General features: G+C 35.1%; 2 protein-coding genes and 1 long non-coding RNA gene across 4 annotated transcripts; 1 reads left to right on the forward strand and 2 right to left on the reverse strand.

Annotated features, from left to right (window-relative positions):
• Positions 1-29,592: 29,592 nt before the first annotated feature.
• LOC148768469 (uncharacterized) lies at positions 29,593-36,940 on the reverse strand. Its single transcript, XR_016033112.1, has 2 exons — positions 36,747-36,940; positions 29,593-29,670 (listed from the first exon to the last, which is right to left on the reverse strand). It is a non-coding gene; the product is annotated as an uncharacterized LOC148768469 (long non-coding RNA).
• Positions 36,941-37,096: 156 nt separating this feature from the next.
• On the reverse strand, positions 37,097-44,049 carry LOC105951108 (uncharacterized). 2 transcript variants are annotated; one of them, XM_012974499.2, is made up of 17 exons: positions 43,545-44,049; positions 42,753-42,857; positions 42,606-42,672; positions 42,305-42,489; positions 41,886-42,146; positions 41,085-41,168; positions 40,936-40,983; positions 40,784-40,845; positions 39,929-39,986; positions 39,400-39,580; positions 38,636-38,754; positions 38,337-38,417; positions 38,191-38,265; positions 37,964-38,018; positions 37,814-37,865; positions 37,539-37,695; positions 37,097-37,443 (listed from the first exon to the last, which is right to left on the reverse strand). In XM_012974499.2, the coding sequence occupies exons 1-17, from the start codon at positions 43,971-43,973 to the stop codon at positions 37,240-37,242; spliced, it is 2,223 nt and encodes a 740-aa protein (XP_012829953.2). In that variant the 5' UTR covers positions 43,974-44,049; the 3' UTR covers positions 37,097-37,239. The 2 variants fall into 2 exon arrangements, with proteins under 2 accessions (XP_012829953.2, XP_012829954.2); XM_012974500.2 differs by lacking the exon at positions 38,191-38,265 and having other exon boundaries at positions 43,545-44,036.
• Positions 44,050-51,590: 7,541 nt separating this feature from the next.
• On the forward strand, positions 51,591-52,452 carry LOC105951144 (uncharacterized). The gene has a single exon (XM_012974533.2). The coding sequence runs from the start codon at positions 51,694-51,696 to the stop codon at positions 52,279-52,281; it is 588 nt and encodes a 195-aa protein (XP_012829987.2). The 5' UTR covers positions 51,591-51,693; the 3' UTR covers positions 52,282-52,452.
• Positions 52,453-72,089: the final 19,637 nt, after the last annotated feature.

The following is a 72,089-nucleotide window of genomic DNA, read 5'->3' on the forward strand; positions in this document are numbered from 1 at the left end:
CCTAGTTTAAGAGATAAGGTCATTGATCAGTTACAAGATTCTGGTCCCTCACCTAGTAATACTAGCACCAGTCTCTCTAGTAAAATTGATAATAATTATTACAATATGGGAGAATTAGATAACCTTCTTAAGCTTAGGAATATCAAAAATAGTCCTATCACTATCAATGATTTGAGTCAAGAGATTTATAATCTTAAAAATGATATTAAGATTCTTCAAAAGAATAATTCTGAATTTTCGTCGCGTCTTTCTGTTGTTGAGAAAGGCAAAGAGAAGGAAACTTTTACAGCTCAGTCTCAGTTTACTAACCCCGATGAGTTTGTCAATTTAGATAAAAATCATTTATCTACCATTAATATTATTATTTCTCAAAAATGGTATACAAAAATTTCTCTCCTTATTAATAATTCTTACAAGGAAGACTTCATTGCTATGATTGATAGTGGAGCTGACCTAAGTGTTATTCAAATGGGAAAAATTCCCACCAAGTTTTTTGAAAAAACTACACATTCTCTTTCTCACGCAGGAGGCAGATCATTAAAAATTAACTATAAGCTTAAAAATGCTTATGTTTGTATCGAAGGTTGTTGTATTGCTAATGACTTTCTTATTGCTGAAGATATTACTAGTCAAATGATTATTGGCCTTCCATTTCTTTATAAGATTTATCCTCTTACATTTATTGATGAAAGAGGAATTACAGGGACTTATAATGGTAAGCCTATTTCTTTTAAGTTTATCACTAAACATATTCATAAGGTTCTTAACTCTATCCAAGATCAAAATGATTTTAAAAATTGTCAGGTCAATTTTCTCAAAGAAGAATTTAACTCATTAATTATTGAAGATAGATTGAAAAATTCAAATCTTCAAGATAAAATTAAGCTTTTATATAATAAATTCTCTTTTGACATTTGCAATGAATTCCCTAATGCTTTTTGGGATAGAAATAAACATATTGTTTCTCTTCCCTATGAAGAAGGATTTAAAGATAGTCAAATTCCTACTAAGTCTAGGCCTTGCCAGATGAACTCAGAATATTTAGAGTTATGTAAAAAGGTATCGTCCTTATTACAGAAGAAACTTATTTCCCCTTCCAAGTCTCCCTGGTCTTGTACTGGCTTCTATGTTAATAAACATTCGGAGCAAGAACGAGGAGTTCCAAGATTGGTTATTAACTACAAACCTCTTAATAAAATTCTTAAATGGATTAGACACCCTATCCCTAATAAAAAGGATCTTATTGACATACTAGTCAATGCTCTTATATTTTCAAAATTTGATTTAAAATCAGGATTCTGGCAAATACAAATTGATCAGACTGACAGGTATAAAACTGCCTTCAATGTCCCTTTCGGTCATTACGAATGGAATGTCATGCCTTTTGGCCTTAAGAATGATCCTTCTGAGTTTCAACAAATTATGAATGATATCTTATATCGGCATAGCGATTTTATCATTGTTTATATTGATGATATTCTGGTTTTCTCTAAAGACATTGAGATGCATTTTAAACATGTTGATATGTTTAAAAACTTAATCATAAAAAATGGTTTAGTTATTTCAAAACCTAAAATGGTTCTTTTTCAGACAAAGATAAAATTCTTAGGTCATACTATTGAAAAAGGAAACATCATCCCCATTCAAAGAAGTATTGAGTTTGGAAATAAATTTCCTGATATTAATACTGATAAAACTCAATTACAAAGATTTTTAGGAAGTCTTAATTATGTTTCTTCTTATATTAAAAATCTTACTAATGATTCTGCTATTTTATATGATAGGCTTAAGAAGAATCCTTCTCCTTCGAGTGATAATCACACTAAGGCTGTTATTAATATTAAGGAGAAAGTTAAAAACATCCCGTGTCTTATGCTTTCTAACCCTTTGTGGGAAAAATACGTTGAAACTGATGCCTCAGATTTGGGGTATGGGGGTATTTTAAAACAAATCAACCCTGATAATAAGATTGAATACATCATTCGATTTTATTCCGGTAAATGGAATAATGCTCAAAAAAATTATTCTACTACAGCTAAAGAAATTCTTGCTATTGTCAAATGCGTCCTTAAATTTCAGGATGATTTATACAATCAAAAGTTTACCATTAAAATTGATTGTAAAGCAGCAACTTTTATGCTCTTTAAAGATTTTGAACATAATGTCTCTAAACAAATGTTTGCCCGATGGCAATCCCATCTTGCTTACTTTGATTTTAACATTATTTATAAACAAGGGAAAGATAATCAATCATCTTCCAGACTTTTTAACTCGTGAATATATTTCTTCATGACAGAAATGAGCTATTCTGGAAGAAACCCTTTTTCCTCTCAAAGAGGAAGGGGAGGCAGAGGTCTCCCCATTATTCAGCAAGGGAAGAAATCCCTTTACAGCCAGAATATTTCCGGTGTTAGTTCTTCTTCAAAAGGAGACGAGGTCCAAAAGTAGTTCCAGGAATTCCTCAGACAAAGAGGAAAGAATATACCGATGGAGGACAATTCTTCAAAGTCAGAAGAAGAAGAATCATACTCTTCAGTTGCTCAGAAAGAATACAAATTCTTTGACTCCCCTAAGAAAGAGTTAATTTTAGTCATCGAAGATGACGATGAGACGTTCAAAGAGTCCCCATAAGTACATCCCGGCAAATTGTTGGAAGGTCGAGACTTACAAAACGAGAGGATTCTATGAGAATATCCTCACCAGCCTGGGAAGTGTAGATATTCAACACTATCCTCCTAAGTGTAAGGTTATTAACTACTCCAAGTTTATTATCAAGAAGATCATCTCCATCCAAGAATGGGGTACTTCTTCTTTTGCTGAGAAAAACATTACTAATGAGGTTACTAGGTCAGTCTACCAGTACAATTATTGGGATTACCTACATAGTTTTTATAAAACTCTTTTATATCAGAATCCTAAGCATTCTCACACATGGCTTATAAAAATTTGCGATAATATCAGTAGGAATAAAATTCCAAATTGACTTTTCTCTTGGTGGGAAATTTTTGGTGCAATGACATACATTTTGCCAGAAGAGATTAAATCTCTCTTAGAAGAATACTCTATTAGTTTTTCTTCTTTTAAAACTCACAATAAAAGTAGTAAAACTATTTGTATGTCTTTTGTTGATTCTGGAATTCCATGGGTTTGGAAATGGAAACCACAATTGGGGTTCACGACAAATGGTACGCCGTATTTATGGAGAATTCATACTACTAGGTTTTGGAATAATCTAAATGTTATTACTCCTGGCTCCAATGAGTCACTTTTACAGGAAAATATTTGTAGGATTAAATCCACAATGGAAGATCATAAGCAGATCTCTGCTAAGAAGACTTCATATAGTCTTCCTTAGTTCTCTGAGTTCTCCAAGCAGTATTTTGACATTTTCTCTAAAGAAAAAATTATGGATCTTTATATGGACCACATTAAGAAGGACTTGTTCAATGATATTGACTTTTCTGATTCAAAATCAGATGCTTCTATGAGTTATGTTACTGACCTCCAAGATGCTCAGGATCCTAACGAAGATTATCAAGATCTTTCTTTACAAGATTTGATTTGCTCAAATCCTCTCTTAAAGAGAAAGTAAAGGAAGGAGAAGTTTAATGGAAGAGTGGGAGATTTATCTCGTACGCTTCAGTTCATCACCAGATTGGAACATCTGGGAAGTTCCTTTTCATGTTAGGTTCGATGAAAAATCTAACGAGATCACAGGTAAAACTTATCTCAAGATTCTTAGAAAGAAGATTACGGCCCTTGAAATTTTTATTCTAATTGGGGAAGAAATTAGGCAGCGAAACAATCTTGTTGTCCAGTCGTTAAAAGATTTTAAGAAGACTCTAAGACTTCTGAAGAAACAAGCTTCTTTAATGGCGATTTAAGGAAGATTTTATCTTAGAGCATTTCAGCAAGATGCATCTACAATATCCGACAAATTAAATTTCTTCATTGCTTACACCAGCAGACCAAGCACTGTTCATGAATAGTAAAAACACTATTCCCACGTTTTACTATTCACACTTTTTTATCTTTTTGAAATCCGGGGCTGATGTCCGGCTCTTTCTCTTTTCTATTTATAGTTGGAGTTTCCAACTCCTTTAGGGATCACCTTTCTAGACCCTATCTCTCTGTTTTTTTCCTCTCTTGTATAATTATCGTGTGGAATATTAGTTGGTTTGAAGTTCTTGGTGTTATTTAAGGTACTCTTGCTTTCATCTTCAGTCTTTTATTTTTTCAATGATCGCCGCCTCAATGGCCGACTAGGTTTCCTGTATTAGATCATGGCTTGACTCAACGTTACTTTTCAATCATGTGCATTTGTGAAATGTAAGATTCATTTTACTTAAGATATCAAAGGTAGAGTTTGGTTTGACCAGGAGGTATGAGGTTTCCAGTGATATTCGTAAGTTAACCATGTGGGTATGCCTAGTTGCCATTATGCCGATTCCAGGCGCATGCGTTTTTGGGCGTTAAGCTTTTTTCATGTTAACTTATGTACTATGGATGTCCTCAGTAATATCCTATCTGTGTTTCTAAAAGATCCAACATGATACTATTGATATATTAAGTACGATCTTGTTCTTATGCTCTTAGGAAGAAACCCTTTTTTCCTCTCAAAGATGAAGGGGAGGCAGAAGTTTCCCTATTATTCAGCAAGGGAAGAAATCCCTATACAGTCAGAATATTTCTGGTGTTAGTTCTTCTTCAAAAGGAGACGAGGTCGAATAGGAGTTCCAGGAATTCCTCAGACAAAGAGGAAAGAATATACCGATGGAGGACAATTCATCAAAGTCAGAAGAAGAAGAATCATACTCTTTAGTTGCTCAGAAAGAATACAAATTCTTTGACTCCCCTAAGAAAGAGTTAATTTTAGTCATGGAAGATGACGATGAGACGTTCAAAGAGTCCCCATGGATTCTTATGGATAAGTACCTCCCGGCAAATTGTTGGAAGGCCGAGACTTACAAAACGAGAGGATTCTATGAGAATATCCTCACCAGCCTGGGAAGTGTTGATATTCAACAGTATCCTCCTAAGAGTAAGGTTATTAACTACTCCAAGTTTATTATCAAGAAGATCATCTTCATCCAAGAATGCGGTACTTCTCCTTTTGCTGAGAAAAGCATTACTAATGAGGTTACTAGGTCAGTCTACCAGTACAATTATTGGGATTACCTACATAGATTTTATAAAACTCTTTTATATCAGAATCCTAAGCATTCTCACACATGGCTTATAAAAATTTGCGATAACATCAGTAGGAATCAAATTCCAAATTAGCTTTTCTCTTGATGAGAAATTTTTGGTGCAATGGCAGACATTTTGCGAGAAAAGATTAAATCTCTGTTAAAAGAATACTCTATTAGTTTTTCTTCTTTTAAATCTCACAATACAAGTAGTAAAACTATTTGTATGTTTTTTGTTGATTCTGGAATTCCATGGGTTTGGAAATGGAAACCACAATTCGGGTTCACGACAAATGGTACGCCGTGTTTATGGAGAATTCATACTACTAGGTTTTGGAATAATCTAAATTTTATTACTCCTGGCTCCAATGAGTCAACTTTACAGGAAAATATTCGTAGGATTAAATCCAAAATGGAAGATCATAAGAAGATCTCTGCTAAGAAGACTTCATATAGTCTTCCTTCGTTCTCTGAGTTCTCCAAGCAGTATTTTGACATTTTCTCTAAAGAAAAAATTATGGATCTTTATACGGACCACATTAAGAAGGACTTGTTCAATGATATTGACTTTTCTGATTCAAAATCAGATGCTTCTATGAGTTATGTTACTGACCTCCAAGATGCTCAGGATCCTAACGAAGATTATCAAGATCTTTCTTTACAAGAAAGTTTTGATTTGCTCAAATCCTCTCTTAAAGAGAAAGTAAAGGAAGGAAAAGTTTAATGGAAGACTAGGAGATTTATCTCGTACGCTTCAGTTCATCACCAGATTGGAACATCTAGGAAGTTCCTTTTCTTGTTACGTTCGATGAAAAATCTAACGAGATCACAGGTAAAAATTATCTCAAGTTTCTTAGAAAGAAGATTACGGCCCTTGAAAATTTTATTCTAATTGGGGAAGAAATTAGGCATAGAAACAATCTTGTTGTCCAGTCCTTAAAAGATTTTAAGAAGACTCTAAGACTTCTGAAGAAACAAGCTTCTTTAATGGTGATTTAAGGAAGATTTTATCTTAGAGCATTTCAGCAAGATACATCTACAATATCCGACAAATTAAATTTCGTCATTGCTTACACCCGCAGACCAAGCACTGTTCATGAATAGTAAAAACACTATTCACACTTTTTACTATTCACACTTTTTTTATCTTTTTGAAATCCGGGGCTGATGTCCGGCTCTTTCTCTTTTCTATTTATAGTTGGAGTTTCCAACTCCTTTAGGGATCACCTTTCTAGACCCTATATCTCTCTTTTTTTCCTCTCTTGTATAATTATCGTGTGGAATATTAGTTGGTTTGAAGTTCTTGGTGTTCTTTAAGGTACTCTTGCTTTCATCTTCAGTCTTTTATTTTTTCAATGATCGCCGCCTCAATGGCCGGATAGGTTTCCTGTATTAGATCATGGCTTGACTCAACGTTACTTTACTATCATGTGCATTTGTGAAATGTAAGATTTATTTTACTTACGATATCAAAGGTAGAGTTTGGTTTAACCAGAAGGTATGAGGTTTCCAGTGATATTCGTAAGTTAACCATGTGGGCTTGCCTAGTTGCCATTATGCCGATTCCAGGCGCAGGCGTTTTTGGGCGTTAAGCTTTTTTCAGGTTAACTTATGGACTATGGATGTCCTCAGTAATATCCTATCAGTGTTTCTAAAAGATCCAACAGGATACTATTGATATATTAAGTACGATCTTGTTCTTATGCTCTCAAGAAGAAACCCCTTTTCCTCTCAAAGAGGAAGGGGAGGCTGAAGTTTCCCTATTATTCAGCAAGGGAAGAAATCCCTTTACAGCCAGAATATTTCCGGTATTAGTTCTTCTTCAAAAGGAGACGAGGTCCAAAAGGAGTTCCAGGAATTCCTCAGACAAAGAGGAAAGAATATACCGATGGAGGACAATTCCTCAAAGTCAGAAGAGGAAGAATCATACTCTTTAGTTGCTCAGAAAGAATACAAATTCTTTGACTCCCCTAAGAAAGAGTTAATTTTAGTCATCGAAGATGACGATGAGACGTTCAAAGAGTCCCCATGGATTCTTATGGATAAGTATCTCCCGGCAAATTGTTGGAAGGTCGAGACTTAAAAAACGAGAGGATTCTATGAGAATATCCTCACCAGCCTGGGAAGTGTTGATATTCAACACTATCCTCCTAAGAGTAAGGTTATTAACTACTCCAAGTTTATTATCAAGAAGATCATCTCCATCCAAGAACGGGGTGCTTCTCCTTTTTCTGAGAAAAGCATTACTAATGAGGTTACTAGGTCAGTCTACCAGTACAATTATTGGGATTACCTACATAGTTTTTATAAAACTCTTTTATATCAGAATCCTAAGCATTCTCACACATGGCTTATAAAAAATTGCGATAATATCAGTAGGAATCAAATTCCAAATTGGCTTTTCTCTTGGTGGGAAATTTTTGGTGCAATGGCAGACATTTTGCCAGAAGAGATTAAATCTCTATTAGAAGAATACTCTATTAGTTTTTCTTCTTCTAAAACTCACAACACAAGTAGTAAAACTATTTTTATGTTTTTTGTTGATTCTAGAATTCCATGGTTTTGGAAATGGAAACCACAATTCGGGTTCACGACAAATGGTACGCCGTGTTTAGGGAAAATTCATACTACTAGGTTTTGGAATAATCTAAATGTTATTACTCCTGGCTCCAATGAGTCACCTTTACAGGAAAATATTCGTAGGATTAAATCCAAAATGGAAGATCATAAGAAGATCTTTGCTAAGAAGACTTCATTTAGTCTTCATTCATTCTCTGAGTTCTCCAAGAAGTATTTTGACATTTTCTCTAAAGAAAAAATTATGGATCTTTATATAGACCAAATTAAGAAGGACTTGTTCAATGATATTGACTTTTCTGATTCAAAATCAGATGCTTCTATGAGTTATGTTACTGACCTCCAAGATGCTCAGGATCCTAACGAAGATTATCAAGATCTTTCTTTACAAGAAAGTTTTGATTTGCTCAAATCCTCTCTTGAAGAGAAAGTAAAGGAAGGAAAAGTTTAATGGAAGACTGGGAGATTTATCTCGTACGCTTCAGTTCATCACCAGATTGGAACATCTGGGAAGTTCCTTTTCATGTTAGGTTCGATGAAAAATCTAACAAGATCACAGGTAAAAATTATCTCAAGATTCTTAGAAAGAAGATTACGGCCCTTGAAATTTTTATTCTAATTGGGGAAGAAATTAAGCAGCGAAACAATCTTATTGTCCAGTCCTTAAAAGATTTTAAGAAGACTCTAAGACTTCTGAAGAAACAAGCTTCTTTAATGGCGATTTAAGGAAGATTTTATCTTAGAGCATTTCAGCAAGATGCATCTACAGTATCCGACAAATTAAATTTCGTCATTGCTTACACCAGCAGACCAAGCACTGTTCATGAATACTAAAAACACTATTCACACTTTTTACTATTCACACTTTTTTATCTTTTTGAAATCCGGGGCTGATGTCCGGCTCTTTCTCTTTTCTATTTATAGTTGGAGTTTCCAACTTCTTTAGGGATCACCTTTCTAGACCCTATCTCTCTCTTTTTTTCCTCTCTTGTATAATTATCGTGTGGAATATTAGTTGGTTTGAAGTTCTTGGTGTTCTTTAAGGTACTCTTGCTTTCATCTTCAGTCTTTTATTTTTTCAATGATCGCCGCCTCAATGGCCGGCTAGGTTTCCTGTATTAGATCGATCATGGCTTGACTCAACGTTACTTTACTATCATGTGCATTTGTGAAATGTAAGATTTATTTTACTTAAGATATCAAAGGTAGAGTTTGGTTTGACCAGGAGATATGAGGTTTCCAGTGATACTCGTAAGTTAACCACGTGGGCTTGCCTAGTTGCCATTATGCCGATTCCAGGCGCAGGCCTTTTTCAGGTTAACTTATGGACTATGCATGTCCTCAGTAATTTCATATATGTGTTTCTAAAAGATCCAACAGGATACTATTGATATTTATATATATATATATATATATATATATATATATATATATATATATATATATATATATATATATATATATATATATATATATATATATATATATATATATTGTATGACATATTAGACGGAAAATACTACCTTCAAAATATGATCCCATATAGCATATGATGCAGAAATGATGTTCGTAGATGAATTATAAACAAACCTTTCTTGTGCCAGAATCCAATGGAACATCTTAAATCGTTTGCGTAACAAAGTCATCTTCTTGGTGAGATGTTTATATCAAAAGAACGTGGTGAACTTATTCTAGATAGCATCTTGACAACGCAAGAGTGCAAGTGTATTCTTATATTCACGTTCGAAATTGCCAATGCATGATTCCAAACATAATAACTCGAAGAAATAATCATCGATCCTTTTACTCCATTCTAACTCATACAAAAATCTTCTTGTCGAAATATTGTTTTTTTTATAAATTTCTAAATGATTTCTTACAGTTGGCAACTACATATTCGTGATTTATACACCAATGAAACCCTAATAAATTAAGTTAGGTAAGGAGGGTTAAGATATTTACACATTTATGAGCCACAACCATTTGGACAGACCATTGAATTTTGGGATTGACAATACAACCTTTAAATCATGTCACAAAGATATGCCAGAGTATATTAGTGGTAATTAGATTGTGTGGTGTAATTAATATTGATTTTTGATCCATGTCATTCAGTTATGACTAGGATTTCATTTAAATGTTAAAGAATGGAATATGTAATGGTACCATTTGAAATTAAATGCCAATTGAAAATATTAGTAATCAGACAAAAAAATGGAACATACAAGTGGAGGGGTCGATATGTATCTGTGTGTTAAAGACAGTTGGGGTGGGTAAGTTTTCGAAAGTCGGAATCATGGCATGCTACATGAAATGACATAAAAAAAAAGGTGATGAAATTTATTGCATTTAGACATGGATTGGTGGTAAAAGAGGCTATTGGACAGCCTCTATCAAATCAACATTACTCTAATTATAAATGCAGGGTAGTGTGGTAGTTATTACAATTTATTTGTAACCTGCATTTTCATCTTCCTAACCCTAAAAGAAAACTGCCGGCATCACTAAGGTTATGGTGTACCCAACTTTGTAACACCATGTTTATTGTGTAGTTTTAATGTTGGAAAATTTAGTATTCTTTCAATGATGTCATCTTGAATTTTTGTAGGTACCATGTCGACGCCAAGAACCCATAATCAGAGGATGCTGGGAAGGATGAATACTCCCAACTGGCCCGTTCAATACGATCAATGTTTAATGGAATCCGCTGCAATATTTTCCCGATCCGTTCAATCTTTGCGTAACTATGAAGTGTCTGAAGATATCCTCTTTGAAGTTAATATGTTAATAAATTTTCGGTTCTCAAGAAAATCCATTGATGTTGGGATCAAGAGTAGAATGAAATGGTTTCAAAACTGTTTTATGTCGTTTAAGAGTTATATTGTGGGAAATGGTGGGATGTACAACTGGGCTAAGAAAAATATCACATTGGATAAGAGTTTTTGGCCATGGAATCAACTAGTATGTTTTGATAAATGTTGAAACTATTAAGTATTCTACATGTTCAAAAATTTTGGTACAACATAATTTAATTTAACTTGAATCTAATATTAAGAGACAAATGAAGAGATGTCGTTTAAGATCAACGGTTTTCCATTGTTCGATAATTGCAAATGTGTATTTGAAGATAAGCAAGCACATGTAGTCAACTTTCAAGGGCTTAGGGGATTTAGTCCCGACAACCCATTGGTGACTGACGATGAAGATGAATGTGACGGTCCGGAAGATGTCGAACAGGTTCCAGTCCCGAATCCCGAAGTTGCGGGAAAATGGAAACAATGAGAATGGAAGCCATGGAGTCCCTAAGGGAGATGATGAACCAACTCTGAGCTTCAAAGGTCACAGTGATTCAAATGACGATTCCGATGTCAATGGATCGGTAATTGCCGATTAACGCCTTTGTTGTGTAGTCAGTAGTTACACTTGTTTCGTAAATGCATATATGATGTTGTATGCTTAAGTAATGTTAAGTTTGTTTCTTTTGTAAGGGACTACGTTCTCAAATTTTCAAACACCTACGGAGGGTATTTGGTAGGGTAAGTTGTTGTATAGGACTAAGTTCCCGATTGTCAATCAAATATGAATGGTTGCTTATGTATTTCCTGTACCTTCATTCGGATATAGCTAATTGAAAAATATATATTTATTAAAAATGCTTGGCCGTTTCAATGAAACATATATAGCCAAATAATTTGGTAAGTACATGTAATTTATTTCATTCAAAATCGCTATAAGTTCTTATTCGTAGAAAGTAGTAAACATTCAAATCATACAATTGAAACAGTTGTACTACTTAATGACAGTACAAAAGCCAAAGCATTGTTAGGTCAGTTTACAATTTACAACAAGATTAAAAGGGTAACAATTACAATACTTGAGAACAATTACTAAAATAAACCTCGTAGTTGAAGAGGACAGCCAAAAAAACAATCACATGTGACGAACATAAGAAGCATCCGTTCGTCATTTCTTTGCAAAATACAATTAAGTAATACTTACTACGAAAACAAAGTAAAAAATCGACTAACAACTACTGCAACCGCACAAGCTATTAACCAATCGTACGAGTTAGTCACCTCGTTCTCCTCATTCTTTAGCTTTAATTGGGATTCCAAATCTGTTATTTTCTTCAACAAAACTAGAATCTGCAATGGAACTTGTGATTCCAAAGTATTTATTCTCTTCATGAAACCGGGGATTACATGTTTCAATCTTTGACACATTTCAGAATCACACCAGTAAAAAATAGGACAAGCATTAACGTGATAATGATCAATTTGACGCTATAACAAAATGATACGCACGGTAGAGTCATGGTAATATGTTTGAATAGGTTCCATTGAATTTGACGGCTCATATATTTTCCGAAGAAATCGTTGTTGATGTAGAAATAGTCGAGTATATAAAAAATAGCCCCATTCCTTATTTTCAACTAAGTTTCACAATTTCACTTTCCAACCACAGACGATTATTATCATATTCGTTAAAGGAAAAACATATTGATAAAATACATGGCACCATAAAGTAACAACAAACCACTGGAAACTATGGATACATAATTACCCCCATTGTGGACATGATAGAAACTATTGCCCTTGATTCGCCAGCGTCCATGAAGTTTGCAGAACTAGCTTCAGTCTACAGTCACAAAAAAATGGTTGATTGCTATGTATGTCGTTTGAGCCATATCTGTTGTTACTTGTACTCGTTCTTGAGCAACTACTTCCAATACTATTTATTATGCAAAAGAACTTAACACTTCAAATCAACAATCGGTGATTTTGATTTGAAAGAATTCCAAATAAGGGTTACGACGCGATTTGGTTGGGATGGGGGTTTCCATTCTTAATTGTAAAGAATATGAATGGGGTACATTATAATAGTATCACTTAAGGGCACTTACAAAAAATTGTAACAAATCCCAGCTAATAACTTCATATCATGCAAATAAAACGGCACAATATTCGTCAAAAGATTATTAGTGATGAGGTAATACCACAAACCAAATAATATGAATAATATGAGTCATTATGCTTTTAATCAGAATATTATGTATCACATCCCAACTTATCTATCCAGACATTCCAACCAAGGTGGACCTTAAGGTAGTTGATGGTGTAGGATCTACACCTCAAGACCTCATTCCGAGCCCAACTCCCTCGAACACCGGGAAACCCACCTAACACCAGTCTTTCGTCTGAGAAGATGAATTCGACAATCAGAGAGTATAAATTTATAGAGAGAGAGAGTATCAAAATATTACTGATTCTCATTCAAAACGTAACCCTAATAGGGTTTTATTATTTGTCTTATATAAAAAAAAGAGGACCCTCGTTTGGGTATCAATTTAGATCCATCATTATCTCCTAATTGATCTCACGTTACATATTGCATACTATCTATTTTTGCCATTGATACACTGATCACGACTTTCACCACTTACCCCGCTCGTCTCGCATCTCGTGGGTTTTGAACAGGCTACTCCATTGACCCCGACGAGCGGGCCTTGTTGGACTTCTGATTGGGCTTTCTACAATGAGGCCTTATTTGGCTGACTATGGTGAACAGCCTCGTTGGGCCTCTTTCTGGACCGCATACAATCAGGTCTATCTCGCTTACCGCGACCGAGTATGTGGTCGTGGGTTCGGCTAGACTAAATTGGGCCTTTTGTGCGGCTGGCAACCAGTTGGCCAAGACAACCCCCATCGGTAGCCAATCATACTAAATATCCATCGCACCCGTGGTCCCGAATATAATCGAAATTCTGAAACATAAGAAAACTAATGACATAGAAAATATTCGGAATGTAGTCTAATCTTTGTCATTACATCATGGTTCATCTAACATGTACAAAATGTGAAAAGATTACACAAAGATGAGATACAAATGCATTTCGAAAGAAATTAGAATAAATAGTTGAACTTCCTTCTCCACAAAATATGTCATTAATACAAAATGAAGACAATTTAACAACAGTTCATATTGATTCACATTTGTCAAATTCGCACCAGAATTTGGAAAAAAAATAAATAAATAGAAAGAAATAAAAGAAACCAAGAAATTTTATTCATTGCACCAACCTGAACAAAATGAGAAATCCTATGAAGTAGAAACATTACATTTATTACCGTTCTACAACCGAAGAAGAAGAAGACTCCCAAGTTTTCCTAGTAACCTGCAAAAATGTTACAACTTTAGAAAAAGACAAGATTAAAGATATTGACTAAGTTTAAGGTTTTATGGAAAGAAAGTCTTATGCAATATTGATCGCGACATAAAACTAGTCACATCTACTGCTCTAAAATCTACATCAGTCAAAGAGGAGGCGAGTCTTGATAATGTCATCGTCCCATACACCACATCTGCAAACACCATTTTGGAAAGTATACATGCCGTAGCCTTGTTTACGGCTGTTGTGCCAACATCCTTCGTGATAATGATCATTGGCGAAGCGGTAAACGCCAAAACTGTGTATTCTATCACCAAAGTACTCCACAACATATGTACACCCATTCGTATAATACAATGAAATTAGATCTGTATTTAGATAGAAGATCAAAGATTAGGAGACATAATTATCTGTATGTAGGTTAGTATTTCGTGGAAGTACTAATTAAGGTGAAATTTACCATTTCGACAAGACAGTTAAATCCTCATTTAACATCATTAATTTGAAGCTAGATACCAGAAATGAGGGACTTGTTGTAGACCTGCTGATATGTCTCCTTAATATTGTGTCGCTGCATTGAATTTATGCGTCCCATAATTCGAATTACTGCCTTGCCTTCTGTACTAACGGATTCGGGTCCATAACCATGGGTTCCAATGCAAGAGATCTTGTAGCACTTACCAATGAGGCCCTATCGATTAGTATTACACAGAAGAAATCAATTATAGACACTAATACAATTAGATCCGCTCTTCATAGACAAACTTGGGATTTGCGATCTCAGGTAAGATCGGTTCAGGATCATGGGATCCTTTTCTATCATATAGGAAGGGCCGTAGCACAAAACAATCCTATAAACAACAAAATACATAAAAAAAAAACAATAGTTAGATGATACGAGATGTTTTGATGTTTTTTAATGAACAAATACTATGTAATGCTTAAATTGTAGTTTTATAGAAATACTATTTGAATTTTGTTAATAGAAATTTATGTCTCTATTGTAATTTTTTTTATTTAATTTAAATTTGAGATTTTTGTCGTTGTTTAATTTTATTTCAAAAGAATGTCAAAATATTTCTAATATAAAATATAAGATGAGTTTTGATCTTGAAAAGCCGATAAAATCGTAAATACCATATAAAATGTAATAAATTGTAGAAAAACGACATTTGAATCAATATATTTAGAACTCAAAATAGTAAATTGAATTGTCAATGATAAGAGTTTATCACACTTAGAAATGATGGACAATTAGTTAGAGCAATAGGTACATTTACAGTTTAAACACCTAAAACAACGATGCTTTTGTGTTTCGATCTCGTATTCTTGAAAACTCTTATATATCGCATCGTGTTTTTTCAATTTTATATGCAAATCAATCCATTTTCTCATGCAAGTGAAGTGCGCCCTGTTGGTTTCATGATTTTTAAGTCTCCGCCAATGTTGCTCCAACTTTTATATCCTTTGTTAGTTACATAAGATGATAAGAGTTGGCTTTATCTTGTTTGAACAATTTACAACAAAATTAAAATATTATGTCCTATACATTTACAATTCTCTTTCTCACAGTTTAATAGGTCCAGGACATAAAATGTTGGAACTTTCATGATTTTCGATAATTAATATTGAGTAATATTATTTCAATTATGTGGAAATTAATTTAATTATTTGCTAACTCAAAATTATAAAGTAAGTTGAATAAAAATTGTCTCTAAATTTGGAGGAAGGGAGATGACCTAGATGGTCAAGGTCGAAAATAAATGCTCGCGTGGAGACGTTCATCGATCGGTAATTCGGTCGAGCTTGAGCTTGGGTATAAGTTTCAATTATTTGATTTGGGATTTAGATATTTTATTAATGTGACACCCCTCTCACGATTACTCTTATTATATGTAATCTCAGCAAAAGACTTTTAGAAAAAATGATTATTGTGCATATAAATTTACGTCAAAATTTTTATTTCAAATAAGAGGGAGAGAGATCACACTATATAAACCATAATCAATCAATTAACACAAATACATACTACATGCAAGACTAGAAAATAACTTGGTATGATGAACCTAATAAAATTTCGGACAGATTCAGTGGAGCAACTTCAAAAATTATTTCGTCTTAAAATAATCATCACAATGACTCCAATAATACCATACCTTCTACCATGAGCCTAAATCACTCAGCTAAAACAGTTTTGAAAGATACTTAACCATTTGGGAGAAATAAATGAAATGGCACGGACACTCAATTTAAAATCGGAACAGGGGAGGGAGTTTTGAAATTTCCTAATAAACTACCAATTTTCCCAAAAACTACCATATTTTATCCCAAGACAGAAAAATAAGTATATAACATTTTCCAAGTAGAAGCAAGACATTTGAGTGAGTAAAACATCAGTTATATAACATAAAACACTAGACTGACCCTATTTTAGTGCAGTAGTGAGAAATAATTTACAACTAATTAAATACTTATCGAATTTATGCATAAGACCTATCAAAGTGATGAGAACAGATGCAGAGAATCACAAAGTTTCATGATTTTCTAAGCAGAGCACATATATAAAAATAATTTACAAATATCGAGATACGGAGAAATTACTAGCCGAAAAGCGTATGTTCATATAGTTGGTAAAATTCGCTTTCGTTTACAAAATATTACGGACTACCGATTAAATATTCAAAAAGAGGGTAATCCAAATTACTATTACACATATTGTCTTTTAATAATTTCCACCGATCGGAGGAAGCGATCGGTAGTAAATACCTAAAACCGTATCAAATGTTTTTACAAGCATATTATACAAATAAAACCACATAGCTAGGTTGAGAGCCAACACAATCCACATCCCCTCCATATGATCTCTTCCCGATTCTCAAGTTCGATTCCCAACTTCACTCCTCGGGCTCTAAATCGAGTATACCTACAAACATACAACACCTACATGAGCTTTTGAGAACTCAATGAGAAACTTGAAGTATTATCGAATACATATAACACATAGAGCATACATATACATATATTTTTATTATACATATACATACAACATAAATTAAAGCAATCATATACTTCCCTTTTCGTCGGAGTTCTTCGTCGATGTTCATTTTTCAAGCGCATAGAGTGAGATAAATTTCCACTTTTATAACCCTATGATCGGAGACCATGGAGTGAGAATATCCCACCTTTATAACCCTATGCCTTGACACGTATTGAAGATTATAGAGTGAGAATATCCCACATTTATAACCCTACGATCCCAAGACCATAGAGTGAGATTTTCTCACTTTTATGACCCTATATCTTCAGTACCATAATGAGACATGCATGACATGAAAAATCATCGGGAATATCTTTGGAAGAATCAATCTAAGTTCCCGATAAATAACCTCATATTTTACGAATCCGTCTATCTACGTGGAATCAAACCACCCCTAAGCCTTACGGTACCAACTCGTCGTACCCCGGTTATTTACCGTAACCTCGAAAGAGTTTCCAACATATTTTTACCTTTTAAAAATCATGACACTTATGCACCCACACATGCATATCCATCTACTTACCCTTTTCTCATTCCCACACCCAATGATCAATACATAAACAAGCCAAAGGAAGATCACATAGCAAAACACAAAGAAAGTTCCATACAGTCATTTATTCACATAGTCATTAGGCATAAAAATATGAACCATAACCAAATACAAGCAATAACCAAAATCTTAATATGCAAAGACAATCCATAATCAAAAGTTCATTAATTCTAACATTTTGAAAGAAGAAAGTTCAAGACTTTCATCTTTACATTTTATTCAAGTCTTTCCACTAGATCTTCACATGCAAGAGTCTTTTAATCAAGTTTACTACAACTTCTTAATTCTTTTATCAGTCTTCATAGAAAACACTAAATCAACACATGCAAGACACTAATTAAGCCAAATAAGCAACTTATGCATTTTTATCCCAAATTTGAAACATCACACACAAATAATAATTTCTTCTCTGCACAAATCCCACATGCATCAACATACATCCATACGTACTACTCTTCTCCTATTTCATTAATTTTCCATTTCCTTAGCCAAAGAAGAATTTTTTTGAAAGTTTCATAGTTAATCCAAAAATTCAATTTCTTTTCACAAATCAACAATCAATCACTAGATAACACATGCACGCTACTAACTAAACCAAATAAGCAACTTAAGTAATTTTCCCAAAATTTTCGAAAAACATAGAACTTCAAGAAAAAACTTATCTTTTTAAAACACTAACATACAATCATCATCTAAGAAATATAACCACATAATATGCAAGAATCAACCAAGAAATTAAATAAAAACCGAAAATATAGTGGTGTTGCATGTTTGAGCAAGAATTCAAGAATTTTCACCTCTACTCATTAAGGGAAGGATTTGTTAGCTCTTTACTCTCTAATACCATAAGAGATAAAGGGTTGGATTAAAATTTTCAGAAGAAAAAGAACTTGAAAGAGGAAGAGCTTAGCTCTTTCGAAAAGAAATGAAGAAAAGAAGAGGAAGAAGGAGCTTACTTAGCCTGGACGAAAATTCTCCTCTTGTTGAAATAGGAGACTTTGAACTTCTAGATGGTGAGAGTGGAGTTTGAGAGTGTATTTTGATCTTGGACATTGTGTTAGAGTAGGTGACCAACAAGCCAACTTGTGGTTGTGGTCTTTCACATTTATTATGGTAATAAACGAACCTTTTTCGTATTAATAATAAAACACCTTGGCATTCTATATCTTTGTCCCTTTGTCACAAGCATAGATATAGTCCTTATAGTTATTACAAGTACTAGTAATTGATCGTTAGGATCATGAGATATTTACTTAAGTATTATAACTGTTAAACGTGTTCCTAGTCGAAGGGTTACGCCACCAATGAGGATATCGGCCTTTCCCATTAAGAGACTAGCATGCATAAGTGGGTGCTCGTACGTTGACGAGTTCACGTAACTCCCTCACCCTAGAAATCTCTAAGTGGTTCCTAATAATCGAGTAGAGATATATGTGGTATAGTTGTACACCATTAGTCCTTATGACCTAGACATCACCGTGACTTCACTAGAGGACCAGCTGTATTGTGACATGTCCCTGACTTCCACCGAGGACCGCCCCAAGGGCCAGTGTTCGTGGAGTCCGAAATCTAGTGGGAGGTATGTGCATTGTACTCGGGGATTCGATCGCTAGAATAGTCTTGGATGTACTGTGTGTTCTTATAGTTCGTAATCTCTCTAAGTCTCTGGCCAGAGCTGACTAAGTGATGATTAGAGAATTCGATTCTCTAAGTCATGCATGTAACGATTACAATACTTAGAACGATCGCACAGTCATTGAACTACTAAGGAGGTCTCGATGAACCAATTCCTCTAGTTCAATCAGGACATATGAATCGAAGGGATCGTACTGTACGCTAACTATATCAAAAGGTTCTTGCAGACACTTCATTTGTATCTAGGGAATCATGACGCGTAGTTGCTAGACGGCAATCTTGATTCGTTGGGTGATTAAGGTGAAACGAGCTTCATCTTAATCGTAACTCTAAGGGACGAATTTTGACCACAAAGGGTTGTGGGCCCATGGCTAGCTTACACCTGAACCATCGAGGGTCACACTGCTCGTGCACATGAGATCTTTGAATAAACGGTCAAAGGTAAAAATGGTTTATCTTTGCATGATTGGAAGTCAATATGATTGGGGCCAACATTCGTAATTTGTAATTATGAATGAGAATAAGAAAAGGAAAAGAATAGGCGAACATCTTAGTGGACTTTCTAAATCGGGAAGTTTCCAAATTTAGAAAGTGCACTGAATTAGGGTTTCCACTTTTAGAAAGTTGGAAATTGAGAATTGGCACTCCTAATGACGAGGACATTATAATGATTCCGAAAATGTAATTGTTACAATTTTCCGATCATCGAATTGAGAGAGACGAGCAAATAAAAGAACTAACGAACTTAAGTTGTTGGGCCCGGTCCAACTTAAGCCCGTTAGAGTTTTATGCAAGACACTATAAATACTTGATTTATAGGTCTTGCACAAAAGATAACAGACGAACTAAACCCTAGCCGCTCTCACCTCTCTCCGCCGATCTCAACCCGCGGCCACCACCGCCGCCGTCGCCACCATCTTGCTGGAATCGGCCATCCGTTGGCCGATCCTTTTGGTAGCTCTTTTCTCTTTTCGTTTGTTTCCGGTTTATTCTAACTACTTTGTGTCTAGTGCCACGTTCTAGTAGATCGAAGTATACGAGGTGAAATCCGAGAGGAGGAAGATCGAAGATCGAAGATCGAAGAATCGAGGAGCAGCACACGAGCCGACGTCGCACGCAATCCCACGCGCCGCTCGAAGACAGCGCGTGAGCCACACGCGCCGTCGTAGCTCGCCTAGCCGCTGCTGCCCCGGGTTGCACGGATTGGTGTTCGTAGCAATCTAGTTTTGCTTAGTGCGCCTACCTCACGCTTCAAGAGATAAAGTTTTGAATCCATTGTCGTTAGATTCGGTTACGTTTAAATTATAATCTGCATGTTCGTTTAAGTAAGATAATTGTATGATTTTATGTGACTACATGAAATTGTTTATTTACTGCGAGCATGATTATTTGATTTAAATGCGAGCATGCTAGTTGGTTTAATTTCGATGAAGTAATTAAGCATGTATGTTGTTTTTAATTTCGCTGGAAGCGCAAAGGTACGCAATTAATTGTTTTCAATTATCGGGCATGTGTTTATGTGTTTTAAATTCGTTTAATTCGCATAAAATTTTTATTTTCCGCTGCGTACACGTGTCCGATTCCCAACACATTGGATGTATTTATAGAGTTTTTGGAGACATCAAAGCCTATGGAGAAGAAAGGGAAATACATGTTTTTGTGGGGGTGATTTTGCAATATTTTGAAAGAGGTGTGGTGGTGGTTCTTGGGTGGCTTAAGCTTGAGAAAATGGTGGCCACGGTGATGGTTTGGGGCTGACAAAATGAGGGGGAGAGAGGAAAAAGAAGAGTGACTCTTGCATTGCTCAAGATGGAGTGTGGGAGTAGTTAAGTGTCCCTAACTAATGATTAGAAAAAGCTAAACTTATGTATTTATTTTAATGCTCAAAGTACAAGCCTTATAATGCTAGTATTCTCCTAATTAACATGCAGTTTTTAAATCATTGTATGTGTGTGTATTAGTGGCCTAAACTTTCAAGAAAATAAGTGAAGGATTTTCTAATTTTTTCCACTAATTATTAATCATAAAATGCACGGGTTCATTTTATTTTCTAAAATTTAGTGCATGCATAAATATGATAAAATGCTCATTTAAATTCATCATGCAAGAAAAAAAAAACATTGGTCCATGAAAGTAATTTATTTTACAAATTCGATAAATATTTATTTCGACATAATATCTCTAAAAATTTGCTAAGCACATAATTCACGTAATCTTATAATTCACATAATCACATATTTCACATAATTATATAATTCACGTAATTATTAATCATGCAAGAATTATTCTAAATTTTAATTTAATAAAATTACACATATAGGTGGTAAAATAAAATACTAATATTCTACAGAAAATGTGGGGTGTTACAATTAATTAATAAAAAAAATTAGGCCCAACCAAATTAATTGAAACTATTAAATCTAATTTAATCAAAATAACTAATTATCCTAATTCCTAGCCATTCTTTTGAACCAAAGAAACGCGTATGAGAGACGTTGTTCCAAACATATATACTTGTGTCTTTTCCTTCGACAATCGTTGCCTCAAACTCAACCGCTTATAAACAAAGTAAGAATCTGGCCAAATATTCACTGAATTTTCAATCGATAGTTGAGTTTATAGTTCTTTATGTTATTCTCTTTTGTTGAAATTCCTTTATGTTGTTCAAGTTCGCCGTGGGTTTGATTCTCGTGCAAGATTCAGACATCCGATCGTTGTACCTTGGGAGACTACCGGGAAGTGATTGTGCACCATCGACAACCATGGAATATTGTCTGAATGGAATTGCTTTGGCAAGCCTCGATCGTTCTTTGTATTTTTCACAATTCCTTTTTTCGACAAACATGTAAGTATTTTCGTTCTTTTACGCAAATTGTTACAACAACATAAAATAAATGAGAAACCGATGTCATCTTTTGGAAAAAAACGACATCATTATCAATTATTCTTATTGGTCCTCTTTCGACCAATTTTTTTTTCTCAAGTTGTGATCATTGGTATCCCAATATTTGGGATCATAAATGTTTTAGGCCCGTTTCACAATTTTCACGAAAATCGTTATCTTGATCATCGGCATTCAAATTTTTATCAATATGTTGATTATATTATTTGTTACCCAAGACCTCATCTTCTTATATATGTGATCTTCATGTTCTTCGGTCATAATTAAATCAAATTCATTCTCGACTGCTAGAGATCTTCATGACCTTCAACCTGAACCCATTGTACTCCACACCCTCCACCGGTAATAACTTATCAAGTGTACCTGCTAGCGATCGATTAAATTCTTCAATTATTTGTTTCTTTGTTTCTTTTTAATTTTCCAATATATTTTTTCTAGTCACATGAAAAGTCTTATAAAACGGGCATACCATATGTAAACTATATCAACATGGGGATGGAGATTGCTAAAGGAATCTGACTCCCTTTGGATTCATTCATTACAAATAAATATTTCCCTCATAATATTCTTTTGGAAATTGATAAGGCTAAATCCTATAATAGTTATTATATGGAAAAACATTTGTAAAACCATTCCCCTTATCATAATTAGTAGGGGATATGTGTAACCTAGAGAATATATAAGGTTGTTGTCAAGTCGGATAGATCGGACCGGAAATAGTTTTTTTGAAAAAAATTTAACAATTTCGAGAATATAAAATTAATTACAATTCCAATCCCAAAATTTGCGAAATCTAAAAACTCATTCCAATTTTAAAAGGCCCGGAAATTTCGGGATTTCGGAACACATAGCGGATGTTTAGTTATGTTTCTAATGTGATTTTCTAGTTTTCAAAATTTATGATGGAAAAAGTAGATGTATTGGTTTTTGTGTAGAAAATGAGAATATGTTTGGATGAAGTGATATTTTTAGTTTTATATAGGTGTAGAAAAGAGAATATTTTTGGTTGTGGTGAGTTTTCTCTACGAAAGTACGTGCAAAAGTTGAATATAATGGTTGATGATGGTTGTGGATATTATCGTTATGTAACCTATGGTGGATGTCTACAGGGGTTACAAAATCATTAGTGTGTGTAATTAGAGGTGATAATGGTGGATGTTAAGGCTTTTCATTCCCTTGTAACTCATGACTTTTTGAATGGTCTTCTTGTACTATAAAAGGAACATCATTGTATGGAGTTGAGATACACTTGAATAAGAATACAATATATACACACAATTGCTCTCTTCTTGTCTTTTCCTTGTTTTATAATACGTTATCAGAACGAATTTGCTCTACTTTCTATTCTAATTAATAGAAAGAAAGTTAGATTATAGAAAGGTAAAATATTATTTCTATCAAACATATCAGTTGATTAGTTTCGAGAATACATCTAGATGGTATAGTCATTATGCACTATTTATTTCATTTTCATTACCTGTCGTTCTCAGTGACTTGTTTGATAATTTTACTCATTGGTGATTATTTTGCTCTATCACATTTCTTTTTCCCACAGAATTTGCATTTAGTTTTGATTTCTTGAAAAAATGAAAAATTTAGATCATTTTGAGTATTGTGATCTTTAGATCTTGTTTATTTTTAAATATTTATTTGTCACCAAATTTTTCATTTTGTCCAATGATATCTGGCTATGCACATAATTATATTATCTCAAATATATAATTGAACATGTCCCTACAGATTTGTGATTCGGCAAAGGTGTTATCTTGTATTTATATGCATATTTCCATCCATATACGAGGGCATGTTTGAACATATATATGTTACCATTAACCTATTTTAAGTGTTAAATGAAATTGTTCCTTTATGTTTGTGTGATCATATCTTCTCTCATGCTGAGTTGATAATGTACGTATTTGATAATTGGTGAAGTCCTTCTGCTGCTTCTATATATATACTGATTGGTTGCATAATATTGATCGATAAATTCGACTATGCCGACTTTTTGCATTTATATGCGATGGACATAATTCGCAAGGTATAAGATTACATTCCCATCATATTACATATAATTAAGTATATATTTCGGAATTGAAGTAATAGAATCTCAGATTGTACATATTTTGAACATTATTATTACAGTTCAATATTATGCGATTCTGACTGTATTTCTTTACTACAAGAACCTATAAAGTCCTCGAATAAGGCTTGGTTGCAGCCTAGATGAGGAGATCAACAGTTTCGATTGAATATGTTAGACTCCAGGTCTACGTGATAATACCCAAATTTGAAATTTTGAGTTAGTGGGTATTTCCCATTTACAGTACTATTATTTCACGAGTAAGTACTATAACATTTTTTATGGAGGCTTGAGGCTCAAATCGAGCACGTGCAATGAACTGACTCGAAGATTTGCGTAGTATATTAAACAACTATTCCGATTTATATGTGGTACTATTTGTTTCATGATTAAGTTCCAATTATAAAGGCTTGAGGCCTAAATCGAGTACATAAATTCAAGGTATAAAACTCAAACCTTGATATTCGAGTAATACATTGTACTCGAAAAGACTATTCCTTTGTGATTCAATGATAAGAGACATATCACACAATTTGAAATTATTTTGATAGCTCAAGAACAAACGTAACTACGAGCTTGGATTATTGAAGTTGAAGATCCATTAATGTATCACGTAGACATAGACAAATATTTCATATGAGAACATCGTCTTAATGACACAACAAAGTAATGGAAATTTATTATTATTATTATTATTATTATTATTATTATTATTATTATTATTATTATTATTATTATTATTATTATTATTATTATTATTATTATTATTATTATTATTATTATTATTATTATTATTATTATTATTATTATTATTATTATTATTATTTACGAATAACTTACCATGCAATCCACGGGGATTACTTAAAAAATGAAAATGAGTTAATGTAGAAAACCAACGAAGGAATATATGTCGAGAATGTAAACCGAATACGATCGAACAAAAAATAATAAATTTGTATTTTAATTTATCAATAAAAAGTTTACATAAAAATAAACTGAGAGTGTTCTAAACATCATCCACGTTGAAATATAGCAAATAACTCCAAGATTGCAATCAAAGCAATGCACCAGTTTTGTATATTAATCTGGATGTTGTTGTAGAAGACCACGAAACTACGGACATAACCACAAAACTACGGAAATTTCTACGACCAGAGGATAAATAACTTGTTATTTTTCATCATTTCCTATACGTAGATAAAAACAAATATATATAAACAACAAATGAAGAATGTGAGCACATGGAAAAAGAAAGAATAATTGACTCTCCATTTGGAAATATATTACTCGCTGGAAATAAAACTGAACTATGTCTATGTACACGTTGAAATAACAAAGAAATATCAACATGTTATCGATAAATGATGTTTGTTAATGTGTACCTTCGTATTCTTTGGAATACTACTTTGTACATGACGTTGCTAGTTGGACAACTCACCGGATTCTCCCTTGATGAAAATCATTATTCCGGATCTACTCTTCCCTCGAGATAACGCTACATACAATTAAATGTAGGAACGTGTGAGAGAGTTTGGCCTTAACTTTTGTTGATTGTAAATTGACCGAAAACGGGGCTTTGGAAGGTATAGTCCAACGTGTGAGAGAGTTTGACGTTAACTTTTTGATTGTCATGGAAAAAATAGAACTAATAAATAAATAAATAAACTACATCATAATATCCAGTAAAACTTCTAACAACAATTCAATATGTCAAAATCTTAAAACAAAACTTAAATCAAATTACTATTTCAGAAAACAAAAAAAATATCTTAAAATAAGTATTAAAAATATATATTATTTATAGGTGTATTTTTCAGAAAACAATCTGAATTTTTCGGAATTAATTTCGGAAATTAAATCAGATCCGATATCGAAAATTGGAAATTCCAATTTTTTTTATATATAATTTCAATTCCAATCCAAAAAATCGAAAAAATCGGAAATTAGAATTTTGAAAGTCATGAATGAAAAAAGTTGTTAAAAATTGGAAGTTTTCGAATGAAAACCGGTATAAATTGGAATTTCCGTTCCAACTTGCACCCCTAGTTGTTGCTAATAAATATATGCTTGTTTAATAAAATAATATGGCTAACACCTCATGTTAACTCGTTCAAGCACAATATAGATGGAGCAGCCAAAAAACAAATAAACTCGAGTGCACAATTTATGATGGACTTAGCTGAAAAAACGAAGTCACTACTAATAATAAAGCTTAATTATAGGCTTTCAATGAAGGAATTTTACAGGCTAAACAAATGATGATCAAGCATTTAATTAGTGAGACTGACTCAATAATATCATGTAACCTTACGTAAACCACCCCTAGTCATGTTTTACGGGTTATTTACAATACTGGTGCAACAGTGAAAATCAGTTACAAGAATGGTGTAGTTTTATTTGGATTTGCAGAAGTGGTGCAAATCATTACTCCTACATGCGATTTCTGAGTCACAGTTGACACGTCGAGAATTGGGCGAAATAAAGCAGTTAATTTACGTTTGTATTTTATAGTGATGAACGACTCCGAAAATGGAAAATATTTAGTGGATCTCAAGCTTATGTAGTGGACTTGGAGCATCATACATGCACCTGCAGAGTTTGGGACTTAACAGAAATACCACGTGAACATTCTACATGGGCTATTCTGCAAGAGCATCGACATCTCGAAGACTTTGTGAGTCATTACTTCTTGGTGTCAAAGTACAAACAAGCATATAACTTGGCTATACACACTTTACCAGACAAAAGTCAATGGCCACCTGCCGATAATGATCCCATAATTCCCCCAAATGTGAGAAGACAGCCTCGCAGACCCAAAAAAGCAAGAAATAAAAGTGCTGATGAAATATCAGATGGAAAGAGAGTTACTAGAAAAGGTGGCAACATTTCTTGCTCAAACTGTGCAGCAACCACACATAATAAGAGAAAATGCAATTATCCTCCAGGATTTAATCAAGTGAATCAAAATAGTGCAAGTAACTTACTGACTTAAATATGCTTATATACTTAGTTATTATTATACAATTCAATCAAAAAATACAATGATTTACACAGGTTACAACACAGACATTAACCAGAATATCTCGAGTGAGTGCACAAAGTAACACCACGGGAAATAGAGATATGGAAGGAGAAGATAATTCTCAAACTGGTAGGGGACGAGGGGGAAGGAGTATGGAATGAGGCAGTGTTAGGGGAATGTCTAGTGGTTCAAGTGCTCCAAGAGGAAGAGGAAGACCTAGAGGAACTCAAGCAAGAACTGAAAGAGGAAGAGGGAGGTGGAACAATGGGCCTTTATGTGGTATTGGGAATTGGAATGGCATTGACATGTCAAACATGCACCAGTTCATCCCTTCTGCCGAGGTAAAACTATTTTTTACATTTTTGTATTAATAGTTTACAAATATAAATACCTTAACGACGGTCTATATAATTTACAGGTCACAAATACAAAAGTTGTTGATGCTAATGCAATACGTGCTACTAAAATTCTCTAGGATTCATCATTGATTTATTATGTTTGATTAATTTTATTTTACATCACGTGCTAGTGACTTTATTTTCTTGCAACAACCATCGTATGACAAATCGTCACAAGTTTCACAATCTTTTACGGCATCCCAAAGTAAAAAAAATCAATCTGCTGCAGGTGTTAGAGGTGAGATCTTCAATTCTATAAATTAGAAAAATAGTTTTTGATAGTATATTTATATACAACTATGCTTTTGTAGATACAAAAGGAAGAAAACGAGATTTGGTGATGCCGTGTTTTTCTACCACCCAAGCACCCTCACATAACTACTTAGTGATTCCTGATTATGGAGACTCTGGAGATGTGTAGAACGTTGAAGCAAGATCTTTTAATTTTGCATATCTTATTAGGAGTTAAATATTGATGCTTGATTTTTTGGATTATATCTTAATGAATACGCAAGTGATTTCATTTTGATGGTACTGGTTCTGTTTTTTGGGTAATTTTGTAAACCTGATTGTATTTATGCAAGTTACTTTATTTTATTTTTTTCATGTGCTATTTAGAAGTTGTTCGAAGTTTACTTTTTTCTATCTTTGATTACATGTTAATCTTATGAACTCTTTTATTTCTTAGCTATTATATACTGTATTTTCATTTTTCATAATTAAATGAAATGAGAAATTAAAATATTAGGTTAAAATATCTCGGAACATATTCAGGTTTTCAATTGTATAATTATTTTGACATTCTAGACAGATAAATTACAAATGAATGACTTTTTTTTTTTTTTTTTTAATTTAGAAGTGTAGTTTTTGTTTTTTGAGGGAATTTAGGAAAATAGTTATTTTGTTATCAATGTGCTTTTCTTTTTCTTGAGATTGTTACGAACGTGATTAAAGGCATTAATGGAAAATCATATTAACTTACTAACACCGTTAACAATTTAATGGATTGACCTTTTACTTTTGCATTTTAAATCTGCAAAAAAAAAAAAAAACAATTTAAAATAATGCATACTAAAATTAGTAAAATATTTCAAAAAAAAAAATTAAAAAAAACGAAAATGAAAAAACTAATTAAAAATACCTGTAATTTATGATTTTGTTATTCTAAATATATAACTAAATAGATTAATTTAATATAACAACAACCACAATGTTTAAAAAATTAAACATAGTTATTAAAAAAAAAAAGAGTAAATTCCACTTTCTCCCTTTGTACTTTGGTTCGATATCACTTTACTCCCTTCTACTCTCAATTGCATTGATTTGCCCCCTGTACTTGAAAATTTTCTCAATGTGGCCATCGCCGTTAATTATTAGACATAACCTTAACACCATTTGATCTAAGTCCGGAAATTACAAAAAAGAAAATCAGCCCTCCCACTTTAAATAATTATTAAAAAAAATATATATATATATAAAATAAATTGTGGCTGCCGTGGTGGACTATGTTTTCTCGTTGTCTTGAATTGTTTTTTAATTTTTTTTTTTTGGTTTTTTTATTTCGTTTTTTTTAATTAGTATTTAAACTGGGAGAGGTAGTGTTTTTGTAATTTCCGAGCTTAGACCAAACGATGTTAAGGTCAAATATCTGACAACTAACAACGAGGGCCGCATTGAGAATTTTTCAAGTATAGGAGGGCAAATCAATGCAATCGAGAGTAGAATGGTGTAAAGTGATATCGAGCCAAAGTATAAGGGGAGAATGTGGAATTTACCCAAAAAAAATTATGCTAAGAACATAAAAAAAATGGAGAGAAACCTATTAATTTTGGAAGGAGTGTGAAAAAATGGGAGAAGAAGTTGGAAGTATTTTATTTACATCAACCCCAACCTCCCCACATGCCCAAATAAAGTCGCCCAGCTGGCCCCCACCAATGCTCAGAAATCATCTCTGACAGAGGTGATTTCTAAAGCAGAAATCGCCTCTCCAAGGAGTGCTGATACTCGTGACTTTTCTGCCTCCATCTCGACTGTTCTTCTTTGTTTCTGATAATTTCCAAATGTTTGATTTTTGTTGAGGGAAGCTGAATGATCCACACCCAAATTGAGCACTGTTGATGTAAACAATGATTTAGTTTAAGGGGGAACGAATGTAACGATATCAATCCAAGAAGAACAGTGCCGTTTTGGGGAGAGAAGAAACGATGGCGTTTTAAGAAAAGCGCCCTTCTACTTAAAGAGTTGTTTCACGCTTTTATCTATTTTTCGTATTCGGGTGAACGACACCGTTTTACTGGGTCCTTGCAAGTAATGGGCTATAAAGGGCAAGGTGGGTGGACGGGGCAGAAGAAGGAATTTCAGAATCTAGTTTGTAGTTAGGTTAGTGTAGCTCGTCTTTTAGCCTAATTTTCTCATTTTTTCTATCTTTTAATCTTGTAATCGAACACAATTTCTGAGCAATGGATTACTGTTATTATGAATCTAATTGGATTCATAACAAATGGTATCAGAGCAGTTCGATTCTCGGGCGGTTTCCCCGGTTCTTGGAAAAACAGTCGGATTTTAATGAGAAGGTGCGTGCTGATATTTCACAAATTCGATTGGAGACTTCGGAGCAAAACCACATCACTGCACGGATCCAAAGTATGGGAGGGTTAGTAGAGGCAGTAAGGGGAGACAAGGAAAAAGGTAATGGGGAAGATTCAGTCACAACTGAGCACAAGGTGTTCGATGAAATGACTGAACCAAAATCTGAGGCTATGAAGAGTGGTAGCTCATCAACCAATCCACTGATGATTCCAGAGCCTATCAAACCACCTAGTGAAACAGGAATTCCACCAAGCCCCTCAAGAAATATTGATCATATAAATGTGAAACTGGAATTTCCTAAATTTTATAGCCAATTTCCTAGAACTTAGTTAAGAAGGTGTAATAAGTATTTTGCAATGAATCCCATGGCCATGTGCGATCAAGTGAAGATGTTGGTTGCTTCTATGGAGTTGGAGGGAAGGGTGGATGACTCGTACATTAATTATATCCAAAGACTGCATTATGTGGAGTGGGAGGCCTTCTCTAATACATTTTTAGAAAGGCATTTAAAACAGGAGGAAATCAACTTAGTGGATGAATTTAGCAATCTCAATCCACATAATTCTAGGGAAGAAGTTCTGGTCAAAGAAGCCATGGAGATCGAAGATGCTAATATGTTGGATGAAATGACGAAGTTAAATTCCAAGGTCTTCACTAATGGAGAAGAGGGATACTTGGTTGCGGATATTGTTGGTTATAGTGAAGAAAACATTGTTGTTGATGAAGGATGGCTCAGTAAGGACGCTACTAATGACGAGTTAGTCAATAAGGAAACTCATGCTAGAGAGGATGCTGTTGCCGTTGAGAGATGGGAGTTGAGCGAAACTATTATTAAAGATGAGTTGCTGATGGAGGCTATTTTGATTGAGGGATGCCATATGTTCGAAGAAATGACCAAACCAAAAGTGGAACGCAATATGTTTGACGAAACTACAAAATCAAAATTGGAACCATCTGTCGGAGAAGAAATCAAAGGTTGTGCGGATGATAAATTTCAAGTGATTTGTTTGGAAATGGGTGAACTTGGCGGCAAGGTTTGGAATGTGTCGCTAACTAATTTTGAGTCTCATGAAGTTATATATTTGAAGAATCTTTTTCAAGCAAATATATTGAAGTGTGGGAAGCCATGGCGAATGCCACCGGAACCTCCACCGCTGCATTATCAAGAGAAATTCCATTACATATCTACATTCCTAGAGATAGGCTCTCTCTTTGCGGCACTTCTGTCCCGTCTCCAAATTCAACATCCGACAACAAATAATAAAAAAGACTACTTTATCTCTTTTCTGAACCGTTCACTGAACCTGAGGGAAGCCCCAAGGGTTCGCGTTTTGGAGACCGCTCTGTCACTCACGTACTTCATTGCTCCACAGGTTTTGAGAGTGGGCGGCCATATTTTGGGAAGAGATTGTGGCAGGGTTCTGGAGATGTGTGCAGATATTTTGATGAAATGTGATTGGCATAAACGTAACCTTCCTGCTTTACTTTTGCAAAACGCCATCAGAATGGCAATTCTTGCCCCCTGTTTTCAACATACATTGCCATCAATGTATGATCTCGATGTGAAGTTCAATGATTCTAGCTCTTCTACTCTAGCGAACTTAGTTGGCCAGTCGACCGATGAATTCACAGTTAAGAATGGCGAAATACCTTTATGGTTGTTGTTATGGCATTTAAATCCGATGAAGTTGAAGCAAGATTTATCAGAAATTTTGCAAGAAATCATCAAAAGTTCATTCCTTTGTTTAAGCGTGGAAATAATGTACAATATGATAGAGCGGAGGTTTGGTACTTCACTCTTTTATAAAGTAGTACCCAACTCGTTTGTGGTTGTAGAAAATATCGATGACCAATCGTTGGAGAACAGCAAACAAGCATATTGGGTACCTGACTTAGTGAAGGAAAAACGCTTTTACGATGCACTTGAGAATGCCAAAAACTGGACTATCATTCGAATAAGGTTTTGGGATACCCCACTTGTATCGTGGATTAGTAAGAGTGGAAAGGAGATTGTGGTCATGGATTCTACTGGAAAACTCGAGACACTTCCTCCTGCCAAAGTTACTAACTTAAAAATTAACGCAGTTAATAATATTACTATTGGTTTTCTGGAAACTGGTGTATCTTTACAGATAGAAGATGAGCTGTATTCCTGGTTTGGAGACCAAATTTATGGATGGCCGTACACTTTCATTTCAGTCCCTAGGCCGTCTCCTAAACTTGATAGGCTCCCTCTTAGTGTTGTGTCTAATTCTCAGACGTACCTTTTTCAAAAGGTCAAGCAAGTTGACATAAGCATGAGGATGGAGAAAGTATGTGTTCAAGAAGGTGTTGACTTTGACCTGGATGCTCTAAATGTTGTGGTGGCCCAGTCGGATGGTCCACTTCGCGATGTAGAAATGATGATTGGTCGACTATGTTTGCTTGGGAAAAATAACGGAGTTGTTTTTGACGATGAACTGCTTGATTTATTGCATCTAGCGTTGTCATTTGATGTTTTGAATACAATTAAACAGGTGAGAGAGCTATTGAGATCAATGATATATCCTATGCAACTTAAAGCACAATTGGCAAGTCTCGTTGTTAATTTTGATTTTAATGGTGATCTATTACTGGGATGTGTAGGTGAAGCTCAAAATTTAAATGGAGGTGAGTGGGTTTCTGCAAAGAAAGATTGTCATCATTATTCTTCTTCAGATAGCAATAAGAGGATTCCTATTGTGTTTTTCAATGAGGAAGAATGTCAATTATGGAATAGATTGGTTATTGATTTCAACACTCATGGCATCTATTTATCAAAGTTACCACGTCCTCCACCAGAACCACCACCTGAGGCATGTAGATAAAAGAAGCCTTGAGGACAAGGCTCTCATAAGGGGGAACGAATGTAACGATATCAATCCAAGAAGAACAGTGCCGTTTTGGGGAGAGAAGAAACGATGGCGTTTTAAGAAAAGCGCCCTTCTACTTAAAGAGTTGTTTCACGCTTTTATCTATTTTTCGTATTCGGGTGAACGACACCGTTTTACTGGGTCCTTGCAAGTAATGGGCTATAAAGGGCAAGGTGGGTGGACGGGGCAGAAGAAGGAATTTCAGAATCTAGTTTGTAGTTAGGTTAGTGTAGCTCGTCTTTTAGCCTAATTTTCTCATTTTTCCTATCTTTTAATCTTGTAATCGAACACAATTTCTGAGCAATGGATTACTGTTATTATGAATCTAATTGGATTCATAACAAATGGTATCAGAGCAGTTCGATTCTCGGGCGGTTTCCCCGGTTCTTGGAAAAACAGTCGGATTTTAATGAGAAGGTGCGTGCTGATATTTCACAAATTCGATTGGAGACTTCGGAGCAAAACCACATCACTGCACGGATCCAAAGTATGGGAGGGTTAGTAGAGGCAGTAAGGGGAGACAAGGAAAAAGGTAATGGGGAAGATTCAGTCACAACTGAGCACAAGGTGTTCGATGAAATGACTGAACCAAAATCTGAGGCTATGAAGAGTGGTAGCTCATCAACCAATCCACTGATGATTCCAGAGCCTATCAAACCACCTAGTGAAACAGGAATTCCACCAAGCCCCTCAAGAAATATTGATCATATAAATGTGAAACTGGAATTTCCTAAATTTTATAGCCAATTTCCTAGAACTTAGTTAAGAAGGTGTAATAAGTATTTTGCAATGAATCCCATGGCCATGTGCGATCAAGTGAAGATGTTGGTTGCTTCTATGGAGTTGGAGGGAAGGGTGGATGACTCGTACATTAATTATATCCAAAGACTGCATTATGTGGAGTGGGAGGCCTTCTCTAATACATTTTTAGAAAGGCATTTAAAACAGGAGGAAATCAACTTAGTGGATGAATTTAGCAATCTCAATCCACATAATTCTAGGGAAGAAGTTCTGGTCAAAGAAGCCATGGAGATCGAAGATGCTAATATGTTGGATGAAATGACGAAGTTAAATTCCAAGGTCTTCACTAATGGAGAAGAGGGATACTTGGTTGCGGATATTGTTGGTTATAGTGAAGAAAACATTGTTGTTGATGAAGGATGGCTCAGTAAGGACGCTACTAATGACGAGTTAGTCAATAAGGAAACTCATGCTAGAGAGGATGCTGTTGCCGTTGAGAGATGGGAGTTGAGCGAAACTATTATTAAAGATGAGTTGCTGATGGAGGCTATTTTGATTGAGGGATGCCATATGTTCGAAGAAATGACCAAACCAAAAGTGGAACGCAATATGTTTGACGAAACTACAAAATCAAAATTGGAACCCTCTGTCGGAGAAGAAATCAAAGGTTGTGCGGATGATAAATTTCAAGTGATTTGTTTGGAAATGGGTGAACTTGGCGGCAAGGTTTGGAATGTGTCGCTAACTAATTTTGAGTCTCATGAAGTTATATATTTGAAGAATCTTTTTCAAGCAAATATATTGAAGTGTGGGAAGCCATGGCGAATGCCACCGGAACCTCCACCGCTGCATTATCAAGAGAAATTCCATTACATATCTACATTCCTAGAGATAGGCTCTCTCTTTGCGGCACTTCTGTCCCGTCTCCAAATTCAACATCCGACAACAAATAATAAAAAAGACTACTTTATCTCTTTTCTGAACCGTTCACTGAACCTGAGGGAAGCCCCAAGGGTTCGCGTTTTGGAGACCGCTCTGTCACTCACGTACTTCATTGCTCCACAGGTTTTGAGAGTGGGCGGCCATATTTTGGGAAGAGATTGTGGCAGGGTTCTGGAGATGTGTGCAGATATTTTGATGAAATGTGATTGGCATAAACGTAACCTTCCTGCTTTACTTTTGCAAAACGCCATCAGAATGGCAATTCTTGCCCCCTGTTTTCAACATACATTGCCATCAATGTATGATCTCGATGTGAAGTTCAATGATTCTAGCTCTTCTACTCTAGCGAACTTAGTTGGCCAGTCGACCGATGAATTCACAGTTAAGAATGGCGAAATACCTTTATGGTTGTTGTTATGGCATTTAAATCCGATGAAGTTGAAGCAAGATTTATCAGAAATTTTGCAAGAAATCATCAAAAGTTCATTCCTTTGTTTAAGCGTGGAAATAATGTACAATATGATAGAGCGGAGGTTTGGTACTTCACTCTTTTATAAAGTAGTACCCAACTCGTTTGTGGTTGTAGAAAATATCGATGACCAATCGTTGGAGAACAGCAAACAAGCATATTGGGTACCTGACTTAGTGAAGGAAAAACGCTTTTACGATGCACTTGAGAATGCCAAAAACTGGACTATCATTCGAATAAGGTTTTGGGATACCCCACTTGTATCGTGGATTAGTAAGAGTGGAAAGGAGATTGTGGTCATGGATTCTACTGGAAAACTCGAGACACTTCCTCCTGCCAAAGTTACTAACTTAAAAATTAACGCAGTTAATAATATTACTATTGGTTTTCTGGAAACTGGTGTATCTTTACAGATAGAAGATGAGCTGTATTCCTGGTTTGGAGACCAAATTTATGGATGGCCGTACACTTTCATTTCAGTCCCTAGGCCGTCTCCTAAACTTGATAGGCTCCCTCTTAGTGTTGTGTCTAATTCTCAGACGTACCTTTTTCAAAAGGTCAAGCAAGTTGACATAAGCATGAGGATGGAGAAAGTATGTGTTCAAGAAGGTGTTGACTTTGACCTGGATGCTCTAAATGTTGTGGTGGCCCAGTCGGATGGTCCACTTCGCGATGTAGAAATGATGATTGGTCGACTATGTTTGCTTGGGAAAAATAACGGAGTTGTTTTTGACGATGAACTGCTTGATTTATTGCATCTAGCGTTGTCATTTGATGTTTTGAATACAATTAAACAGGTGAGAGAGCTATTGAGATCAATGATATATCCTATGCAACTTAAAGCACAATTGGCAAGTCTCGTTGTTAATTTTGATTTTAATGGTGATCTATTACTGGGATGTGTAGGTGAAGCTCAAAATTTAAATGGAGGTGAGTGGGTTTCTGCAAAGAAAGATTGTCATCATTATTCTTCTTCAGATAGCAATAAGAGGATTCCTATTGTGTTTTTCAATGAGGAAGAATGTCAATTATGGAATAGATTGGTTATTGATTTCAACACTCATGGCATCTATTTATCAAAGTTACCACGTCCTCCACCAGAATCACCACCTGAGGCATGTAGATAAAAGAAGCCTTGAGGACAAGGCTCTCATAAGGGGGAACGAATGTAACGATATCAATCCAAGAAGAACAGTGCCGTTTTGGGGAGAGAAGAAACGATGGCGTTTTAAGAAAAGCGCCCTTCTACTTAAAGAGTTGTTTCACGCTTTTATCTATTTTTCGTATTCGGGTGAACGACACCGTTTTACTGGGTCCTTGCAAGTAATGGGCTATAAAGGGCAAGGTGGGTGGACGGGGCAGAAGAAGGAATTTCAGAATCTAGTTTGTAGTTAGGTTAGTGTAGCTCGTCTTTTAGCCTAATTTTCTCATTTTTCCTATCTTTTAATCTTGTAATCGAACACAATTTCTGAGCAATGGATTACTGTTATTATGAATCTAATTGGATTCATAACAGAAAAACAAGAAATTAAATTAATAGGTAATAAAATCTCACATCCTGGATTTCAGACAATTTTGGTGGTGCTGATGAAATCTTTGCCATGGTTGTTTTAGTGGGCTGTAAGTGTTTGAGTGATGGGCAGAAGAAGAAATAGTGTGATGGATGTTCATCACACACACACACACACTCACAAAGAGGAGAGAGAGAGAGAGAGAGAGAGAGAGAGAGAGAGAGAGAGAGAGAGAGAGAGAGAGAGGGGATTTCTCTCCAAATATCTGGGAAGAGGAGTGGTAGCAATTGATTGAAGTAGAATCATGATTATTTTTTTTCTTTTTCAATTTAATTTTTTTAAATGAAAAAAGTATAGTGTCAAAATTCAAGAAACTATAGTGTCAAAATTCAAATTTATTATATCAACAGTAATGCCTCTCATCAGATCACCAGATATTTACAATATCTGCTTACATTCGTAGTATAGTAACACTATTTAATAGCTATACAAAAAGAAGCACAAACCAGTCAGTCACTAATTACAATAAAACCATTATCAGGAGGGTAGTAGTAATGGTTTGATCAATTTTGAGTCATGTAACACATTATTGATCAAAGGACGCATGTTGTAATTATCCCGTAACGATCTTTCAAGTGCTTCACAAGCTTCTTCAAGTTCAACCGGAGCTTCCTTCTTCACTGCAAATATTATTTCGACGAAGCCATCATCCACGTACATGTGATACAAGTTGCTAAATACCTGTCAAATATCCACCAACTATCATCAAAACATAATGCAAAGAGAAGGAAAAAAAATAACCCGAAACAAAATGTTACTTCACGAGTTTTTCTCACCCTTTTCAATTTTGAATACACCGGTGCCCTCATACTAGTAAAGTAGTGCTTCGGGATCAACTTAAAGATGAATAAACCTTTGTCGGAAAGTGAGTCTTTTACGGTCAATAGAAAAGATTCCTCAACAAAGTCTGCCTCTGGACTGATTAAACCCGAACTGCACAATTTAAAAAAAAAACAAAAAAAAAATAGTACCTAGCAGGTGAAAAAAAAATGATACCAAAATAAATAAATAAAAATGATTTTTTTTTTTTTTTTATTAAAAGCTACGTTACCTCGAGTCTGATGAATCCACATCGATTATGAGTAAATCAACTTTGCTTCCATCTGCATGAACTACGGTTAAGTACTTGCTGCTAAGCATGCTGTTTTAACCTTTTTATATTACTACAATACACAACTAGTTGTTGCTACTTTATACCTACCTGCCTCAGAATTTGCTCTCTCTCTGACAAACTTAATTGCATCAGTAATATGTACCTGAACATGAGAAGGAGAGTAGCAAAAGTATGAGCAATTTTTGGCAGTTTAAGTCAGAATTAATGTAAGCATCTTCGAACATTTGTATGTTACAGCTAAATGAAATGTGGATGCTAGAACCAACAGCCTTTCACAACCTTAAACAAGAAAACGTTAGAAAATAGAATACCACCTTCAACCTTTCATCTTCTGTAAAACCAAAATAATTTCTAGCAACATTCAGAACCGCAGGATCTAACTCGACGACCTTGCAAATTAAGAAGAATATACATAAGGATTGAAAAAATGGTAAATTAGCAGCCAGAATTTTCGTTATACCTCAATCTTTAGAGAAGGTAGGCGATTTCTCATAAACATAGGAAGTATTCCTGGTCCAAGACCAATGATCACTGTTTTGACCTGAAAAAAGTGGGAATATTTTAGTTCATTTCCATTACACGACCAGCTGTATGAACAGTGAATAATAATATAGTAATATGTAGATACTATATTAATTAGTAAATAAATTAGTCATCAATGTTAATAGCAACTTAAGTCACTTATGCAGGTTTTTTGCCTCTATTTGGAGAATCATTTAAGCAAAAAAGAGATGAGGAAGTAATTCGTAGATGGCTCACCAAACCACCAGCTTTGGTAGTTCTTTTTGAATGTGTAGAAAACAACAGTAGTCCAGCAATAACCCCCTTGTGGAATCCAGTTGTCAAAATTTTGTGTTCAACTTTAACACCACTTGATGCTGCCCCGGATTAAAAAGACGATTAACGAAGGTGAATAAATATTGCTACTTGTATTCCTCAGCGGTAGATAACAGTAAGTTTAAAAGGCTTTTAAGGTAGCTTGGGAAAAAAAGAGATTGACTTAGAGGTGGCTAGTAAAAGCTGCTTGCGTGTCAATTTTCGCAATGAAGATAGTTTCACTGAGCCTTAGGTACATGTCCTACAATTATTGCCACTGGAACCTAAATATAAATTGACAGACCACGTTCTAGCAAAAGAACCTGAAGTCTACCAATCCTAGAAAGTATTATAACTGTGTGTGCGCAAATAAAGAATCGGAGGACAAAATTTGAATTTTCTTTCATCTTAGTATAATATGCAGATGAGAACATGACACACTGTGGTGAACAGAGTTTGAATTTTCTCAATGAAGATAGTCTCCTGCGGTTATTTTATTTCCCAATTCTATTAGCTCTGGATGAATTCTTAGAATTGGAACATGGCTAATATCTTGTACATGTATATCAGCTACATTAAGGAAAAAATTATTGAATGTATGCAGCAAAAAGTCATAATTTAAAATGTCTACAAAACCCAAATGTGGTAACTAAAGTGCATAAGAAAAAAAGAAAAAAAAAAAAAGCTGATAGATATCAGAAATTCACCGTGAGAATCAATCTTTTTTGGTTTTCCTTTCTTCTGTCTGAAAGCTTCTGTGGATAATGGAGCTTCAGAATGCATCAAACTCTCAGCTCTTTCAAAATAAAGGCGGCGGAATGTGATATCCTGAGATTGGTTATATCTCACGTCTTCGACAGAGATTTGACCAGTCGAGACAGATGAAACCTGGATGAACCAAAGTAGAGAGAGGAAAATGAGAGACGGAAATACATAAAGAGCAGTAGGTATGAAATATCTATTCCTAGAAACTTGCATTAGAAACATGCCACTGAATATAGAACCATGAAAGTGTGCTAAGAGAGCAAATAATCAATGTTGAGAATTGAAAAAAAATAGTATGTCAAAATATCCTTTAGAGGTAGTAATAATTATCAGTGAACACCAAAGTATTAGCACATCAATTTAAAAGCTGTATCCATATTCTGGAACAAACTTACTCTACACATGAAAAAGACAATTAATACAACTCCTATAGATCTCATAAGATGAGGCAAGAAATAGTAGTTCTTCAACCTGATGCACAATTGTATTCTGCTTAATCCCCTCAATCCTACCATCATCAGCCGTAAATCTGCAAGAGCTCCATTTGATAAACTCTATTAAGCCTTATAGGAGAACTTTGTAATGAAGATGCGAATACGTGTAAAATCATTCTGGCAATACCAATTATATAGCAAGGAAAAGCTACAATGCACTGAAACCATTGCAACAACTTTAATGCTCTCTCATTCCATCAATTTCTTGGTGCACCATAGGGTAAGTTCTATTTCAATGAAAATGAATATGACTTCTCTCACTATCCAAAGCATGAAGTATCAGTATGAAGGAACACCTACTCTTAGAAGTACTGCATATTTCTCTTGTAACTAGCAGAATATCACTCAATCTAAACAAAAATGCCATTAGTACGTGAACCATCAATTGTTTTCCCTCCCAGTCCTAGGTTTTAAACGATTCCTCGTCTGTTCTCACACAAGACTGGGAAAAATGGCATTTCTCATGCAATTCTTAGAAAGAATATAGTAACATAATTTTCTCGAAGAGGCCATCTTACTTGCAATCTCAAAACCCATTTATCCAAAACGTTTCACAAGTGTTCCCAAAACAGGGTGCATACCTTGGTATACTGAACAACCCATAAACATGTTATACCATTGAAGAAACAAAACCTTGTGCATAAAACACTTAAACTAAGACCACGAAAGATTTAAACTTTGCAAATAAGGAAGGGGGCAATTGGCGAGCTGATGAAATATAGTATCTAAACAAAATATACTACAAAAGTAGCATGGCTAATATGAAATCAAGAGCTAAAATCATTATCAAATGAGTTCTGTATTGGACAAGCGATGCTGATGGGATACTTACTCAGCATCAGTGTCATCATCTCCCACTTGGCGCAGTTCAGCGACAAAATAGCCGGTATCCTCCTGAAAAAGGAAAAAATAAAAAATTTAAGTATACATCAAGTATACAGCTCACAATTTGGATTACATATTGAAAATAAATTTCAATGTTACCCTTATATCGTCAGAGGAAATACCATAAAAACTGGAATCCAGTACAATCTAAAACCAATCAATAAAATGATGTGAGTGAAAAATGAAATATGAAGAGGCAGGTACAGGAAGAAAGTACACCAAATTTATAAATGACTGGAAATATTTACAATCAACAGTCGAGCAGCTTTGAAGCTTTGAAGAACGAGCCGTTGTTGGAATTCTGATGCGAGGATCTTCTGGGAAGCTTGAGACTGAATTGAAAACCTCAGTCACATAACAGTTGGACTGGAAACAAAATAAGTAGTGAAGTATGCCAATAGCAAGTGCACCACATGGTGAATGATTATCTCATATTTAATTTTAATCTCTAACAGATGTAATAATTTAAGAAGCAGTAACTCTAACACACTTCATCTGGTATAGACTACTTCTTAGTAAAGTTTTGTCTGTGGACTTTCTCATAAATGGACGATGGTGAGATTCAAATGAACATCTCATGCAAAATCTTAAACTTTAGAGACATGAGTTATTTAATGTTCAGTAACTCGAACATATATAGCACACATGCCTGACCCTATATTGAAAACTAAATGTAAAAACTAATAAATAGAAAGGCAACAGATTATTAAAAAGTCATGGAAGTTGAAGCTGGTTAATTTTGAAAATAAGGTATAAAGAGACAGACTCAATGCTGTCCAGGTTGGCAAAAGTTTAAACAGAAAAGTAACTGACAGGAAGAACACGATCTACGATAGACTAACTTAGCAATAAATAAGAAGGAGATAGAGCTTGGTTATGTAGCAAATAAACACCATAATCTCATATTAGATTAATATACTCGTTATGCACAACTTTTTAAGCAATTAAAGTATATCTATTTTCAGATTTTCCTGAACGGAAGAGCAATAGAATCTTAAACTGTAACTAAAACGACAAGTGAAGGGCTAAGGGGAGAAAAAAGAACTAACTTTCTGCAAGTATAATACGAGAAATTGTTTTGAGAAAGGTCCAGTCTCTGGAGGAGCATCAAGAAGGACACAAGTATAGAAGAAACGCGATGTTCCAGTTTCACCTAAAAAAAGCTTTATAACACGACCAGATTCAATCACTCCAATGTTTCCATTGACCCCTTGCTTCAGCTCTTCAAGTGAGTACCATTTATCTGTGCTCTTGGAGTACTCTTCGCGGATGGTATTTTCTCTGTTAAGTGCTTCAAGTAGCTCATCAACCTATAACGTCTCAAAAAGTAAATGTATTTCTCAAGATCCGTAGTAATCCAAATAAATGTTCAAATGAGCTAGGAAACAGTACTGGTATCAGATTGTTCGGAATCTTGACCAAAGTGCATGGTCTTAAAGGTCAAAAGAAAACGGTCGACTGCTCTCACCTGAATACCCTGAGTTTCTACAAAAGATACATCCATGAATGGTACTATCCTAGACACAACAGTTAAATAAGATTTCTCTGCGACCAACATAAAAGTCTGTTGTGTGGTGGTTCCAGGAGATGCTTCGTCAGAAATGGTATAAAGATTGATCTTCCACCCAAATCGGAACTTTGAAAAAAGTAGATCTGAGAGAGTCATATGATTGAAATAATTTAGTGCAGAGAGAAACGATATACTGAATAAAAATCCAACTACTCCTATCTTCACGTTCACCATAATAATTAATAACGTGAAACAGTACCTAGCACAAGAGGTTCTGCCAAGGTGAGACAAATATATCGGCCTCCAGCTTTTAACAGTCTTTTAACCTGTTGACAAGTCAAACTTTTGGACCATAACAAGTAACGATATCGAAATTGTGTCATTATCAAACAAGACTATCATAAACCTCCGATATATAAGATAATGGTCCTGATCTGGAGCCATGCTCGGAATCCATCAGAATATCCAATCCTCCCTTATCGACGATGGCATCAAAGATCCCACTTGGAAACTGAATCAATTACAAATCATTAGAAAAAGGAAATAGATAGAGAAAAGAGTTCCAAAAAATAGGATAAGAAATGAGTTCATGATGCTAAGAGTAATTGTTAACGACTAGCAAATAATTCATGAAATTAATAAAACAAGTGATAGCAGAACTAATTTAGTGGTTGATGAACAAGGTGGCAATTTCTTCAGAATCTATTCTTTAGTGGTTGATGAACAAGGTGGCAATTTCTTCATAATGTATTCCCGTTCTTGATTTTAGTAATTGACATAACCATGCCAAAAGAGTAGAGTGCGGGAAATTACAGGCTAATTGACTAAAAATGATTTGATTAATCATTTGAAACAGGCACTTTGGAGATGAACTAAATCCAAAAAACGGCACTGATATCCTAATAACCATATTTTCTTGCTCCTTCAAACCTGTCATTCTCTGACCCAAAATTGAATTCCCACATCATAAAACCATAATCTCAGTTTCCATAATTGAACAAATACACCAGCCCACTTTTTATTATACATATCGGCGATTTCCTAATTACAATCAACTGACAATTTTTACAATTAATTTGATTATTATGAAGTAAATCATTCGGTGCAATTGCAAGGGTTAGAAACTAGTGAATTTGTGTATAAGCCTTAAAAACCACATGGCCTAGGGTACTGAATATGAAGAAAAGGGAAAAATTACCGGAATATTAGTAATATCCATCACGCGCCACTTCATCTCCGGCCGTACTCTGATATTCCTCTTCATCATGGCCTCAATCACCACCTTCGAGAAATCCACATTCGTTATATCCGTAAACCCTTCATCGTAGAGATGCTCCGACAGCCTCGAGGCCCCGCACGCCGGCACCAAAATACTCACCTCCTCCGGCGGCGGCTGCAACAGCGGAAATGAGAAATGGTTTAGCTCCTCCGCCAGCTGAAACGAGAGAAGGTTTTTGAGTGAGGTCCGGAATTGGGGCCAGTCGGCGTACCACTCGCAGAAATCGTCGGTGCCTTTTGAGGTGAAGAAACTGTCCCAACTCTCCTGGTTGATGTAGTCTACGGCGGTCACCGGCAGCTCTTCTGCAATTCGGATGCAGCTCTCTTTCGCGGGGTTTTCCTCCGCCATTTTCACGCGTTCTAGGTGTTTCTGTGTGAAATGACGTTTTGTGAACAGTTGAATATAGAAATTGAATATATAATATATATATATATATATATATATATATATATATATATATATATATATATATATATATATATATATATATATATATATATATATATATATATATATATATATATAATATTTGAAGTTTAATATCCCGCCCAAACAAATCTAACAAACTACGGTTATAATCCAACTCCAGCGTAATGTTTTCCAATTACCCCTAGGTGTAAAGACTGTTATACCCTTCAATTATAAATTAAATTTGATAATAGCATTGATAGAGACAATATACAAACATTCTAATTGCAAGACCACAAACACACACACACACTCGTCACATTCTTAGGGCTCGTTTGCTTAATGCTATTGAACTCTGTTAGTTAAATATTAGTGGCCGGTAAGATGATTGACTGATAATATTCGTTTTTAGTCAAACACGTTATTACACTTAAAACCCGCAATAAATATTATTATTTGGTCAAATTAATTGCACCATTCCACTTAGGGGTGTAAATGAGTCGAATCGACTCGCGAGCTTTCGGAACTTGCTCAAAAAAAGCTTGTAGAGCTCGAAAAATCGATTGTGGAAGATCGATTGATAAGTCAGGTGAACATACGGAATCCTCCGATATTCTCTCTAGTTCTTTGAAAGTAAACCAATGTATTGGAAGGTGAAATGCAAACATAACAGTGAAAGAACACCTTGCGGTTGGTGGTTGCGAGGGTCGGAGATCACGAAGTATGGTGGAGAGATCACACTTGTGTTATGGGCAGAATGTTTACTAACCATCGTAATTTGGACATGAATTATATTTCTGCGACATTGGTTAAAACAGTTCGTGAAAAACCATATTGTCAAGTTTCGAGCCAAACAACTTATGTATACTGAATTAGGATTTGATATCTCATACCAGAAGGCGTGGTACAGTTTAACACGTTGCAGAGATAACATATATGGTACTTGGAAGAACTTAGTCGCGAAGTTGCCCAAGTATATGAAAGTATTGCAAATGATCGATCTCGGAACGATTGTGGAGTGGCAGAGTAAGACGATGAATTATCCAAGCCAGAAAGTGATCAAGTATGTCTTTTGGGCTTTCAAGCCATGTCTAGATGGATTCAACTTCTGTTGCAGAGTAATTAGTATGGATGGAACTCATCTGTACACAAAGTACAAACACAAGTTGTTGATTGCTACGTATTTGGATGCAAATCAACAAGTGTTGTCACTTGGATTTGCTATAGTGGATGAAGAAAATACGAGTGCATGGAGCAGGTTTTTCGCGATGCTAAACCAACATCTATTTTCGATTATCGCGGAGACTACTACGATATGTTTAATCTCTCATCGTGCACCTGAAAATTCTTGCTGTTGTTGAGACATTGCCTACCCGGTTTGTCCATCGTTTTTGTCTCCGATTTATTTGTTCAAATTTGAACTCCCATTTCAGAAGTGTCAGGTTGAAAGTATGTTGAAAGGCCGGATCAGTACATGTAACCACTAAATTTGATCGAGTCATGGATGTGATCATATCTGAAAATATTGAAGCATACAACTACTTGATTGGTATTGACACAGAGAAATGGAATTTAGTTCACGACGGATGCGGTCAGAATAAAACAAATATCTCAAAAGTAATTAACGGAGTTTTGAAAGGTGCTCGCAAGATGCCCCCAACAGTTATAGCTAATTATTGTTTTCACCATACCGTTGAGATGTTTCATATACATGTTGCGAAACATCTACTTATGCGAAGTAAAGGACAACGATGATCAAATTGTACTCATAATAAGTTCACAAAGTGAAAAAGGGAATCAGTGAAGCATATTACCTGGATGTTTAATCAACAACTCCAATCGGCTAAGGTAATACTAAGGGCTTGTATGATAGGAAGTGGAAACAACACACATTCAGTAAGCATAAGAAGGGAATGCACGTGTGGAAAGTGGCGTGATTTGGGATCCCGTGCTCTCATGTCCAACACGTGTGTCGTGATTATCATTTGGATGCTTCGGCTTTTGTGGAGAAGTATTATAGTGTTTCTCACTATTCATCTACATACAATGGAGTGTTTCGGCCTTTTGTAAGTGAAGCTTATTGGGAGGATGCATATTGTCAACTATTCCACGATACGACATTGCGTCACGCGACACGAGCTGGCAGAAGACGTTCTACTCGTTATACAAATGAAATGGATATACCGCAAACACATGCTAGACAACAAGCAAGTCGAAACGAAAATGTTTAGGCATTTCTTTGAGTTGGTCGTAATCGTATGTTTAATTATTGTAATAGATTGTGTAGTGATTGTGCCTATGTTTAATTATTTGGTAAACTTTGTGAGTTCATTAAGGTTATGTTTAACTATTTGTGAAACTTTGTGCGCGCATTTAGCGTATGTTTGATTACTGTAATAGATTGTGTGTCTATTAAGCCTAATATACTTATGACTAATATGTTTTTATAATATATGTTTATTGTATGTCTAATATATTTTTATAATTATTTTGTTAGATGGATGCACTGGTGAAGGAGGCATATGGCCCTCGCAATCATTGTTACGTCTACAAGGCCGGCATAAATCAAGTGATCTTGACGAGAAAAATATCGACGATGTTGTGCGTGTTAGACGTGCCGATAACGGCCTTTGGACCTTATTCCCGACGGGTGTGCATCCTCATCCATGAGTAATGAAATTGATATATACAATGGAATTTTATGGCGTATATCGGTGTAGACGCATGAATGTTGATTTTCACCTTATAACTCATTTGATCGAGAGATGGCGAGAAGAGACGCACACCTTTCATTTTCGTGTCGGTACAAATTATATATATTCTACAAATTATATATATTCTACAACTGCTTGGATCGACTATTGTGGGGCCTTATTAGGTTTTCGTCCTTAACCTAATGATCTTAGGGGAGAGAAGTTAAAGGTTTTGGCCCTTAGAGACTATTTGCTTGACAATTTTGTCAGTGATCATAGTTCAAATGTACATGTTGCTCAGTTTACTCGAGCATTGGCATTTATGCTACTTGGTGGGATTATGATTCCTGTTAGTACTGACAATGCTATACCTTTGATGTATCTGAAGCATTTTGAGGACCTCAATGCAACATTTTGAGGACCTCGATGCAGTTCGTTCTTATAGTTGGGGTAGTGCCACATTGACGGTACTGTATCATGAGCTATGCAAGCCGACAGTATGAAGAGACCGTAGGGATGTCGTTGGAGGTCAGATGAAGCTACTACAGTTGTGGGCATGGACGAGAATTCGCCATATAGCACCTATACCACAACCACTTAAAAGATTACGATCCAATTACGGTGCTTCAACTAAACGCGGGTGATGTATTTCTAGTGCCTCCATATGGTGCACAATATGACGATAATACTCTAACCATAACCAATTCAATATAATTTCAAATCTTGCAATTAAATCTCCACTTAATATATGCATTGTTTAAATACACGTACTTTTCGTAACACATTGCAGTTGGTTGCATCATTTGAGTTATGTTCACACTGCTAGTCATTCAGTTCGCATATATAGGACAACGCTTGACCAAATATTGCCAAACCAGGTTCGTAAATTTGCTAATATTGTTGATAATATTTTTGTACCATATTGTTGATAATATTGTTGATAATGTTGTTGATAATGTTGTTGATAATATTCGTAAATTTCATAATATTTTTTTACAGTTCATTTGGATTCCATGTAACACCAATGATATTGAGTACCAATAATTGGCTTCGGATTCAACGATTGTTTCACCATTACTTTGGTGTCCAGTTGTCCACTTATTTTTTATTCATGAGTGGAGATGCATCGTCCGGAAAGAGAATTACGACAGTTCGGAATGGTCCAACCAATTCCATCACTTCCTATAGATGTTTCTATTTCCAACCAATTACATGATTTGACTCGTCAAGGCCAATCGGGTCTGGACTAGAGCGAGTATTTGAGTACATATGTTGGTAAATGGCAAAAGATTTCAGACTGTCGGACCATTTCAACCGATCAATGGACCAGATAATAGGATGGTCATGAAGCATCGTATAGCACACTCATCCTTTTATATCACCGATTGACAATTTGACGAGCACTGATTTTCAGACTGGAGATCGGACGATTATGAATTTGGTGGTACGTAATCTTTTATTTCATTCATGCAATTACATACAATTACTCGATTTCTATAACTTATTTTATAATTTATTTCAAGCTATTTGACTAGCCTCCATGAGCACCAATGTACCAGAAATGCAGCCTATGATTAATATGCTCAACATGATCGAGATGCATTTTTACGAATGTCCATGATGGAGGAAGAAGGAGGGCTGACAACTGACTCAAAGGTCTACAAGAGAAAGGACCGATTTCCCTTACCGAGATTAAGATGTGGCACATCCTTCCACGTACCGAGATTATGCCGGTCCTTCCACATATCGAAATGAGGCCGGCCCTTCCACACTTCGAAATGAGCCTGGTACTTATCCCAATTCTACTGATGATGTTTATACTCCAACCACATTTTAAATGGATACACCAGCAACTCCATACCAGTCCGATATGAACATGTATTCAGGGACTGAATTCTTGGATCTCAATTTAGGATATTTACAAGGTGACGAGTCTACGCATGCATTTTAATGTTTCTCCCGTTCCCTATCACATCCCATCGCCTCAAAGTCATTCTAGCGAGAACTATGTTGCCAATGGTATTGAAGAGGATATTCCGCAAGAACCAGTGGGTAGAGTGCGTAGAAACAGGCGTCCGCCTAGATGTGGGACCAGTGGACATCTTGGACGTCATTGATGCATTTATTTTTAAGTATTTTGCATTTATGTGTTTTACATGGTTTGTAGTATTTGACATTTGTGTATTTGACATTTATGTATTTGATATATATGTATTCTTACATTTATGTGATATTTATTTAATTACAACTTTAAATGTTAAATAATCTTCATTTAGAAAAAAAGAAAAATAAATAAATATATATATATATATATATATATATATATATATATATATATATATATATATATATATATATATATATATAATTAACTCATTTAGAAAAAAAGAAAACAAAAAGAAAATAAAAATCACATGTCGCAGAGGCGATTTCTTCACTGTATGAGTGGTGATTTACACTACTTCTGTAAATCAAAATAAAACCACACAATTCTTGTAAGGCTGCGCCTATATGCAATACTCATTCCACTTGTGCAAGACCAAATTAAAGAAATATTCTAAAAGATTCTATTTTATTAAGATGGAATAACAAGTATGTCCATAAATTAAATTGGCTTTTTTTTCTTCTCATGTAAGACCAAATACAAATAATGAGAAAAAAAATAAAAATCGACACCAAGATGTCGAAAAACTATGCTACAAATCGACACTTAAGCGTCGAATTTCATAGGTAAAAATCGACATTGACATGTCGAATTTATAGCACAAATTCAAATGTCGAATTTTATACCTCAAAATCGACATCTAAATGTCGATTTTTACCTGTAAAATTCGACCTGTACATGTCGAATTCGTTTGCGCGGGATTTTTTTTGGAAAATCGATATTCTAGCTAAAAACCCATAAATGCATACATTCTTGGGTTCTTCCATCATAGAATCTTCTATTTTGATGTCTTCTGACTCCATACTTGCCATCTTTGTAAGATTTGTTGAGTTTTGATGATTTTGAATTTCTAGGTTTTGTGGGTTAATGGAGGAGGAAGGAGAAAGGTCTTGTGGGTTTTGGAAGATGGAGAAGATGAGAGTTGGTCTTGTGATAGTGTTTTTTGTGTTTTTGTGTTTTTGAATTTTTGGTCTTGCATATTTGGAATTTTTTTTTTTAATAAACAAGGGTATTATAGTATTTATACATTGAAAATTTTAATTTGGTCTTGCACAAGTGGAATTAGTCTTGCATATAGCCGCAGCCTTCTTGTAATTGATTTTCAGTGTTGCGCCATTGTTGTAAATAACCCCATGTATTACGATAAGGCCTCTCTTGGTTTGATAGATGGGATAGATAATTTTGTTATGATTATATGATATAGCACTGTTCATGATTATATAGTAAAAAAAAAATTGGGTTTGGTTTGTAGGATTTACCTAATAAGGATAACTATAATATGATGTTTGGTTGGCATGATTTGGACTGATAAGGTGTGAAATAACAGATTTGCCCTTAACAATAATTTATATATATATGACATTCTAATCGGTTTTCCTTTTCACAAACACTGATGTCAAGTTCCAAGGAGGGGAAACCATGTGTTCTTTAAAATTATTGAGAAATCAGCCGTTTGCAAATAATTTCGTTGTTTTGTAACTATTTGTAAAAAATATTTTAATTTAAAGGTAGAGGAGGAATGAAACCTTTAATTTATGAGCATTCTTCCAAATAATTGAGAACATATATTTATGCCAAAAAATGGACAAATTGCTTGTTTTAATTCTAAAAAATAAATAAATTTGACCACAAATTGAAAGAAAAATACAATTCAGACCACTAAAATACACAACACAAATCACACTCAAGAAATAAGACAATTCACCGACTTTTTTTGTTCTTGTACTTGGGCATATTCTCTACAGATTTTTTAAGAGTTGAATAAATTATGAGGAAAAAAATAGCCCTCAACAACACAATTGGCTAGTGTTTTCTCTCTCATCAATTGAAATGTTAGCATTTTTTCTTCTTCCTCAACATTCTGATCATCACCAGATCTACTCTTTTACCCATAGCCACTATGCAATGGTACTTACTTAAACACACACACACACACATAAACACTTTATATTTGGCCCTCTCCTCAATACGATTTGTCAAATTCGCTCATAACTTACCCGGGAAAATCTTTTTTTTTCATTATTTCTTAATTCAACAACAATGGCGGCGAAACCCCTATCAATTGCAATAACAAACCAACAACAACGGAAACAATTCTCCAGAAGCTACAACCCAAGAAGCAAATAAGAACAATGAATTGAAGATGTTTTTATGTTTTCCAATCGATGCGTTAAAGGAAGCAAAAATATTCTAACTCGAGTGTTTTCTGGTTAGCAAGGAAGTCGAGCATCTCCGCCAAATGTTTCGCCCCGTCGCTGGTCTCTCCACATCTGCTGCAGAACTAGGGCTAGCAATTTTTTTTAATAAGGAATTCTTCGTATTTATAATTATTATTGTTGTGAATAATTGCATACCTTAGGCTCTTTTGGTAATTTCGCACATCAATATTTTGGCTGATTACACAATCTCACCTCACGAGGTGGGATAATTTATCATTCATTTTCGTGATTTGATACTGGCCCATAATTTGTAACGGGCTTGTATCCTATATACCAAACGCCGGATTCGGGGTGATTATATTGTCTATCACCCCTTATCAAGCGAACCAAAAGAGGCCTAAGTATTTAAAGGGGCAATTGTTGCATGATCTATTCAGTATAGGGTGCAATCTGTAATTAACCCAAATATATGGGGTTTGGAATTAAATACATTTGTATTGTACTCGGTATCCAAGAAAAAAACGTTAAAAATCGATATTTAATTCGAAAAAAGTACCACCCCATTTAAAACCCCCTCATCAGTCTCTCTCTCTCTCTCTCTAGAATAGTAGCACTATCACCATCTCCACAGTTCGCATCCTCCAATGGCGGAGTACGACCGCCCCGCCACCAACAGCAGCCACCACCACCACCAACACCACCACAACATGATCCCAAAAGATGCAGCACTACAAGCACTGAACACAATAATCCAGCTCCACTTCGAGAAAACCCTGGAGAAAAAACGAGCTGTTGACCTCCAGAAAAAGGAGCTATGGAAGCTCTTCCATCTCTTCTTCCTGTTCTTGGCGTTGGTGTTTCTGGGTCAGGCCCAGTCAACTCGGCTGCAGTGCCGCCATTGCTGGATGCCCATTGGGCTTCTGTCCATGGCCCACCTCATCTTCTACGTTTCTGTGGCCCAGACCCTCCGCTGCATCAACGGCTTCAAGTATCAGCGCCGGTGCCACAAGTTGACCCTAGGGATGGCGACGGAGCGGCTGAGGCATCTCAAGATGCGGCTGAGCAGCGGCGGCGTTGTGGATGAGATGGGTGATGAGTTGGAGATACATTATCAGGAGCCACCTGAGAACTATTTCGGTAAGTTCAAGAGGAATTGGGCTCTGCATTTTGGTTTCTTGATCTTCATTTATGGCTTCATGGTTTCTTCCTCTGTTGTTCTTCTTTGTTTCTAGTTTCTAGCATCTAGTCTTTAGATTTACATCTGTTTAATTTCTTTTTTTATTTTTATTTTATTGTTTTCAATTTTTTGGTGGGCCTGTAATGGATCTTTTCTATTATGTGGTTGATTTTTTTAGTAGTGAGGGGCAAATTGATTCGGAAGAAAATTGAAATTCAATGGAAAATTTGAGTTGTTCCTTTGACCTTGTCGAATTCGAAACAACGAGGATTTTTTCTTTTTTTCCCGGAAAAAAAAAAAAAAAGAAACAAGCTACAATGTAGTAATTTAAACTTGGATATTTGGATTTTTGTAATTTGATGAAAGTCATTTGCGACATTTTTGCCCTCATTTGGCTTGAACCTACCTTCTTCTCGATCGAGGGATGACGAGAGTGTGTTGTTTCCACAATTTTGTTTTAGTTGGTAATATCCGGCCTGAAATATGTCCTGGTGGGGGTTTACTCAAATTAATCATCTTTTCGAACAATTTCACCCGTGGGCTTTCTCCTTCCCTCTCCAATTATTCATCCCTAATTCCCCTTCAAATCGAAGATAATTCGTTTTCCGGGGAAATATTTGAATTTCCCATTTATTTCGTATTTGGATCTTTCTAGGAACAGGTTCACCGGAGGAATCCCCTCTGATATTGCTTAAGCCTCATTTCTTGTGTACTTCAATTTGTTCAATAATCAAGAACTCCAATGGAAAATAACGACGAAAACATAGTGTCTGCCTAATCTTCGGAACTTGAATTTTCAAAGGAATCTTGCGGCATCTGGGGGAATATTCCTCTGTTCGAGCCCTGCAAATTGTGAGAAATTCCGACAAGCGTGTCTAATTATAAGCAATAACTTGACTGGCTCGATAACGGCAGAACGAGCGAACAATTTATATTTCTGTTAGTGTAGATTGATTACATTTCCTTGTCAAGAAAAAAGTGATGCCTTTTAGTTGGTCTAATTGCTGCTGGCTTTGTTGCTTTTTCACGATCACCGTTCATGGTACAACATGGAAATTGCTGCCCCGTTTACAGCAACAAGGGCAGTATAATATATGATGCTCAAAACATTGTTTGAAGAGCAAATACTGGTTTTGTTGTGGTTTTTCGTTGTGTTGCTGAAAAGATTTTCTAGCTGGGATTGGAATGGAGTTTTCACTCTAAATGAATCAACATATAAATCTTCAATTGACAGCGACCAGCCCACTACAACAGTATCACAGATTGATTCCAAACTAAAGATTGATGAATTTTTTATAAGGGAATTTTTTACAAGGGAATAAATTTGGGGAGACCCCCAAATTTGCTATTTGTCTTTGTATAGACTATAGATCAAACTTTATTTTTCCTATTTGATATAGCGCCTACTTTAATATCAAATAATAATCAATTATACCCTCAATCCAAACTGTCAAACCGTATATCCACGATCTAATCGCCGCCGCCGTTGCCCCTTTCTTTTCTCTCCACCACCGTCGTGCAACTTTAGTTTTCTCTCCACCACCGTCGTGCAACTTTTTTTTTTCAAGCGATTTCTTCCCAAGCAATGAAAATTAATTTTTATTGAAGTTATTTTTGCTATTTCTGTAGTTGTTTATTTTTTCTTTTTTAATTTTTTTTTATAATGCATTAGGTTAATTTCGTAGTGGGATTTCATTAATTTCCTAGAGGATTTCATTAATTTTGTAGTGGATTTTGATGAGATTGTAGTGGATTTCAAATTCTTGCTTTTGGGTGATGCTCGGGTAACTCTACTACTGTCAGCGGCTGCGTTTGTTGATGCTCTTTTTCATTCCATTTTTTGAAAATAAACAGAAAAATAGTTTTAGTTTTGTTAGAATTGTTAAGGGTAATAATATACGCAGGCCAAATTAAACATTCAGGCACTTTTTTACCATGATTTTTTACCTTTTTACCATAACTATTTACCTTTTGTACTATTCATGTGCACAAAATCGGATTTTTTTTTTTATTCATGTGGTCGTGTGAATTTACGCGAGCACTTGGCAAGTGCTCGTGTGAATTTACGCGAGCACTTGGCAAGAGCTCGCGTAAATTCACACGAGCACATTAACAATTTTTTTTTTTTTTTTTTTTTTTAATTCTAATTTTTTTTTTTAACCCACTCGTGTGATTTCACACGAACAGAGAAGGTATGCTCGTGTGAAATCACACGAGCAGAACGTCTCTGTTCGTGTGAAATCACACGAGCAATTAAAAAAAAAAAAATTAACTAGGCATGCTCGTGTGGATTTACACGAGCGCAGTGGATTCGCTCGTGTAAATTCACACGAGCAGGCCAAAATCCGATTTTTTTCGTTTTTTTTTTCGGATTCGTAATCTACATAACAAGAGGATCGTAAAAACGTAAAAATTACCTTCGATCTGTTGACGATTTGTACGGGCTTTGCGAAAGAAAATCGAAAGGTTGAGAGAGTTTTTGAGTTTTTTCACTTTTTGTTTTTTGAAAAATGGTAAAAAATGTGCCTGACTGTTTAATATGTGCCTGCACAAATCATTTCAGAATTGTTAAACCTGTTTTTGTTTCTCCTCGCAAATCACATTGAATTCTTTTTAGCATTGATGATTTGCTTATCTACACTTGTTAAAATTGACTACAAAAGTTTCATAGTGGATGACATTAATTTTGTAGTGGATTACGTTAATTTCATAGTGAATTTCCATAAGTTTATAGTGGACTTCGATGACTGTTTAGTCAGTTTTGATAAAATCATATTTATATGTAAATTGAAAAAATAAAATTTAAAAGGAAAACAAAAAAACAATTGAAATGGTTTGAGATTTTGAGAGATTTTTTGGAGAGTAGGCATGGAATTTAGGGGAGTTATATTTGGGGATATTAGGAGTGAAATTCTGATTTAGTTGTATCAAATTCTTTTTTCTTTTTTCGAATGAATAATCTGGGGATATTTGTTGAGGTATGCAAGTGAAGGGGGTCTCACTTGAGAATTTAAAATTGATCTTATCCCTATTAGCTGGGATATAACAAAGAGTCCTATTGTTAAAAAAATGGAGTTTATATATAAAAAAATGGATGAAGAGCATATCAAAATACACATAAATTTAAATGAGAGCTTAGATAGAGAAACATGCAATTTAAAAGAAATTTTAGAAAGAGAACCTAACAAGAAATATATGCATTCAAGCAAAGAGCTTAGATACAACAAACACGCATGTTTTAAGAGGTCTTCAATGAAAGCTTATATAGGGAGCTTACTTATAAAGCTTAGAAAATAAACATGCATTTTAAAATAATTAAAGGAGAACTTTAATAGAAAACTTAGTTGGAGAGATTAGTTATAAAGTTTACCAAACAACAATGCATTTTAAAAGGTTTTATATGGGTTTAAACAAATAGCTCAACGGAATTTAGATAGAGAGCTTAGAGCATGTACAATGGACTAGCTAAAAATCCATCTCCAAATAGTGGGGTCCACATGCTACATATTCATTTTTATTCAATTTATCACCTCTCTAAAAATGGGTCCCATTTATCACTCTCAAAATTAAAATTGCTCCAATGGGTATATTTTGTTGCTCTCCAAAATACTTCCAAATATTAAACTATAATAAAATATTCACTACTAATATAAAAATATACATATTAAATTTTCAAGATTTTATATTTAATTAATAAAATTGATATAACTAACTTGACTTTAAAATTAGGCTAATTTACGTAAAAAAAACAATTACCATTTAATCATGTTGTGATTATGTTAGTTTATTTTTTTTATTTTTTATTTTCTATAATATATAAAAACTAATTAATAATATTAAAAGTTAACAACTAACATAAAATTGACATAAATATTAACACAAAGGATTACAGAAGAGTTGAATAACAGTGTTGAAACATCTCTCCAACTACTAGATGACATGAATAAAAATTACGAGAAAAGCTAGTAAACTAATTATTAGGTCCCGTAAACGCTGACTTATTTTTCCGTGCAGGACTTATGATTCCGCTTAGTTGTTCCATGATCCAAGCTTGTTGTTCAAGAATCCAAATTTTACCTTCATCTGTAGGAGCTGAATTGGGATCCATCATCATTAGTTCTTTCTCAAACCGTTTTTGTTCTTATTCATTCATTGCTGCAATTCTCATTTGCTCGGTTTCCTTTTGAGCCTGTAGCTGTAAATTTCTTGCTTCCATTTTCACTTGTAACTTTTGTTTTTCTACTGCATGTTTTCTATTCCCTTCTTGAAACTGACTTGATGCTTCTTTTCTCATATTAGAAAACTCTTCTGCAAATAAGTCTATGGAATTAATTTTTTTTCTTTTTTTAGCACTTTTCGCACATTTATTAACAGGTCGACGTGGTAGACCAGTTGAAGTATTATTAGATACTCCATCTTCATCGTCATGACTAATTGAGGTTGGAGTCCCGCTAGGTGTGGATTGCTCACTTGACGGGGTCTCGGCATTGGAGGAATCTCCAATATCATCTTCATCCAAATTAATTTCTGCCCTCATTTTTTGAGACATCATTTTCTTCTTCTCTTGTACATCATTGATATGATTGTACCATTTCGGTGTGTCTTTTTTGAATAAGCCAACAAGTCTCCCACTTAAAAACATGGTTCTCTTTCTCTTTCTTGTAATATAATTGTTTTGGTGTTAACATCTGTAAATAAAGATTTAAATACTTTATTTAAATAATATATATATATATATATATATATATATATATATATATATATATATATATATATATATATATATATATATATATATATATATATATATATATACATATATAATTAATTAATGGTTGACCACCGATTCATTAGCCCACCTGAGGGTCTACCAGAATCATGGTTTAGAATTTTTACAAATTCCGTGTCAATTCGGTCCCACAACTTGCCTCTTCGTTGGTTCGTACCAATAGTTGGATTTTCTGAAATATGTAACCAGACACTGCATAAAGCTTCATCTTCTTTCACACTCCAGTTCGGTTGTTTATCTCTTCGCGTGCGTCCTCCGGAACTCTTCTTACCTGATGTATTTGGAGTATGCATTTGCTGTTGCGTAGGAATCTGAGATGAACCCGCAAAAACGGAAGGATTGTATGCAAAGTGAGAAAAAGGTTGAAATTGCGAATTCATGGACTGATGAGTATATGTTTGAGAATCATTTTGTAGTGGTGGCTGAGAACTATATTGTGGATTAATATTATGATTGAAATTATTGTACGGAGCCATAATATCACTGTAAAATAAAGGTGAATTAGTGAGTTATAACATCAATATATGACTATTATTTATAGTGGAGCAAAACAATACTTGCACTTCCCCAAACAATATCATAATATATTTAATTGCTTCTTGGCATGCCTTTTCCTCCGATAGATTTTTCATGGCACGCTTCCCGAAATAAAGTATTATAATAGCTTCTTAACATTATGCTAAAACAAAATTAATTGTTTGATGACACATCTTGTCATCTGAAGATATTAGTCTTGCACTTTTCTCAAAAAATAATATCATAACATTTTTTTTTCAAATCTTGTCATTCGGTTATATTATCCATAGCACGTTTCACAAAAACAATATGATAACATTTTTATAAGAGAAAAAAAAATTAATTGTTTGACGACATATCTTGTCATCTGAAGAGACTATTCATGGCCCTTATCTCAAAAAATCAATATCATAATTATTTAGCTAAAAGAAAAATAAAATATACGAATATATTATTCATGGCACTCTTTCCTAAAATACAACAGCTTAACATTTTGCTAAAAGAAAAAGAAATGATTGATTGATGGTATATCTTATCTTCTGAAAAACTATGAAAAACTATTTATAACACTTTCTTATCCTATGTAACAATATACAATTACCCCTAACCTACACTTTTTCCAAGAAATAATTCACCCGTGATCTTATCACCCCACAAATATTTTGAATGACATATTTGTGTATAAATAGTTTCGTCCTTTGACACAAATATACCAACTCACAAAATATACAAATAACATTTTTCATACCACAAATTATGGGTTCATCATCTGGATGGTTTCCACAAGATGAGCTAACATATTTTCAATCATCAAGTTCTTCATCCACATCTTAAGAGAATTAAGAGATTGTTTCCATTTGTATCGAGAAAGAGACTCAAGAGATGCTTAATTTTATTCCTCGAATATATCAAGCACACACAGAACAATCATCGCAACGACGATATATTAATCGTGATGTGAAAGAAGTCACCAAGAATTGTCGGATGATTATTTTTCTGGTAATTGTACCTATCCTGGTGATTATTTTTATGAATGATTACTTTGCAGATCGTCCTTTATATCCTCCTGAAGATTTTCGAACGAGAAATCGTATGAGGCGTGAATTATTTTAACGAATTATGAATGATATTGTGCATTTTGACGATTACTTTAGGAAAAAGCCGGATGCCTCCGGAAAGCAAGGTTTCCCACCCCATGTGAAGATGACAGTTGCACTTCGTATACTCGCTTACAGACATCCTGCAGATGCAACTGACGAGTATCTAAAAGTAGCAGCGACCACATCTTCAGATGCTTTGAATAATTTTTGTCGTGCTGTCAATGCAGTGTATGGAGAGGAGTATCTTTGACGACCTAACAATGCAGACATGGTTAGACTACTTAGAAAAGCAGAGTAATGGGGATTTCCTGGAATGCTAGGAAGTGTGGACTGTATGCATTGGAAATGGAAAAAAATTCCAACCGCTGGGGCTGATACATATTCTGGGCGCCATGACAAACCTACAATAATACTTGAAGCCGTAACATCATATGAAACTTGGATTTGGCATTCATACTTTGGTCCACCAGGTGCGTGTAATGATCTTAATGTATTATATAGCTCAGCTATTTTCAATGATGTTGTCGAGGTCTAGCCCCACATATTCGATTTACTATAAATGGTAGAGTATACAAGCAAGGATATTATCTAGCGGATGGTATATATCCACGTTGGACTACTATTGGTCAAGCAATTCCCAATCCGCAAGGACGGGATAAACAATTATTTACGTGGTTGTAAGAGGCATATCAAAAAGATGTTGAAAGAAATTTTGGCATTCTCCAATTTCGATTTGAGTTTATTACAGGACTTTGTCGATTATGGCACAATGAACAAATTAGCGAAGTTATGAAATTTTGTATAATTCTTCATAATATGATCGTGGAAGACAACCGCATCAAGAAGGTGACAATTTTGTCCAGCAAGTGGAGCACCAACCTGTTGATCGAGACCCGATAACGATTGCAAAATATTTAAGCAACCGTGCCGGACTTACAGATACAACTCGCTTTTTTATGCTCCGAAATGATCTCGTCGAGCATGTTTGGAAAGAGTATCGAGATGGAAATTTGAATGTTTAATTTTTATCGTTGTAATCATGTTGTAAGATGGTTATTCATTGTCTTTGTTTTGTTTTGTTCCTTGTATTTTAAGGGATATTTGGGTCAACCATATTAACCCTTGTTTTAATTGATTGTCTATAAACTCAATAATTGAAATAATATATAAAAAAATTAACATTAATATTAACAACTTATTAGACATTACTAGAAATTCAAATTAACAATTAAAATAACGACATTTAAGATAATCAACGATAATCCGAAAAATAAAATATTAAAATAACATCAAGATACTTAATGAGATGGACGCATTTCGGGGGATAGACATCATCATCAAAATTCAGTTAACGAGATGACCTTTTTGCAATACTGACATTTTGTTGTTCAATCAACCATGCTTTCCTCTCCATCAGGAACCAACTCGTGAAATTTTTCTTGTATTCACTTCCACATTGTAGTCATTGATTGGTTTTTTTCAGTAAGTGGGTCTTCACTAATCGCTATATAAGCTCGGTACAAAGATGTATCCTCTTCGGAAGAAAAATTACGGCCCCTTGAACTTCCTTCAAGATCTTCCATTACTGTTACAAAACAATTAAATAGTAAGTCATTAAACTAAATAAAAAGAATGAAATTTATTATACTTAAAATCATAATAAACTAATTACTCAAAAAAAAAAACTAATTAAATACTTAATAATTAAAAGATTTGTAAAACTCCATTAATTGTGCACCGCACTTTCACATTCACACGTTTATTTCCTCTCTTTTTTTTCTCCCTTTTATCTATTCTAAACCTAACGCCTCTCCTCCGCCAATTTTATTTACTCTATGTTCTTACAACGCTAGTAACACAAAGAGAAAAAAATGTGCTACTAATTTCTTCAAGAATTGAAGTCAAACCCAACTTCTAATTTCTTCATTCGCTGAGCCATAAACCCAACCAAATTCCCAATCTCTACAAGCATTGAATAGAAAAAAGAAAGAAGAAAAAAAACACACACAATCTGAAGATTTAAAAGTGATGAAGAAGATGAAGAACAATTAGAGGTATTTATGCTTTTTTCATGTTTGTTTTCTTACCGTTGAAAACCAACGGTCATATTTTCAAATCATTCAAATTTTAATTTTTATTTAAAAAAATTAAATTCGAAATTTAAATTCAAGAAATTTAGTTTTGTTTGAAGTTGGGTCCCATTAAATCAGAGTCTCCAAACCAATACTTATATTTAGGAACCAGTTTGGATAATTTGCAAAAATATGAAAATTTAGAGCCCTTCTAAATTTTTTGTTGGTGTTGGATTTTGTTGCATAATTTATATATTATGCAGCCCGATGGAGTTTAGAGACTCCATTGGAGATGCCCTCAAAAAATAAAATTTCGCAGTGGAGGGCTCCATAATTTTGAATCACTAAATCATGTTCGGATTATTTTATATAGTAATTTGATTAGGGTTTAAATTTATTCATATACGAGGTTTTAGACAATTAAATTTTATTTGAACAATCTTAACTATTTTCAATATACCCTTCGATCCAAAAATTGATTTTTTTTAAAAGATATGAAATGTCGAACACCAACCGTCGGATACATTTCAATTGATCTCATCCTCTAATTTTTTATCAAATCCACTTATCCACATTGTAATTACCTTATCCAGATCTTCATCATGTTATCCAACTATAATCCATTGGATTGGATTTTCATGTTTAATCCCGGCCATCCAATTCTTATTTATTATCTAATCATTTTCTTATATAATGCTACTCCCAACCCTTACACAATCACCATACATTCTATATACAATCTAGTTACATATTTATCAAAAACAAAAAAAAATTGGCACAACAAGGAAGCGATAACTCCTCTCCCCACGATGACAGCCAAGGCCACACAATGATGACGACGATGTACGTGGAATACCAATCAATCATTTTGAGTTCACATGGAAGTGAAAAAACATAACATGGATGCACATTATCATGCTAGTATTCCATAAGAAGAAACCGAATAGGTGCGCATGACAGACTTATGAATGATTACTTCGTTGATCGTCCTTGAGATCCTTTATATCCTCCTGATGATTTTCGAAATAGAAATCGTATGAGGCATGAAACATTTTTACGAATTATGGATGATAACATGCATTTCGACTATTACTTTAAGGAAAAGTCGGATGCCTCGGAAAAGCAAGGTTTCTCACCCCATATCAAGATGACAACTGCACTTCGTATACACTTACAGATATCCTGCATATACAAATGACAAGTATCTACGTATAGCAGCGACCATATCTTCAGATGCTTTGAAGCATTTTTGTCGTGTTGTCAATTCAGTGTATGGAGAGGAGTATCTTTAACGACCTAACAATCCAGACATGGTTAGACTACTTAGAAAAACAGAGTAACATGGAGGAAGTGTGAATTGTGGGCATTGGGAATGGAAAAATTATCAAACCGCGTGGGATGGTACATATTTTGGGCGCCATGGCAAACCTACAACAATACTAGAAGCCGTAGCATCATATAATACATGGATTTGGCATTCATAATTTGGACCACCAGGTGCGTGTAGTGATCTTAATGTATTTTATAGCTCACTTATTTTCAAAGATGTTGTCAAAGGTCTAGCCACAAATATTCGGTTTACTATAAATGGTAGAGTATACAAGCAAAGGTATTATCTAGAAAAATGGTATATATCAACGTTGGTCCACTATTGTTCAAGCAATTCTCGATCTGCAAGGGCATACGTGATAAACAATTCTTTATGAGGTTGCAAGAGGCATATAGAAAGGATGTTGAAAGAACTTTTGGAATTCTTCAATCTCGATTTGAGTTCATTATAGGACCTTGTTGATTAAGTCACAATGCACAAATTGGTGATGTTATGAAATCTCGTATAATTCTTCATAATATGGTCGTCGAAGACAACCACAATCAAAAAATTGACGATTTTGTCGAGCATGTGGAGCAGCAACTTGTTGTGTTTAGTCGAGACCCGATAACCATTGCAGAATATTTAAGCAGTCGTGCCGGACTTAAAGATACAACTCGCTATCTTATGCTCTGAAATGACCGTGTTGAGCATGCCTGGAAGAGATGGAAACTTGAGTGTTTAAATTTTATCGTTGTCATCATATTGTAAGATGGTTATTCGTTGTTTTATTTTTTGTTTTGTTCCTTGAATTCTAAGTGATATTTGGGTTACCCATATTAATTCTCGTTTCAATTGATTGTCTATAAACTCAATATTTGAAATTATATAAAAAATAACATTAATATCAATAACTTGTTAAACATTACTACAAATTCAAATTAATAATTACAATAACGACATTTAAGATAATTAACAATCATCAGAAAAATAAACTATTAAAATAGCATCACGATACTTAATGTGATGGAGGCATTTCAGGGTGACAGACATCATCGTCAAAATTCAATGAACGAGATTACCTTTTTGCAATAATGGTATTTTGTGTTCAATCAACCATGCTTTCCTACCTGGAGTTTCAACTGAGGGTTTTCTCGTTATCATAATTTTGAAATATGTATTAATCTTAAATTTTTCTTGGTAATCCCTCATTACTTTTGCCATTTAATCATCTTGTCTCGTGGTATCATTTATAGTGCCCTAATGTTTTTGCTTTTTAGCTTTTTTGTGCCCTATCGACCTTATGTTGGTGTTTGATAACTCTTGTGAATTTTGGATTTTCGGCACCGAATCCCTTCCATATTCAATCGAACTAGAAAGAATTTCGAACTTGAAGTAATATTTTCACTCTGGGAAAATTGAACTCCGATGATACCCTCCATTTTTTGCCATCTTGTAAAATTGTCCAGAAATGATCCAAGTTATTTTTTTGCATTGTGGTCATCGATTGATTGATTTTAACGGAACAATGCATTGTCGCGGACACTGCCGTTCCAGTTTCGTTGCAACGTCGCGGTTGGAACGGACACATTTTAATTAAATTGATAAAACAATACAATATATTTCAAATATGTTTTTAATAACAACATTACAATTCAATAATATGCAAAATATTATTACAGTTTAAAAAATAAATATTACAAAGAACATTATGAAAATACAAACAATATTAATACCATGTAGAATATCGAGCTGGAATTGTGTAAGCTATAATTGAAGAGTGTGAGGCCAAACATCCGTAATTTAGGGGAATCTCCATTCTCTAATGTGGCCACCACCATCTTATTATTTCCTTTTTTTCTAATATTTTTTTTCCTTATCTTTTTTAGTTAAATTTGTTTTTTTTTTCAAATTCTTTTTCCTGTTCTTGTGCCGTTCCGACCGCGTCACACCTGTTCCGTGGCTCCGTCTCGCCCATCCTACCATTTTCTCGGCGTTCCGGTGAGTTACGGTGAAAAGCCGTTCTGTTTACAGATTCCAGAACGGAGGGCACCGTTCCTGTTCCGGCCATTCCAACACCGTTAAAAAACCTTTGAATTGGAAGATGCAAATCAAAAGGGACAAAACTGAAGCAAACAAATTAAGAAAGATTTGGAAATGCAATAACAAACTGAAAACGGCGAATGATAAAAACAGAAGCCACGAAAAATGTGTTCTGTTTTTAGAAAATTTGTAAACATCTAAATGAATTGAAAACACGATTGATGTAGTGCATATGCCGATTGTTATCCGCATTCACCAGCTGCCGATGTGCCAGAGATCTGTCAAAGTGGCACAGAAGATTGGAAATAAATTGAGCATTGTGTGGAGGTCCTAAACCAATACCAAATTGGATTTGTGTTGTTTATTCGAGTTAAAGTCATTATTAATGTGTCTCAACATATCCGACGGGGAACTTATATCCATAATCATGACGGTACGAAGAATTGGATAAACTTTACATACGAATGCCTCCCAAACTTCTGCTTCATATGCGGTGTAATCGGCCATGGTGAAATTAAGAGCCCGGAGAGGTATGAGGAAGGGTTCGTGGATCCGGGCGATGAATTACCATATGGGGTTTGGCTGCGAGTGCCGCACTCCAACGATGATGACGAGCCAAGATTACCACTGCAACCCGCCCATTCTAGCTCCTGCACTGCCTACCGGGCTCCGAATCACGCTACTAGTCGAGGGGCGAACATGTTCAACTGCACCAGCCTAGCGGAAAATAATGGAGCCCATTCTACTACTAATAGGAACAAGGAGAACAACTCACGTTTGATTGTGGAGGAAATGAACCTGTTTAACAACGTTGTACAACTCTACACTCAAGGCAACATATAATCTTCTGCTCGGAAATATATAACCATTCCTGAGAAAAATCGCAAGAAGAGGAAGGTGGGAACCAATGCAGACAAGGTGATCATAGGCAACAAAAAGACACAGCTACAATTGAGGGACGAAGACTCTAGCTCAACGGCGGAGACTGCAGAGCAGTCCCGCCGAGATCAATGAGTTGCCTATTTTGGAACTGTCAAGGGCTCGGGGTGCCTTTGACAATTCATGTACTCGGGGAAATTCTCCGAAAATATAACCCCGACTTGGTGTTCCTCTCGGAGACGAGATCTTCACCAACAAGAATTGAGAATTTGAAAAGAAAATGGAATATGTTTGGGATAGCAGTAGACAAGCTCGGTAAATCAGATGGACTTGCCTTACTTTGGCAGAAGGATGTAAAAGTCACTCTCCTTAGTTTTACTGACAATCACATCGATGTGGAGGTTCGGCAGAAGAATGGCTCTAACCCGTGGCGGTTGACAGGTTTCTACGATTTTCCAGAATTGAGTCAGTGATACAAGTCGTGGGAGCTTATCCGCCATCTTCGGTCACAAAGTGTTCTACCTTGGCTCATCGGCGGTGATTTTAACGAAATTCTCGACAACTCGAAAAAAATAGAAGGCAATCCACGACTGCGAGGCTATATCAATGCTTTCAGAGAGGCTTTGGAAATGTGCAACTTGTCGGATTTAGGATTTGGTGGTTCCCATTTACATGGTCTAACAACAGAGAAGATCGGTCCGTAGACATCTAGATAGAGCATGCGGGACTCCTGACTGGATTAATCAGTTCCCACGAGCACAGGTGCAGCACATGGGCTCTCCGAGATCAGATCACACGCCCATCTTACTTGCTCTTGCGCCGACACAAACAACAAACTTCTCGATGAGCCGACGCCCCTTCCGTTTCGAAGCTATTTGGTGTAAAAGAGAGGACTGTGAGGAGCTCATCAAAAAACACTGGACTGCCCATGCTGACCCAAATCCCGTAGAAATGGTGATATGAAATACCGAATGCAATAGAATGGCATTGATGAGCTGGAGCAAAAATGTTGTGGGCCAACCTCAACGCAGAATTGAAGCAATCCACAAGCGACTCCATGCAATCCAATTCGGTACTCAAACTGAAATGCATGAGTTGTGGCTTCTTCACTACGAGCTGAACTTGAAAAACTCTACATGGATACAGAGATGTATTGGAAGTAGCGGAGTAGGGTACAATGGCTACGGGAGGGTGATAGAAATACCAAATTCTTTCATGCAAAGGCAACTACTCGGCATCGTGCTAATATGGTGAACAAAATCAGAGATAAAGGGGGATAATAGAGAGATAAAATTGAGGATGTTGAACAGGTGATCTCGGAGTATTTCAATGGCCTTTTTCAGACGACTAATCCACAAAGGGAGATATAGACGAGGTGATGGAGTGCATTGAGCCCCGGATTTCTGGCACCGCAAGTTAGATGCTTTCAAGAGCCTTTACGGCAGTCGAGGTAACCCAGGTTATTTCACAAATGGCCCCTCTCAAATCCCCTGGCCCAGATGGGTTACCCGTTTTATTCTATACTAAGTATTGGCATATATTGGGATCCGATGTTGTCTCTTGTGTCCTCGACTTTCTGAACAAAAAAATTCTCCCGCCCCTTATGAACTTTACTTATATTGTCTTAATTCCTAAAGTTAAAATCCCAGAGAAAATAACGGAGTATAGGCCTCTCTGCTTATGCAATGTTATTTACAAATTTGGGTATAAAGTTATAGCTAATAGGTTGAAACTGGTACTTAATGATCTTATCTACCCTACCCAATCTGCATTCGTCCCTAACCGTCTTATCACAGACAATGTTTTGGTAGCCTTTGAGATGAACCATTTTATTGAAGTGAACTCGAATACTCCTAAGAATTATATGGCCATTAAACTTGATATCAGTAAAGCCTACGATCGGGTGGAATGGGTATTCTTGAATCGTATTTTGACTCGTTTTGGCATCCCGCCCTCGTTTGTTGATCTCATTATGTTGTGTGTTTCTTCGGTTTCTTATGCGTTTCTTTTTAATGGCAAACAGTTTGGATCAGTTCGGCCAACTAGAGAACTTCGCCAAGGAGACCCCCTCTCCCCTACCTCTTTATCTGTTGTGCAGAGGCGCTTATTGCCATGATTCAGAAAGCTGTTGACGATGGGAATCTCCATGGAGTTCGTGTGGCCCCCACTACACCCATCATCTCGAACCTTTGTTTCGCAGATGATACATTAATCTTCTGTGAAGCCAGCGACGAAGAAGCCCATTTTCTACGATCAGTGCAGGAGATTAATCTTGACAAGTCAACCATGATGTTTAGCCCGCACACTCCTCCGGATCAGTGCTTATCACTCTACAACATCTTGGGTTTTTCAATCGTGGATCGTCACGATAAATATTTTGGTATGCCGGCCTCTATGGGACGCACAAAGAAAGATATTTTCTCATTTCTTCGAGACCGTGTTTGGACAAGAATTAAAGGTTCGGGCGAAAAACAACTTTCTCGAGCAGGAAAAGAGGTATTAATCAAGGAAGCTTTTCAGTCAATTCCCACTTACATTATGAATTGCTTCTTGTTACCAGTTAGATTCTTAATGAAATTGAATCGGCAATACAAAAATATTGGTGGGGTAATGGATCGAACAGAAGGATTGCGTGGACCTCGTGGAAGAACCTGTGTACGTCTAAAGAATCGGGGGGTATTGGTTTCCGCGAGATGAAATGCTTCAATCTTGCCCTCTTAGCTAAACAAGCATGGAGAATTATTATACTTCCCAACTCTCTCATGGCATGAATATTTAAATCTAGATACTTTCCTAACTGAGACTTCTTCTCGGCAGAATTGGGGTCCAGACCGTCGGCAACTTGGCAGAGCATTCTTCTTGCTCGATCGCATGTTAAAAGGGGCTGTCGGATACGAATTAGAGACGGACGGACTACGGCGATTTGGGTAGATAGCTGGTTGGTTGACGAGGGTAATCTACGAATCATCACAAAACGACCAATACATAAATCTTTTCCGGATCGAGTTGCTGACCTCATTGATCCGGTTTCGTGCGCCTGGAATACCACGTTAATTGATGAGGTTTTTTGGCCCGTAGATAGAAATAGAATATTGGCAGTTCCAATTGGCAGCTCTCAATTTCCATTCACTGCACTTTGCCTCCCCCATAATCAGAATTTTGGAGCTTGGCTCGTGTAACTTATGCAAACCGGCCCTCACGATACTCTGCCTCTAGCTATAGCGACTATGTGGAAAGCCTGGGATAATAGAAATAAGGATGTTCATGTTGAAGAAATTATGGCGAATGCCGACATTCTTGCGTGGGGAACATCCTTCTTGGTGGCCTTTTCTCAAGTACACTTGCGGGACCAGCCTATCAAACCGGCAAACCACCCCGCGAAATGGAATTTCCCTTCTTCGGGAACTTTCAAAGCGAATTTCGATGCAGCCTTTCCTAAAATTTCACAGTGGTTTACTATTTCAGTAGTGGTCGTGACTGGTGCGGGAACTGTATCTGGTGGTGTGCTAAATGAATCCACGGAAGATCAATGCCGGTTGAGGGAGAAGCCCAAGCAGCTCTTCATGCTATTACAAAATCAGTGGACGCGGGATGGCCCTCGATGATTTTTTAAGGTGATAATCTCCAGGTTATTGAAGCCCTGCGAGCGGGCTCTCCGACTTTGGTATCTCATGGTGCTCTTATTGAAGATTGTTTATTCCTAGCTTCTAGATTTGATAACATTTCTTTTGAGTTTGTTAAACGGAATGGAAATGCTCTCGCACATGCTATTGCGAAATTGTATTTTGATACTAATATTGAAGGTTCTCACCTTCCCTCAAATTTGGCACACATTGCCTAATAAAATTCCATCTTTTCCTCAAAAAAAAAAAAAAAGGCAGCAGTGCACAATTGCTGACTCATGACTAAAAATATTTAATTGACAAAAAAAAAAAGTCGTCGCCCCTGATTCGGGCCCGTTTCAACCTTGGGCCGCAAAAATCCTAACAACGGGTCTGCGTATTGCTAAAAAAAGTTACTATTCTGGGACTATTATCGAATTATTTTTCCCATAAATATAAGAATAATGATTAGATCTGAAATATATCTTCCCATTACGCTAGTCAAAATGATATACTTTTTCCCATAGAAAGAATGAGGAATATTCTATTATTACGAGGAATATTGATCTACAAAACGAAAAAGGAAAAAGTATAACAAACGTTTATCTAATCTGAATAGGATTTTCTATTAATTGTATTGCCTTACATTAATTATTTGCCACACGTAAATTTTATCCATAAAATTTAAACATACCAAAAATACAGACTGCAATGTAACGGAAAAGGCATGTACTTAAGTCTACAATATATAAGACCCTCTTTGCTTCCAAATCTAATTGATCGTATTTTTTACACTGATACTAATTCATCAAACTTATCTAAATGAATTAATTGCATGATTTTTGTCAAAAGCAAATATTTATTTTCCATATATAACTGCAAGAATTCATACAAAAACAGGCCAGTTTATACAATGAATAATTGATCATGCAATTAGAACTGTCCGGTAAGCACGATTTCGAAATAGTTGACAGCTAATCTTTAACATATATATTAATACTTTACTTTGAACAGAATTTACATCGAATGTGGAGAAGGATGAGAGGTATGACAAAGCATGGAAGCATGGAAGAATGGCGACGTGGAAATTATTTCTGGCAGTTTTGTGCGGTTCCATTGTATACGGTATTGTGAAGTTTGTGAGAGAAGCGTTAATAATCCATTCGTCGCGGCACCCATACAATGTAACAGATATAGTGATGGGGTTCATCTTCGGTATTTGTCTTGTAACAATTACAACTATTCTCATTATTTCTGCTATTTTCGATTGTCGAAAGGTTTTTTATGCGATTACGAGCGACGACGTATCTCCTTCTCCAATAGTTTAGGAACTGAGAGGGGCAAAGTAATACATATCAATTGTTTTTGTTTTTGTTGTTGTAATTATTTATTTATTTTAGAGCATGCTTTGATTTAATTTTATTATTTAATGTTGAATGCTGCAAATTTAAGTTCAGATGTTAGACTAAGGCCTCGTATTATTACAAATATCATATTAATTTGAATTAAATGAAATTAAATTAATTCCTACCAACTAACGAATTATTTAGTTAATAACATTTTTCTATTTCTTAGATTTTTCTATTGGTATTATATGTGATTTGTTTATAAAATTTCTTATTTAACAAATTAAAAAATATTTTTTAAAATAACTTTTTTTTTTTATGTTTTATTAACGGCAACTTTTTTTTTTCTTTTATAGGTAGCTCTTACAAAATTAATCATTATAGTATGTACAACTAGCGGTGGAAATCGGACGGAATGGATCGAAAATGACTTTCTCAGAAAATTTTCATTTTTCTAGGGAGTAAAAAATGAGTTCCAATTTTCGTTCCAAAAAATTTGGAATGCAAAAATTCATTCCGATTTCAGAATGCCTCGGAATCGGTGGAATTTCGGAAATTACATTAGTTTATAATATTTTGTTCCAAATTCGGAGATAACGGAAATTTTCACAATATTTTTTGCTATCTTTTTAAAAAATTTGCATGAAAATGCAAGAAAATGCAAAAGAGAGTTTGACAAAATGCAATAAACAAAAACACATGTTGAAATATAGATTTTCTTATAAGGAAAAAAATGCAACACAAAGTTTATGATACCGATTAATCTTTTCTAAGGTTTTAATTTACTTAGGCCTTTGATATATATATTTTTCATATAAAATATAAGATAACTTATATTATCGAATTACTAAAATATATCATAAAAATTATATTATATAGTTCGAAAAATTATAGAAATATTCGGAACTAAAATCGGATCGGAAATCGGAATTTTCGGTAATTTTATATACCATTCCAATTCCGTTCCAAATAAATTCAGAAGAATCGAAAATCGGAATGAAAATACAGTTCCAATATTTTTGGATCGAAATTGGCGGAATTTAAAAATTTCATTGCGATTTCCACCGCTATGTACAACTAATCGATTTAAGTAAGGGATAATTAGTGAAACCCCCCTAAAACATTTGATTATATTAGGATGGATATACCCTCATTTTGCATATTAGTGAGAACCCCCTATATTTATATTTTAATTTAGCATAAATTCAAATTTTATATGGTATGTCTATATTACCCTTAAATTACTACATAAAAACACCAAACCCTATTTCTTTAATTCATTCTTCATTTTAATTCCACTAGCCGTCACCTCTATCGCTTCTCTCCCCTGCCATCTCGCTTCTCTTCTTTTCTCTTCCCTGCCATCGATCCCCATCTCTGCCCAGCCGCCTCTCAATTGCCACCGCTCCCCACCATCTTCTCGACATCCCCATCTCCCTAGACGAGGATTGACGGCGCGACAACGACGGAGATTACATTGCCCGACAACATCTCAAAGAGGGAGGCATGGAACAACGTTTTAGGCTTCCTCAGCGACGATCTGATGTGGTGGATTGGTAATTGCCGGATGACACCAGAAGGTTTTTGTCCTTGCTCCACTTGAGAGTGGTTGGGAGGTCGAAGATGTGGAGCGGCTGAGACGCGGCGCGAGAACCCTGACATCCATATCACACTAACAAAAGCTCTTCGAAACGGCATCGTTTGATTTCACGAAGCCCGTAGGCAGTTCTCTCTGAAATTGGGGTTTTTTATTTTGTGGTTGATTTAGATAAATTATATTTGTTTTTGATTTTTATAGTTGATTTCAATAATTTTATAGTCGATTTCGACAATTTTGTAGTTGATTTTGATTTTTCTATGATCGAGATTATTAATTTGTAGTTGATTTAATTTGGTACACCTGCTATTCAAAACCACTACTTTTTGTAGTCGTTTTACAAGTTTCTTGTAAACCACTAATTTTTTTAGTCGTTTTACAAGTTTTTTGTAGTTGTTTCGGGAAATAAAAAAACAAAAAAATAGTTGTTTTTAGTAATTTTATAGTTGATTACGAAGAATATTGAGCCAAAAAAATTATAGTTGATTTCAAAGAAAAATAGTTGTTTTCGGAATTAATAGTCGATTTGAAAAACCAATAACTAAAAATAATTAAAATTAAAAAAAAAAGAATTAAAAAAAATATGGAAAATAATATATTTAAAAAAACA

Source organism: Erythranthe guttata, chromosome 8 (assembly GCF_056151865.1).
Source record: "Erythranthe guttata isolate IM_541 chromosome 8, IM_541, whole genome shotgun sequence".
NCBI classification, from domain to species: domain Eukaryota; kingdom Viridiplantae; phylum Streptophyta; class Magnoliopsida; order Lamiales; family Phrymaceae; genus Erythranthe; species Erythranthe guttata.

Coding starts and splice junctions, on each gene's coding strand:
- LOC105951108 (XM_012974499.2), bottom strand. CDS start 43,973: ATGGCGGAGGAAAACCCCGCGAAAGAGAGCTGCATCCGAATTGCAGAA. Junction 42,858..43,544: donor TGGATATTACTAATATTCCG/GTAATTTTTCCC, acceptor TAATTGATTCAG/TTTCCAAGTGGGATCTTTGA. Junction 37,444..37,538: donor TGTATTCAAAATTGAAAAGG/GTGAGAAAAACT, acceptor GATATTTGACAG/GTATTTAGCAACTTGTATCA.
- LOC105951144 (XM_012974533.2), top strand. CDS start 51,694: ATGGCGGAGTACGACCGCCCCGCCACCAACAGCAGCCACCACCACCAC.